Source organism: Taudactylus pleione, unplaced genomic scaffold (genome assembly GCF_031769625.1).
Source record: "Taudactylus pleione unplaced genomic scaffold, aTauple2 ptg000145l, whole genome shotgun sequence".
In the NCBI taxonomy this organism is placed as follows: domain Eukaryota; kingdom Metazoa; phylum Chordata; class Amphibia; order Anura; family Myobatrachidae; genus Taudactylus; species Taudactylus pleione.
This window is the reverse complement of record NW_028284547.1, coordinates 2,838,560-2,910,648: the sequence shown is the minus strand read 5'-3', so window position 1 is coordinate 2,910,648 and position 72,089 is coordinate 2,838,560. Positions and strand designations below refer to the sequence as shown.

Sequence of the window (72,089 nt, the reverse complement as noted above, 5' to 3'; positions counted from 1 at the left end):
CCGCTCTCACTGCGGTTTGCCCTACACTTGTGGGGCCCGGGGGGACTTGTCCACCCCTTGGCTACTGGTGGCACTGCCGGGCGGTGCCCCCCCTTTGGTCGGCGCCCCTGGCGAGTGTCATCCTGGCCAATGGGTAGATACGCCCCTGGAGCACAGCACAAGTAAATCCCTGCTAGCCCCAGAGCACAGCACGGGTACATTCCTGCTAGCCCCAGAGCACAGCACAGGTAAATCCCTGCTAGCCCCAGAGCACAGCACGGATACATTCCTGCTAGCCCCAGAGCACAGCACAAGTAAATCCCTGCTAGCCCCAGAGCACAGCACGGGTACATTCATGCTAGCCACAGAGGACAGCACCGGTAAATCATTGCTGCTAGCCCCAGAGGACAGAACAAGTAAATCCCTGCTAGCCCCAGCGCATAGCACAGGTAAATTCCTGCTAGCCCCAGAGCACAGCACGGGTACATTCCTGCTAGCCCCAGAGCACAGCATGGGTACATTCCTGCTAGCCCCAGAGCACAGCACGGGTACATTCCTGCTAGCCCCAGAGCACAGCACGGGTACATTCCTGCTAGCCCCAGAGCACAGCACGGGTACATTCCTGCTAGCCCCAGAGCACAGCACGGGTACATTCCTGCTATCCCCAGAGCACAGCACAAGTAAATCACTGCTAGCCCCAGAGCACAGCACAGGTAAATCCCTGCTAGCCCCAGAGCACAGCACGGGTACATTCCTGCTAGCCCCAGAGCACAGCAGGGGTACATTCCTGCTAGCCCCAGAGCACAGCACGGGTACATTCCTGCTAGCCCCAGAGCACAGCACGGGTACATTCCTGCTAGCCCCAGAGCACAGCACGGGTACATTCCTGCTAGCCCCAGAGCACAGCACGGGTACATTCCTGCTAGCCCCAGAGCACAGCACGGGTACATTCCTGCTAGCCCCAGAGCACAGCACGGGTACATTCCTGCTAGCCCCAGAGCACAGCACGGGTACATTCCTGCTAGCCCCAGAGCACAGCACGGGTACATTCCTGCTAGCCCCAGAGCACAGCACGGGTACATTCCTGCTAGCCCCAGAGCACAGCACAGGTACATTCCTGCTATCCCCACGGCACAGCACAAGTAAATCACTGCTAGCCCCAGAGCACAGCACAGGTAAATCCCTGCTAGCCCCAGAGCACAGCACGGGTACATTCCTGCTAGCCCCAGAGCACAGCAGGGGTACATTCCTGCTAGCCCCAGAGCACAGCACAGGTACATTCCTGCTAGCCCCAGAACACAGCACAGGTACATTCCTGCTAGCCCCAGAGCACAGCACAGGTACATTCCTGCTATCCCCACGGCACAGCACAAGTAAATCACTGCTAGCCCCAGAGCACAGCACAGGTAAATCCCTGCTAGCCCCAGAGCACAGCACGGGTACATTCCTGCTAGCCCCAGAACACAGCACGGGTACATTCCTGCTAGCCCCAGAGCACAGCACAGGTACATTCCTGCTAGCCCCAGAGCACAGCACGGGTACATTCCTGCTAGCCCCAGAGCACAGCACAGGTACATTCCTGCTAGCCCCAGAGCACAGTTCGGGTACATTCCTGCTAGCCCCGGCTTGCAGTGTAGTCGGGGCATTCAGAATTACCACAGCTGCTACCTGCTGGCAGGGAGAACAGGTTATTGGGCTGGTATTTCTGGAAAATTTAATTATCAACCACGTTGTCATATTGTACCTGTAACCATCTCCCTAACACAGGGGCTGTCAGCAGAATGAAGCACTTGTCAGCCTAATTAGTGTATTTATTAGCTAGCTCATTGGTATGATTATTACATCACATGGGAGGAAAGTTAATACGATACTGACCCCTAGCAATGTATAGAGGTTATAGGCATCTCACTATTAGCCATGCCTAATGGTGTGGATTGTGATTACCTGTCACAATGTATCACAGATGTAGGAAAAAGCAAAATGGATTGCCTCTGTACTTTAGTGGATTTAACCTTTGGGAGATATGAATTCCTCATGGGAAAAGAACTATCCTGGGAACACTGGAATTCATGTATTAGTGCTAATTTCACTAATGTGGTTGTGTAACCATTCACTGGCCCATGTCAGAAGTTACACAATAGAGACCCCAGGAACCCATAAAGCCTCTGCACCCCTACTAATAACAACCAGCAAAGTATACAGTATATACTCCACTGCAGCACCATTTTCTGGTCTATAACTCATCTATTCACCCACTAAACCTGGCCTTTGTTCAATATATATACGTAATACAGCCCGAAAGCGTCACTGTACAGTACAGTCAGTGCCAAATTAAGTGTAAACGGATGGAAGATCTACAGTGTCTAGATAGAGAGTCAATAAGTCGACACCAAATGGCCGACGGTTAAAAAAAATAGACAAACTTATGTAGACAGGGTCAAAAGGTCGTCCCAGAAAAGGAAGACATGTTTTTTTGACATTTTTCATGATTTTTAGGTTTAGAATGAGGGTTTGGGTTAGGCTGCGTAAGGGGACGGTTAGAGTTAGACAAACGGGGGAGGGGTAAGGTTAGTCATAGTTGAGTTGCCAACTCTCCCCGATTGTCATGCGCAGTGTGCGCTTCCCACAGAGACTTCGCTCACTTCTGTGAAAGACTTTTCCAATTTGCCGGGGATATTATTAGCAGGGACAGCGGTTACATTATTCTCTCTTCTACAACCAGCTCCAACCTCTTTCCTCCCTCCATAGTCACCTCTCCTCTTCTCCACCCACACCACACTAAACCTCCACCTTGCCCACCACCTGCTGTCACCCTTCCTCATTCAGAAGCCCGCCCCATCCCTACACTCTCCCCATCCCTCACATTCTCTTACACACCCTGACCCGGGGCTCGCCATGGTGGTGGTGTTGGGGTCTTTCTATTCCAGGGGTGGGGAACCCTTTTTCTGCCGAGGGCCATTTCTATATATATAACATTATTCTCGGACCCGGTACAGGCCACGCCCCCTCCATGTGACATCACACCGGCTCCGGGCCACAATCCTGAGGATGCTCCGGGGAGCTCTGAGGACGCTTCAGGCGGCACTGCTGCATAGATTCTGGGTGCTGGGTGCCTAGAATTCTAGGCACCCTGCTAGCCAGATGAGGGTAGCAGAAAAAAGCTCAGAGGGCCAGACCAAATGATTCAGAGGGCCTTATACGGCCCCCGGGCCTGAGGTTCCCCATCCCTGTTCTATTCTCTGGTCACTCCTACCAACTCTTACCTTCTGAATCCTCCCATTCATTCTTTCCTTTCGAGGTTAATGCTTTTCATCTATTCCAAACTGGTCACCTTTGAGTAGCTGTCATTTATCGTCCCCCTGGCACTAACTCCAAATTTCTTGATAACTTTGCTTTCTGGCTCCTAATCCTCAAATGGTCTCTAAAGACCCTGGGTCGTAACTAGGGTAGTGTGACTAGTGCCATGGCACAAGGCACCGCAGGGCAGGGGGCGCTGTTTGGGCCTGTCAATTTTCCTGTCATTATCATTCTCACTAGTAGCTCCCACTTATTTTATCCCCAACATCTCCTGGCCACCCCCATCTCTTCCCTGGTCCTTCCCCATGAGGCCATGGCCCTTTTTCAGATGCACTATCTTATGTCCCTATTTAATAAATGAGGGGGGGCGCCAATGCTCTTTCTGGCACAGGGCACCAAAAAGTCTAGTTACGGCTCTGTAAAGCCCCATTTCTTCCTCAAAGCTTTCCATCTCTCATACTAACCCACTGCTCCGTGCTCCTTCCTCACTATCTACCCCATCTGTGTCACGAGCAGGGCCCTCTTCCCTCACGTGTTCCTCCCCCATCACCTATTTACTATCCTTTACTGCTAACTCCTCACAACAGCACCTAACACTTGGTTTGTAAGGCGCTACGGAACCCTTGTGGCGCCATATAAATAAAGGATAATAATAATAATTGCGGTCCCTGCGAATTCCCATTTGTACAAAGCGGGGATATTTTCATTAAAAATGAAAATTTCCCCTGCGATATTGATCCATATTGATCCATGGCAGTTCCGCAATTATTAGTACATAGACCACTTACTGCATTAAAAAGAATACAGCATTTATTTTTTTTTACTGCTTTGATTCTGTGAACGCCATCCTGCTCTATGTGTACAGAGCTATAATTGCTAAATAATTGTTTGCAAACTACTTTCATAAATGTCCCTAACCATCTTTGTTGAATAATTGTGTAGTTGGAAGATCATTAAACCGGCTAAGTAGATAATTGGAGTCTCATCGATGGGACAGCTCTCAGGGCTATATTAAGCAAGGAAAGCTCGCTAGCAGACGCACGCACCCAGCCGCTGCGGGAATATGCTAATCAATGCATACGCACAGAGACCGCAGCACAAGAAGCAGACACCCAGCAAAACCTAAAGCCGCCCACCTATGCCGTGATTGACAGCGTAAACATCGGGAACATCGAGTGCCATCGAAGCTGCGTGTAAGCTAAGGGTAGACCTGACCCGGCCGCAGGACTTGAGAGATTCCTGCACACAGAGAGGCCCCGGCTGCGAGCAGCGCCACTGAGATTAATTTATGCACGCCCCTGTAATGGTGTGCGAACGCACAGGCACGCCTGCGTTCGGCCGACCACCCCTGTCATCACCCACAAACGGCATGTATTGGGATAGCAAAATGGCTACTGACAGCCATTTCTATTCATGGTTCTTATGTGTGTATCAGACATGAAGTGGTATCAGGCATGAAATGGTATAGGAATGTGGGAAGCAGACAGGCCATAAATCCACAAGGCGTTGTCTACTGCGATGTACGCTTGCGTTAAGTTTTAGAACGTCCTTATCAGTAGTTAACCAATAAAGTAGTTTGAAGTAGGTTTATGCCCATATTAGTAAGAGTTAGATGGGTATGCAAGTAGGATACTATATAAACGAAGAACAAAGGAGATTCCAGTGGCCTGCCCTATGCCTGGACCAGAGACTGCAGCTGGTGGCCAGGATATAGGGCCTGATTCAGAGCTGAACGCTCTGACCAGAGCGATCAGGGCCCTCCTACCTGTTTTTGGAGCGGCCTCATGGACGCTCGTATAGCTGTGGGTTACCACCCACAGCTATAGCGAGCGCCCATGTTGATGGTCGCGATGGTCAAAGACCATCGCGACCATCGGGCTTGCCACGAGACCCTGCGGTAGGGTCTCGCTGCCGCAAGCCCAGGAGTGATTTTGGCTCTATCAGAGCCAAAATCACTCCCCATGGGAACGCCTCCGTCTGACAGTCACGCCCCCGGCACGCCCACCAAATGGGGCGTGCTGTCAATAAACATCGACAGCACGCCCCCTTTGGTGCGAGACCCAGAGCGACGGAGAGCCCGTCGCTATCCGGGTCTCGCGCATGCGCACGACGGAGCTCCCTCCGTCGTGCGCATGCGCAGTGGGGCAACATCGACCTGTTTGCGAGCGTCCTTTGCGAGCGAACGGGTCTGAATGACCCCCATTGTTCGTTCCAGCTCTATTCTGAGAGGAGGCTCCTGGATTGTGTAACCATCTTATATTCCGAAGCTAAGTAACTATTATTCTTCCATATCTTGTTATCTGTTGTAATAAATTATATCTTTTTTCAAGATACTGGTTTGTGTGGCTTAATTAACCTTCTGTATCCAAGAACCTTATCTCGTTCCACCGGGAACACGGCACTTCCTGTCAATCAACATCGAAAGTCTCTGCGGGCTCCCTGCGCACTCTGAGAGAGCCCTTACCATACTCCGCAACCTGTTCGCAGACACGCAATGTGATGCATACGCATGTGCAGATCGCAAACATTGCGTTCTCTCATTCTGGTTGCTTGCTGAATCAGGCCCTCAGGGCCTGATTCAGAGCCGGACGCTATTTGCGCTCGCTCGTTCAGAAAAAGGGGCCGACTATTTAAATCGAGCGCTCGCTCTTTGCGGTCTGTCGACGCCTCTATGTCTGAGTGAGCGAACGAAACCTGTGCTCGCTATTTTGTAAATAATCGCATCCTACGTCATCTCCGCTATTTATTCGATTAATCGAGTACATCGAAAGGCGTCTGAACTGCTCGCAGTGCTTGTGGTAGCATTTTCATACCGCAATCATGGGAACAGTTCAGGCTAAGAAACAACCAAGTGACGTGGTCGATGACGCTGCTTTGTTAATTATGCACACCCTTAAAATGCCCGTTTTGACCGTTTGGCACGCCTGCGTTCGGATCTCCACTCCCCGTTTTCAAGCACCTTCCCCTGTTACCACCCACAAACGCCTCATCCTGTCACTCAAATTAGCAGGCACTCGCTATTTTGCAAGCGCTCGATTTCCGACCGCAATTACTGGTTGGCGCATGCGCATTACGACCCATACGCATGCGCAGATGTGCGAACATCGCTCGGAGCGAACGAGCGGCCGCTTACGAGCGTGTCTGAATCAGGACCTCAGTTCCGAGTCCTTACCTACAAGTATCACCACTGGAGTTTGCACATTGCAAGTTTGCAACACTGATTTGTAGACATTAAAGACACTTCGGACACCAAAGATTTCCCAGCAGCGCAGAAAAGGAGTTGTCAATGCTTGTGGTTTGGTGCATAACAAGACATGTGTGGCCCTAAAGCTAACATTATGGAAGGGCCCCATGTAGCAAACAAGGTGGAAAAAATACATATGGGTTTCAAAGACTGCCCTTCTGCAGCTGGCATCTCAATGACAACTTGTTAGCGGTCATCTCATTGTGAAGATATTCAGGGACCTAGAGAGGCTGTCCGGGCCCGGGTGAAGGGGGCATGGCTTAATTGAGGAAGGCTGGCCTAATTGAGGGAGGCGTAGCCACTCCCCCTTAGGATTTGCCCCTCAGCCTGGCGCAAAGCTGCGAGGGGGGGCAATCGTGCGCATGCGCAGTGGGGGAACATTGACCCGCTTGCGAGCGTACTGCGCTCGCGAGCGGGTCTGAATGACCCCCTGAGGTCGCCTACGTGCAGTACTGAAAATAGATGCGATTTTTCCATTGGACCTCCACCAATAATGATAAAATGATTTACCATCGATGGCTACTTACAATCGTATACCATCATCAATGGTCATGTGTCCATAGCAACATGGATGGTAACATCGATTTTCGGAACTTTAATGTGCCCTCCCCGATCATATCATTGTAATGCCATTGGGGCTTCTTTCTTGGAGAGGTCATGTCAGACAATCGGAGAGTCGATCCAACTCTCCCCTGTGGCTCTGCACTCATAGCTCACTGATTATAGTGACCTACTTCTAGGAGGAATATCACTGCATAGATATGTGGGGTTGGGGGGTCCTCATTTTTCTGATAGCCAAACCCAAAGGAACAGGATATAAAAAATGAAATTTATACACAGCGCCGCAACAGGTTGGCAGTGGGGCCCTGTGCTGGATCCGCCTCCTAAATACGTGACATCGTGACGTCATGCCTCGGGGGTGGGGCACTGGCTCTTGGAAGTAGAGCATTGCCAGAGCAGCTCTGCAGTTGCGCTACTGGCTGCAGGCACCCTGCAAGTACCGCAGCAACGGTGAAGCCCCCAGGCACTGCGATGGCACTGCTCACACAGCTTTAGTTAAGGCCCTGTTTACACAATCGCACAGGAGGCAGGAATATGAATGGGATTCTGACCTTGACCTTCCCCCTGAAGTAGCAATGGAGTGGCCCAAAAGTGCTTTTCCACTATAATTAAGGGGAGAGCATACAAAATACACTACTGATGGTAATTTACCTCAGACAAATTTAAAATGAATATATTACAGAGAGAGAGAAAAACAAGAGTATGTTACATCTGCCCCCGGTTGTTGGACGAACTGAGGTCAGAGGTGAACTTCTATCAAACATGGTGGATCTGCCCGAAAGTCTCCCAGGGCTATATATATTCTCCTCAACACCTTGGTTGAATCTCCAATACCTAAAGGTACCGTGGATATTCCTCCTCTCTTATCCTCCACCAAATTATAACCAAACACCCTATAAAGCTGGGCTCCCATACCATGGGTGAGGCACAATCAGCTATAGCAGACCGCTGAAATCACATAGGGCCTATCCCTGTGTTCCACGTATGGAAATGATTACATACTAAGGGCCTGATTCAGAGCCGCTCGCTATTTGCGAGCGCTCGCTCTGAATCAGGGCGGGGAGTTTTTTTTTTTTTTTCCTGTCAGCTCGCTAAGCTGTGGGTGCCCACCCACAGCTAGAGCAAGTGGGCAGAGGATGGTCACGATCAGGGGCTGGCTGGCAACTTTTAGCCTGGGGGGCAAATGCATGCAGGCGGCCCTGGCAGAGGAGTAGCGTGTAGCCAGGGTGCCCGAAAGAACGTGCGTGCTACGGCGCCCCCCCCCAGGAGAGGACACCCTTATGCAGGCCTCGAGTAGTGCCCCCAGTAGTGATCCCCCGTATGCAGTGCCCCTTGTGCCCCCAGTAGTAAGCCCCTTATATAGTGCCCCCAGGAGTGGTAACCCTTATGCAGTGCCCCTTAAATAGTGGCCCCAGTTGTAGTCTTCCCCCTATGCAGTACCCCCACTATTGCCCTTTATATAGAGCCCCCAGCAGTGGTCCCTCGATGCAGTGCCCCCAGTGGTAATCCCCTCCCCCCTATGTAGTGCCCCTAGTAGTAGTCCCCTCCCCCCTATGCAATGCCCCTAGTAGTAGTCCCCTTGTAGTGCCCCTAGTAGTAGTCCCCCCCAGTAGTAGTACCCCCTTGTAGTGCCCCCAGTAGTAGTCCCCCCTTGTAGTGCCCCCAGTAGTAGTAGTCCCCCCCTTGTAGTGCCCCCAGTAGTAGCAGTCCCCTCCTTTGTAGTGCCCCCAGTAGTGGTCTCCTCCTTATAGTGCCAGACTCCCCGCAGTAGACACACATAATATTTAAAAAAAACCACTTACCTGACACCCGCTCCTGCTCCTGGTCCCGCCGCCGAGATCAGCTCCTCCGTCTGCCGCTTTGCATTATGGGAGTGACGCGTCACTCCCATTACCCACTGCGGGTGCTGGAAGATGTCCGGCTCTGGCAGTGGGAGCAGCAGCCGATGATCACAACAAACACACAGCTGCCGGAGCCGGCGGCTGTGTGTTTGTCACTTGTGTAGCGCTGGCCGAACTCCGTCCGGTCAGCGCTACACACGCGGTGCAGTCTGTGTCACAGTGACACAGACTGCTCCTGGCCCGCATAACGCTGCGGCCCGGGGGGCACATGGCACCCTGCCCCCCGGCCCAGCCCGCCACTGGTCACGATTATCCCGACCATCGGGCTTGCGAGGAGACCCTGTGGTAGGGTCTCAGGTCTCGCAATGCCGAGTGGACTTCCTGCTCTAATAGAGCAGGAAGTCCACTACTGACATCACGAGCCTCCGTTTGTTCAGCCCCCCCCCACCCGCCTACAAAACGGGGAGAGCTGTCGATGAACATCGACAGCCGCCCCGTTTTGCTGCGAGCCCCGGAGTGAGTGAAGTACTCACTCGCTACGGGGCTCGCACACCTGCATTGCGCACCTCGCACATGCCCACTGGCCCACCATCGACCCACTTGCAAGCACAATGCGCTTGCGAGCGGGTCTGAATCAGGCCCTAAGTCCGTAACAAACCATCTCAGCGACACTGACACCTTTTTTGATTAAATGACACACAAAATGCAGGTGATCCCAAACCTACCCCATCACATCAACTTTTATCTGGTCAGCACCAGCCCCCTCCCGTGCCCTTTGTACGGTATAAGAGCAATAACAATAAAAAATAAAACACTTCTATACATAATGAGTATTCCAGTCTCTGGCCTACCCGTCCCAAACAAAATAATATATAATATTCTTGGATGGACCGAAGATAGAAAATATATTCCCAGTAAAATCTCTCAAACATAAAGTTGCTCCGGTGATGAAGGGACTGAGGACCTCACTCAGAGGCGGTCGTTAGTTGCAAGCAGTCACACTGAATCAGGGCGGCCGCTTGCATCCTGAACTGCTGCCTCCTTGTCGATCGTTATGCTGTGGGTTACCACCCACAGTCGCGGGGATCACCATCGCAACCATCGGGGCTTATGACCAGACCCTAAGGTTGGGTCTGAGCACTCATAAGCCCCAGGGAGCTTTCTGCCCTGATGGAGCAGGAAGCTCCTCACTGACATCACTGATGATGTCAGTGAGGCCGCCCACAAAACGGTAGGCGTTTGTTAAGGAACGCCTCAGTTTTGGAAACCACCCCCCGGCCCGCCTACCAAACGAGGGCAGCTATCGATCAACATCGACAGCCGCCCCTTTTGTAACGAGCGACAGAGCTTCTCTGCCGCTCCGGGGCTTGCGCGCGCGCACTGCGGCTGCTGTGCGTGCGCAGGCCAAACCATCGAGTCGGTTACGAGCGCATCGGCGCTCGCGACCGACTCTGAATGAGGTCCAAAAACTCTTCAGAAGTTAAGTGGTCATTCGACATAAGTTAGAGCAGCTTAGGACACATTAGTGCAGCAATACAAAACATTGTTCAGGGATCACAGGTTAGTGTCAGTACATGTGTGTTATACCACTTGTGTGTGAGAAAAGTTGTGTCCTCTACAGTGGAGTACTGCGAAGCACTGTCATTACTGAGTGATTCTCAGTATATAATATACTCGGGCGTATCTATAATGGGTGCAGGGTGTGCGGTGAACATGGGCCCTGGGTCCAGGGGGGCCCCGCACCGCACACCCTGCACCCATAATAATACTTACCTCTCCGGAGTCCCACATCAGCACGGGGTCCGGCGCTGCAAAACGACTGGAAAATGGCCGTGGTGGCCATTTTCCCGTCGTTTGCGCATGCGCAGTACAGGGAAAATGGCCACCGTGGCCATTTTCCCGGTGACCTGTGCATACACTATAGATTCTGGGCACACTCTAGTGCCCAGAGTCTATAACTCCGGTGCTGGCCGCGCACAGCTCAGTGTGCTGCCGGCCACCGGGCAGAGAGGAGGGGGCCCATGTCGGAGACTGCACACGGGCCCCCTCCTCTCTAGAAACGCCCCTGAATATACTGTATTCCTTAAGGTGCATACCCACACAACGATTTTTTGAACGATAATCGATACTTTCTGAGTTAAAATGATGAACGATTATGGTTCATGCGCATTCACGTTTGTAGTTCAGTCAGACTGACCAACTCAACGATTTTCAGTAAGGGAATATGCAAAAATCGTTTGTAGTTCAAAAAAATCGTTCATTACACTTAGTAAATGAACGATTTTAGTAAACGATTTTCGTTCATTTTTCCCTTGAAAAAAATTTACAAAAATCGTTTACTAAAATCGTTCATTTACTAAAGTGTTGTGTGTGTATGCAGCTTTACCATTACTTTTTAAAATATGTGTAGCAACTTTTTATTACAGCAATAACACATATCAATGTACCTGCTTCTTTTATCCCCTCCGATCACCTATGCTGTATTTTCTATGTAGTACAGTGTGTCAGGTGCAAATAAATATGCCACCTGCTGGACACACTGTGTACTTACAGGTGAGCTGTGAGAAATAGCTTAAGCCGTGTACACACTAGCCGATATTTTGAGCGATTGAACGATAATGATATCGCCGCATACACACATCATGTAGTGTGTATGCAGCTTTACTTGTGCAGCCGAGTGACAGTACATGAATGAATGTTTTCTTGACACCAATTACTACAGACAATGTGATATAAGTCTGTGTAAGTGCAGTTGAATAATGTACCAGGAAAGGTGAGTGCAGCTAAATGTTATACAGGTAAGTGTTGATAAAGGGTTATTATTAGAGATGTGCGGTTCAGTTTTCCTGATATATGAACACCCCCGAAGTTAGGGGTTCCGAGTTGAATCGAGTCCCAGTTTGGAATCACTTTGGCGTTCCGAGTGGAACAGAGTCCCGGCTGGGAGTTGCTGTGAGTTTGGAACTATAGGGTTCTGAATTGCATTGTAATGTAAACAGGTCTATATTACATGATTTTAGCTGTTTTTATCAGTTTTTATTAATTTTTAGGAAATCCAAAACTCAATCCGAACCAAAGGGACATATTCAATTAGCCGTGGGGTTTCCCCCACGACTAAATGCCGCCCAAAATCCCCGCGGCACGGGGAAAAGTTATTCAATTAAATAGCCTTTTTCCCACGCTGAAAAGTCTAAACCCACCTGCGGAAACACACTGATTCCGCGTAAACTGCGGAATCCATAGTTTTTCCCCCACGCGCGAGCCCGACTTGGTGGTTTTTACGCGGATTTTACCTCGCACCTCCATGAGCTGCAAGGTAAAGTCCGACTGCGGGGACTCAAGCGTGAGGAATCCCTGCTAATTGCATACCTTCCGGCGCGGCAATTATCCATATGCCCCTTAAGAGTGGTTTTACCAAAACACAATGATGAATTAGTACCAAAAACAGGGTCTGCGCACATCTCTAGTTATTATCCAAGAGTTGGTGCAGTTGAGTACAGGGAAGGACCAGTGTAGCTGTATGCTTTTCATGTGAATACTATAAAGGGGAGGGCCTGTGTATTACATAGGTGATTGTTAGTACAAGTGTATATTACACAGGTGAGTGTCAGTACAAGCGTATATTACACAAGTGTCAGTACAAGCGTATATATTACACAAGTGAGTGTCAGTACAAGCGTATATTACACAAGTGAGTGTCAGTATAAGCGTATATATTACACAGGTGAGTGTCAGTACAAGTGTATAGATTACACAGGTGATTGTCAGTACAAGTGTATATTACACAAGTGAGTGTCAGTACAAGTGTATAGATTACACAGGTGATTGTCAGTACAAGTGTATATCAAACAAGTTAGTGTCAGTATAAGTGTATATTACATAGATGAGTGTCAGTACAAGCGTATATATTACACAGGTGATTGTCAGTACAAGTGTATATTACACAAGTGAGTGTCAGTATAAGTATATTATACCAGTGAGTGTCAGCACAGGTGTATAATGTACAGTTGAATGTGTATTTTACAGGTGATTGATATTATAGGTCTACATTATTATACAGGTTAGTGTCAGTCTGAGTGCATATTATACAAAAGAATGTCAGTAGATGTGTATATGTGACAGTATTATACAAGTGAGTGCAAGTTCAGGTGTATATTACACAGATGAGTGTGAGTAAAGGTGTATATAACACAGGTGATTGTCGGTACAGATGTATATTACACAGGTGATTGTCAATATAGGTGTATATTACACACGTGACTGTCAGTTCAGTTATATATTACACAGGTGATTGTCAATACAGGTGTATATTATACACGTGAGTGTCGGTCCAGGTGTATATTACACAGGTGATTGTCAGTTCAGGTGTATATTACACAGGTGATTGTCAGTTCAGTTATATATTACACAGGTGATTGTCAATACAGGTGTATATTATACACGTGAGTGTCGGTCCAGGGGGAGGGTCATTGTGAAGATTAAGGCTAGAAAAAAAAGCAATAAAAAAAATAATGTGTCGACCATTTTCATGTCGACCTTTTTTTACCCCGTCAACCTTTTTTGACCCTGTCGACCATTTGTAACGGCCGATCTTCTTACATGTCGACCTTTTGTCCCTGTCGACCTTTTGTCCCAGTTGACATCTGGTGTCTATATAGACATTGTCTACCTTTTTACTGTCTATCTGTTAATCCGCACCCAATACATACGTGAGTGTCAGTTCAGGAGCATATTACACAGGTGAGTGTCAGTTCTGGTGTATATTACATAGATGAGTGTCAATTTTGGTGTATATTACACAGGTGAGTGTCAGTACAAGTGTATACTGTATTACACAAGTGAGAGTTGGTAGTACAAGTATATATTACACAAGTGAGTGTTAGTACAAGTGTATATTACACAAGTGAGTGTCAGTACAAGTGTATGTTACACAGGTGAGTGTCAGTACAAGTGCATATTACACAGGTGAGTGTCAGTACAAGTGTATATTACACAGGTGAGTGTCAGTACCAGTGCATATTACACAGGTGAGTGTCAGTACAAGTGTATATTACACAGGTGAGTGTCAGTATAAGGGGTATATTTACTAAAGTGAGAGTTTTTAGAAGTGGAGGTGTTGCCCATAGCAACCAGATTCTACTTAACATTTATCTAGCACCATCTAGAAGATAATAGGTAGAATCTGATTGGTTGCTATGGGCAACATCTCCACTTCTAAAAACTCTCACTTTAGTAAATATACCCCTAGGTGTATATTATACAAGTGAGTGTCAGTTCAGGTGTATATTACATAGAGTAGTTTCAGTTCAGGTGTATATTATACAGGTAAGTGTCAGTGCAGGGAATTATTATACTGATTATTGTCAATACATATGTATGTCATAAAGGTGAGTATCAATATATGTATGTATTATATGGATTGGTGTCAGCACTGGGGTATGTTTACAGGTAAATGTTGGTACATATGTATGTCATACAGGTTAGTGTCAGTATAAGTATATATTATAGAGATTAGTGCTAACACTGGTGTATGTTGTACAGATGAATGTTGGTACATACAGTCAGGTCCATAAATATTGGGACATTGACAGAATATTCATATTTTGTCCTCTATTCACCACCACAATGGCTTTGAAATGAAACAAACAAGATGTGATTTAACTGCAGACTTTCAGATTTAATTTGAGGGTAATTACATCCAAATCAGGTGAACGGTGTAGGAATTACAACGGTTCCTATATGTGCCTCCCACTTTTTAAGGGGTCAAAAGTAATGGGACAAACTAAACAATCCTAAATCTAACTTTCACTTTTTAATACTTTGTTGCAAATCCTTTGCAGGCAATTACAGCCTGAAGTCTGGAATGCATAGACATCACCAGACGCTGGGTTTCATCCCTGGTGATGCTCTGCCAGGCCTCTACTGCAAATGTCTTCAGTTCCTGCTTGTTCTTTGGGCATTTTCCCTTCAGTTTTGTCTTCATCAAGTGAAATGCATGCTCAATCGGATTCAGGTCAGGGGATTGACTTGGCCATTGCATAACATTCCACTTTTTAGCCTTAAAAAAACTCTTTGGTTGCTTTTGCAGTATGCTTCGGGTCATTGTCCATCTGCACTGTGAAGCACTGTCCAATGAGTTCTGAAGCATTTGACTGAATATGAGCATATAATATTGCCCGAAACACTTCAGAATTCATTCTGCTGCTTTTGTCAGCAGTCACATCATCAATAAATAGAAGGGAACCAGTTCCATTGGCAGCCATACATGCCCACGCCATGACACTACCACCAACATGCTTTACTGATGAGGTGGTATGTTTTGGATCATGAGCAGTTCCTTTCCTTCTCTTCTCTTCTCTTCCCATCACTCTGGTACAAGTTGATCTTTGTCTCATCTGTCAATAGGATGTTGTTCCAGAACTGTAATTGCTTTTTTAGATGTTGTTTGGCAAACTCTAATCTGGTCTTCCTGTTTTTGTGGCTCACCAATGGTTTGCATCTTGTGGTGAACCCTCTATATTCACTCTTGTGAAGTCTTCTCTTGATTGTTGACTTTGACACATATACATCTACCTCCTGGAGAGTGTTCTTGATTTGGGCAACTGTTGTGAAGGGGTTTTTCTTCACCAGGGAAATAATTCTTCTGTCATCCACCACAGTTGTTTTCCGTGGTCTTCCGGGTCTTTTGGTGTTGCTGAGCTCTCCGATGCATTCTTTCTTTTTAAGAATGTTCCAAACAGTTGATTTGGCCACACCTAATGTTTTTGCTATCTCTCTGATGGGTTTGTTTTGATTTTTCAGCCTAATGATGGCTTGCTTCACTGATAGTGACAGCTCTTTGGATCTCATATTGAGAGTCGACAGCAACTGATTCCAAATGCAAATGTCACACCTAGAATCAACTCCAGACCTTTTACCTGCTTAATTGATAAGTATATATTATACAGATGTGTCAGTACAGGTGTACAGTTGAATGTTGGTACATATGTATGTCATAGAGGTGAGTGTCAGTATAAGTATATATAGTACAGGTGTATGTTGTACAGATGAATGCTGGTACATATGTATGTCGTACAGGTGAGTGTCAGTATAAGTATATATTATACAGATGTGTGTCTGTACAGGTGTATATTGTACAGGTGAATGCTGCTACATATGTATGTCGTACAGGTGAGTGTCAGTAGAAGTATATATAGTACAGGTGTATGTTGTACAGATGAATGTTGGTACATATGTATGTCGTACAGTTGAGTGTCAGTAGAAGTATATATAGTACAGGTGTATAATGTACAGGTGAATGGTGCTACATATGTATGTCGTACAGGTGAGTGTCAGTAGAAGTATATATAGTACAGTTGTATGTTGTACAGATGAATGTTGGTACATATGTATGTCGTACAGGTGAGTGTCAGTAGAAGTATATATAGTACAGGTGTATGTTGTACAGATGAATGTTGGTACATATGTATGTCGTACAGGTGAGTGTCAGTAGAAGTATATATAGTACAGGTGTATGTTGTACAGTTGAATGCTTGTAGTTGTACATATGTATGTCGTACAGGTGAGTGTCAGTAGAAGTATATATAGTACAGGTGTATAATGTACAGATGAATGCTGGTAGTGGTACATATGTATGTCGTACAGGTTAGTGTCAGTAGAAGTATATATAGTACAGTTGTATGTTGTACAGATGAATGTTGGTACATTATTATTATTATTATTATCCTTTATTTATATGGCGCCACAAGTGTTCCGCAGCGCCTTACATAGTACATAGAACTAATAAGTGAACAAGAAACAAGTAACTTACAGTACATTACAGTGCAGGACAGGGACACAACTTATATACATTGCTGAAATAGTGATTAAAGCACTCACAATAAGCTGCCGGGAGTTGGCGGTCCCGTGTTAGGTGCCCTAATGGGGAGTAGAGAGTAGAAGAAAATGTAAAGAGAAGCACATGAGGGAAGAGGTCCCTGCTCATGAGAGCTTACATTCTAAGGGGAGGGGCAGACAGACAGGCGTGACACAGAAGGGGAAGATAGGAAGGAAAGAGCATGAGGTGGGTTAGGAGGAGTGCTGGAAGGCCTTGATGAAGTAGTGGGTCTTGAGAGCCCGTTTGAAGATTTGTAGAGAGGTGGAGAGTCTGATAGGGAGAGGGAGAGCATTCCAAAGGTAGGGAGCAGCACGGGCAAAATCTCGGATGCGGGAGTGGGAGGAAGTAATCAGTTGGCAAGAGAGGCGGCATGCATTAGTTGAGCGAAGTGGGCGGGTGGGAGTGTGAAGGGAGAGAAGGTCAGAAATGTATGCGGGAGAGGATTTGGTGAGGGCTTTGTAGGTGAATGTAAGAACCTTGAATTGGCATCTGAAGGGGAAGGGGAGCCAGTGTAGGGCTTGAAGGAGAGGGGAAGCAGATATAGAACGTCTGGAGAGGAAGATGAGCCGAGCAGCAGCATTGAGAACAGATTGTAGTGGAGAGAGGTGAGAGACTGGGAGGCCAGCTAGGAGAAGGTTACAGTAGTCCAATCTGGATATGACCAGTGAGTGGATGAGGGTTTTAGTGGCATCCTGGGTGAGGAAGGGTCTAATCCTGGAGATATTTTTTAGGTGAAAACGGCAGGACTGCGAGATGTGCTGAATGTGCGGTTTAAAGGAGAGGGAGGAGTCTAGGATAACTCCAAGACAGCGCACTTTGGGGCTAGAGGAGATAGTTGTGCCATCAATAGATAACGAAATTGTGGAAAGTGATGTAGTGGAAGAGGGTGGGAAGATGATCAGCTCAGTCTTAGACATGTTAAGTTTAAGAAAGCGCTGGGACATTCACGAAGAGACAGCAGAGAGACAGTTGGAGATACGGGTAAGGAGCTCAGGGGTGAGCTCAGGGGTGGAAAGGTAAATTTGAGTATCATCTGCATAGAGATGATATTGGAGGTCAAAGGAGTTAATGAGTTCACCTAAAGAGGATGTATATAGGGAGAAAAGGAGAGGTCCAAGAACAGAAACTTGGGGTACATATGTATGTCGTACAGGTGAGTGTCAGTAGAAGTATATATAGTACAGGTGTATGTTGTACAGATGAATGTTGGTACATATGTATGTCGTACAGGTGAGTGTCAGTAGAAGTATATATAGTACAGGTGTATGTTGTACAGTTGAATGCTTGTAGTTGTACATATGTATGTCGTACAGGTGAGTGTCAGTAGAAGTATATATAGTACAGGTGTATAATGTACAGATGAATGCTGGTAGTGGTACATATGTATGTCGTACAGGTTAGTGTCAGTAGAAGTATATATAGTACAGGTGTATAATGTACAGATGAATGTTGGTACATATGTATGTCGTACAGGTGAGTGTCAGTAGAAGTATATATAGTACAGGTGTATGTTGTACAAGTGAATGCTGGTACATATGTATGTCATACAGGTTAGTGTCAGTAGAAGTATATATAGTACAGGTGTATGTTGTACAAGTGAATGCTGGTACATATGTATGTCATACAGGTTAGTGTCAGTAGAAGTATATATAGTACAGGTGTATGTTGTACAGATGAATGCTGGTACATATGTATGTCGTACAGGTGAGTGTCAGTATAAGTATATATTATACAGATGTGTGTCTGTACAGGTGTATATTGTACAGGTGAATGTTGGTACATATGTATGTCGTACAGGTGAGTGTCAGTAGAAGTATATATAGTACAGGTGTATGTTGTACAGATGAATGTTGGTACATATGTATGTCGTACAGGTGAGTGTCAGTAGAAGTATATATTGTACAGGTGTATATTGTACAGGTGTATGCTGCTACATATGTATGTCGTACAGGTGAGTGTTAGTAGAAGTATATATAGTACAGGTGTATAATGTACAGCTGAATGGTGCTACATATGTATGTCGTACAGATGAGTGTCAGTAGAAGTATATATAGTACAGGTGTATGTTGTACAGATGAATGTTGGTACATATGTATGTCGTACAGGTGAGTGTCAGTAGAAGTATATATTGTACAGGTGTATGTTGTACAGATGAATGTTGGTACATATGTATGTCGTACAGGTGAGTGTCAGTAGAAGTATATATTGTACAGGTGTATATTGTACAGGTGTATGCTGCTACATATGTATGTCGTACAGGTGAGTGTTAGTAGAAGTATATATAGTACAGGTGTATAATGTACAGCTGAATGGTGCTACATATGTATGTCGTACAGATGAGTGTCAGTAGAAGTATATATAGTACAGGTGTATGTTGTACAGATGAATGTTGGTACATATGTATGTCGTACAGGTGAGTGTCAGTAGAAGTATATATTGTACAGGTGTATATTGTACAGGTGTATGCTGCTACATATGTATGTCGTACAGGTGAGTGTTAGTAGAAGTATATATAGTACAGGTGTATAATGTACAGCTGAATGGTGCTACATATGTATGTCGTACAGATGAGTGTCAGTAGAAGTATATATAGTACAGGGGTATGTTGTACAGATGAATGTTGGTACATATGTATGTCGTACAGGTGAGTGTCAGTAGAAGTATATATTGTACAGGTGTATATTGTACAGGTGTATGCTGCTACATATGTATGTCGTACAGGTGAGTGTTAGTAGAAGTATATATAGTACAGGTGTATAATGTACAGCTGAATGGTGCTACATATGTATGTCGTACAGATGAGTGTCAGTAGAAGTATATATAGTACAGGTGTATGTTGTACAGATGAATGTTGGTACATATGCATGTCGTACAGTTGAGTGTCAGTAGAAGTATATATAGTACAGGTGTATAATGTACAGGTGAATGGTGCTATATATGTATGTCGTACAGGTGAGTGTCAGTAGAAGTATATATAGTACAGGTGTATGTTGTACAGATGAATTTTGGTAAATATGTATGTCGTACAGGTGAGTGTTAGTAGAAGTATATATAGTACAGGTGAATAATGTACAGGTGAATGCTGGTAGTGGTACATATGTATGTCATATAGGTTAGTGTCAGTAGAAGTATATATAGTACAGGTGTATGTTGTACAGATGAATGTTGGTACATATGTATGTCGTACAGGTGAGTGTTAGTAGAAGTATATATAGTACAGGTGTATGTTGTACAAGTGAATGCTGGTACATATGTATGTCATGCAGGTTAGTGTCAGTAGAAGTATATATAGTACAGGTGTATGTTGTACAGATGAATGTTGGTACATATGTATGTCGTACAGGTTAGTGTCAGTAGAAGTATATATAGTACAGGTGTATGTTGTACAGATGAATGTTGGTACATATGTATGTCGTACAGGTTAGTGTCAGTAGAAGTATATATAGTACAGGTGTATGTTGTACAGATGAATGTTGGTACATATGTATGTCGTACAGGTTAGTGTCAGTAGAAGTATATATAGTACAGGTGTATGTTGTACAGATGAATGTTGGTACATATGTATGTCGTACAGGTGAGTGTCAGTAGAAGTATATATAGTACAGGTGTATGTTGTACAGGTGAATGTTGGTACATATGTATGTCATGCAGGTTAGTGTCAGTAGAAGTATATATAGTACAGGTGTATGTTGTACAGATGAATGTTGGTACATATGTATGTCGTACAGGTGAGTGTCAGTAGAAGTATATATTGTACAGGTGTATATTGTACAGGTGTATGCTGCTACATATGTATGTCGTACAGGTGAGTGTTAGTAGAAGTATATATAGTACAGGTGTATAATGTACAGATGAATGTTGGTACATATGTATGTCGTACAGATGAGTGTCAGTAGAAGTATATATAGTACAGGTGTATGTTGTACAGATGAATGTTGGTACATATGCATGTCGTACAGTTGAGTGTCAGTAGAAGTATATATAGTACAGGTGTATAATGTACAGGTGAATGGTGCTATATATGTATGTCGTACAGGTGAGTGTCAGTAGAAGTATATATAGTACAGGTGTATGTTGTACAGATGAATTTTGGTAAATATGTATGTCGTACAGGTGAGTGTTAGTAGAAGTATATATAGTACAGGTGAATAATGTACAGGTGAATGCTGGTAGTGGTACATATGTATGTCATATAGGTTAGTGTCAGTAGAAGTATATATAGTACAGGTGTATGTTGTACAGATGAATGTTGGTACATATGTATGTCGTACAGGTGAGTGTTAGTAGAAGTATATATAGTACAGGTGTATGTTGTACAAGTGAATGCTGGTACATATGTATGTCATGCAGGTTAGTGTCAGTAGAAGTATATATAGTACAGGTGTATGTTGTACAGATGAATGTTGGTACATATGTATGTCGTACAGGTTAGTGTCAGTAGAAGTATATATAGTACAGGTGTATGTTGTACAGATGAATGTTGGTACATATGTATGTCGTACAGGTTAGTGTCAGTAGAAGTATATATAGTACAGGTGTATGTTGTACAGATGAATGTTGGTACATATGTATGTCGTACAGGTTAGTGTCAGTAGAAGTATATATAGTACAGGTGTATGTTGTACAGATGAATGTTGGTACATATGTATGTCGTACAGGTGAGTGTCAGTAGAAGTATATATAGTACAGGTGTATGTTGTACAGGTGAATGTTGGTACATATGTATGTCATGCAGGTTAGTGTCAGTAGAAGTATATATAGTACAGGTGTATGTTGTACAGATGAATGTTGGTACATATGTATGTCGTACAGGTTAGTGTCAGTAGAAGTATATATAGTACAGGTGTATGTTGTACAGATGAATGTTGGTACATATGTATGTCGTACAGGTTAGTGTCAGTAGAAGTATATATAGTACAGGTGTATGTTGTACAGATGAATGTTGGTACATATGTATGTCGTACAGGTTAGTGTCAGTAGAAGTATATATAGTACAGGTGTATGTTGTACAGATGAATGTTGGTACATATGTATGTCGTACAGGTGAGTGTCAGTAGAAGTATATATAGTACAGGTGTATGTTGTACAGATGAATGTTGGTACATATGCATGTCGTACAGTTGAGTGTCAGTAGAAGTATATATAGTACAGGTGTATAATGTACAGGTGAATGGTGCTATATATGTATGTCGTACAGGTGAGTGTCAGTAGAAGTATATATAGTACAGGTGTATGTTGTACAGATGAATTTTGGTAAATATGTATGTCGTACAGGTGAGTGTCAGTAGAAGTATATATTGTACAGGTGTATAATGTACAGATGAATGTTGGTACATATGTATGTCGTACAGGTGAGTGTCAGTAGAAGTATATATAGTACAGGTGTATGTTGTACAGATGAATGTTGGTAAATATGTATGTCGTACAGGTTAGTGTCAGTAGAAGTATATATAGTACAGGTGTATAATGTACAGGTGAATGGTGCTATATATGTATGTCGTACAGGTGAGTGTCAGTAGAAGTATATATAGTACAGGTGTATGTTGTACAGATGAATGTTGGTAAATATGTATGTCGTACAGGTGAGTGTCAGTAGAAGTATATATAGTACAGGTGAATAATGTACAGGTGAATGCTGGTAGTGGTACATATGTATGTCATATAGGTTAGTGTCAGTAGAAGTATATATAGTACAGGTGTATGTTGTACAAGTGAATGCTGGTACATATGTATGTCATGCAGGTTAGTGTCAGTAGAAGTATATATAGTACAGGTGTATGTTGTACAGATGAATGTTGGTACATATGTATGTCGTACAGGTGAGTGTTAGTAGAAGTATATATAGTACAGGTGTATGTTGTACAAGTGAATGCTGGTACATATGTATGTCATGCAGGTGAGTGTCAGTAGAAGTATATATAGTACAGGTGTATGTTGTACAGATGAATGTTGGTACATATGTATGTCGTACAGGTTAGTGTCAGTAGAAGTATATATAGTACAGGTGTATGTTGTACAGATGAATGTTGGTACATATGTATGTCGTACAGGTGAGTGTCAGTAGAAGTATATATAGTACAGGTGTATGTTGTACAGATGAATGTTGGTACATATGTATGTCGTACAGATGAGTGTCAGTAGAAGTATATATAGTACAGGTGTATGTTGTACAGGTGAATGTTGGTACATATGTATGTCGTACAGGTGAGTGTCAGTAGAAGTATATATAGTACAGGTGAATAATGTACAGGTGAATGCTGGTAGTGGTACATATGTATGTCATATAGGTTAGTGTCAGTAGAAGTATATATAGTACAGGTGTATGTTGTACAAGTGAATGCTGGTACATATGTATGTCATGCAGGTTAGTGTCAGTAGAAGTATATATAGTACAGGTGTATGTTGTACAGATGAATGTTGGTACATATGTATGTCGTACAGGTGAGTGTTAGTAGAAGTATATATAGTACAGGTGTATGTTGTACAAGTGAATGCTGGTACATATGTATGTCATGCAGGTGAGTGTCAGTAGAAGTATATATAGTACAGGTGTATGTTGTACAGATGAATGTTGGTACATATGCATGTCGTACAGGTTAGTGTCAGTAGAAGTATATATAGTACAGGTGTATGTTGTACAGATGAATGTTGGTACATATGTATGTCGTACAGGTTAGTGTCAGTAGAAGTATATATAGTACAGGTGTATGTTGTACAGATGAATGTTGGTACATATGTATGTCGTACAGATGAGTGTCAGTAGAAGTATATATAGTACAGGTGTATGTTGTACAGGTGAATGTTGGTACATATGTATGTCATGCAGGTTAGTGTCAGTAGAAGTATATATAGTACAGGTGTATGTTGTACAGATGAATGTTGGTACATATGTATGTCGTACAGGTTAGTGTCAGTAGAAGTATATATAGTACAGGTGTATGTTGTACAGATGAATGTTGGTACATATGTATGTCGTACAGGTTAGTGTCAGTAGAAGTATATATAGTACAGGTGTATGTTGTACAGATGAATGCTGGTACATATGTATGTCATACAGGTGAGTGTCTGTATAAGTATATATTACACAGATGTGTGTTGGTACAGGTGTATGTTGTACAGGTGAATGCTGGTACATATGAATTTCATACAGGTGAGTGTAAGCATATATTACAGATGTGTGACAGTACATATGAAGTATACATCTGTGTGTGAGAATAGACGTGTCTTGCACAGGTGAGTACTGTATACTAGGCACTTGAGTGAGTGTATTGTGACATCAGTCAGGGCTGTATTATTGGGCTGTGGTAAGCCTGTGTATGCCTGAGGAATTTCACAATAATAGATATACAGATTTTGCTGGAATCCTTCCATGCTGTAGTGAATTTCCTGGTAAGGAACAGGATTAAACCAAACTTAGATCTTAACACCTTAAAGTGTACCTGGCATTCACAATATACTGAGCGTCACAAAAAAAAGCCCCATCTGTCTTTGGGTTCATCAGTGGCTCAATGTTTAGCATTGTCTGTGTGGGAATCGTAGAGACCATATGGGTTATAGTTGGAATGAAACCAGCCTGCTGTTGGTACAGCTGCAGTGTAGTACATATCATTAGCCGTGTCAGACTTTGCAATGCAATGTGGCATACACCTGCAGTCCTCTTTAATGCATTGGCTTGTGTGCACCCTCCAGCAGCTTCCACTAAGCACTCCCTTCATTACTATCTTCTTTGTTTGCCTTTAAATAGTTCTAATAGTATTAAGCTGCATACACACATAACGATTTAGTTAATGAACGATTTTAGTAAACTATTTTCTCCCTTGAAAAAATGAACTAAAATCGTTTACTAAAGTTGTTCATTTACTGTGTTCATTTAAATGTAATGAACGATTTTCTAGAACTACAAACGATTTTTGCATATTCCCTTACTGAAAATCGTTGAGTTCACAAGTCTGACTGAACTACAAACTTCAAACTACAAACTACAAACGTGAACGCGCATGAACGAAAATCGTTCATCGTTTGACTCAGAAAGTGAACGATTTTTACATACGATTATTGTTAAACGATATCGTTTAACGATAATCGTTAAAAAAATCGTTGTGTGTGTATGCACCTTAATTCATAGAAAATTTTTTTTTTATTTATGTAGAGCTTTTCTCCAAAAGGACTCAAAGCATTGTACAGAGACCATGAACATAAAATGGAGGATTAGATTTGCAGGAAATACAGAAATCATGAACATAATGCTGAGTTGTGGCAGCCATTAAGGGCCAATAAATTCCAAGGATTATTTATCCTAGCGACGAAGGTTACCAGGCGAGCAGCCATTTTGGGCGCACTACTTAGGTTACACAAGGTGTGGTATAAGAGATAGACCGTAATTAGATAGACAATGTCTAGGTAGGCACCAGATTTTAGACAGACAATAGGTCGACAGGGACAAAGGTTCGACAGGGTCAAAAGGTCAACAACAAAAAATTACTGACACAAAAATGGTCGACTTTTTTTTTTTTCTAGCCCTAATCTTCACCCTAACCCTAACCCTCTCCTTGGTGCCTAACCCGAACCCTCCCTCCTGGTGCCTAACCGTCAGGGTAGGTGCCTGATGCTAACTGTCCCTTCTAGTGCCTATCCCTAACCCTCCAGTAAGTGCCTAACCCTAAAAATGTTTTTTAAAAAATCATGTGTTAACCTTTTGACCATATTGTCCATTTGTACCTGTCGACATTCTTACATGTAGACCTTTTGTCTGTCTATATCTGGTGACTAGTGTCTACATACCCATTGTCTATCTAATTAATGTCTATCTATAGTCCGAAACCCTAGGTTACACTGGGTGGAATAGGCAATGTCTGGACAAGATATTACAATGGGGGAGCTGCAGAATATTAAAGTGAGATACATGAACCTTACAAAATGATCAGATCCCTGAATTGTTCATCCTACATAGGAGAGTACAGGGTGAGGCAGACATCTCGGGCGCACTACATAGATTAGAATGTGCAAGATAACCAATACATGGAAGTAAAACATATAAGTGTAGAATGGAAAATAACTAACACGATGACCACTGAAAAAATTGTTCCACGTGTTGTTCTTCCTGCCCATGGAGGTACCACGAGAGGCAGCCATCTGGGATGCACTACATAGCGTACACTGGCCAGGATGAGCAAATTGTAAAAGTGCCACACAATGGGGGATCACAGAATGAGAAAATAATAATAACAAAATTTTGACCCAAAAAAAGGGATTGTGGAGGCTGGAGCAGAGGAAGGGTCACCCAACCGCCATGGGCCTAAGACTGTGACCCTCTCTCTGCCATGAAGTGATCACCAAAGTCACACTGCCCTTCTCATGACTCCACATGACATTGTCCATTGTCCAGTTAATGTGTAACGTAGATGTCACACACACACACACCGGCATTTCTGAGCTGTAGGCATCGACATTTACGTCGTAAGGTCCTGTGGTGGCAGCAGAAGTAGTACTGTGACCTGGGAGAGCCTTGTCATGAACCAGGCATCCATAACTAAACAGTCATGCATATAAGCCACTTCCATGCCCAGTTCATATATCAAACGTGCTGAGAAAGGTGCCCTAAAAATGCCAGCTTCATATCATCCTGACGTACAGAGTCCTGTGGAGTGTGCTGCTGCTATATAAATTATATATAATACTAATAAGACCACCTATCGTCAGTCAGAAACAAAAGTATATGGCTTTGGATACTAATGGGCAATGCCCATAGGAAGAAACCAGATAGACAAGCTGCAGCTATTACCGGGGAATGGGGGAGCTTCCAGATTAACCTCGCTGATCACACTGACATTTGAGGAAGGGTAGCTGGATGGTCATACTGGGAGTGAATTGACTGACCAGCCTAAAACACACAGTGGGACTTGCCTTGTTTTCCGCCAGTGGGGCTAAATGAATATTCTGTTCCCTTTGGGGTATTGAACAATTAGATGCCTGCAGTTCTAAAATTGTGTGCCCAATTAAGAGTCTTATCACAAACCCTCAGTAGGAACCGTTGTGGTATGACATCAGCAAAGCAATGACAAACGCCTGCTGGACAGGTCACTGACTCATCGCTTCTACCATCCATGTCCATTCAACTGGTGAAGAAGAGAAGGACGCAAAATAAACTGAGCTGTCTATACCTTTAGTATGGAGTCGATACTATCGACAACCTTAGGTACTCTAATAAGCAGCTGCAACGTATCTCCCTAAACAATATCCTGAAAATAAGTACATCGCTGTGAGCTGAATTCCCCAATCCTTTCTATATAGAAGCTCTTTGGTCCTGAGGTCAAGAAAACGTCAGGACTGGTTTGACAAGAATGAAGTGGAAATTTGACAACTTCCTGAAGAAAGACATTTATGTATGTGGCAAATAGACATCAATCCCAAGGGCATGCAGGAGTCTCATTCTAGAGCCAAGAGAAATATCCAGCAAAAAGAGAGTGCACTTAAGGATAGATGGCAGTCCAGACCAGAGACATCAGAATTCAAAGACACGTAAGTGATGTCAGACTTTAACTAATGCCACAAAGGCTGTACTGTATATAGACCAATTTATCATGGTGCAAGTCCTCCAACACCGTTCCTTAAGGGAGGTGGTACGATTCCTCAGGGGAAAACTTACAAACCAGCCTTGAAGATCTGGAACAAGGCGCGGATGATCAATAACCTGGGCGAAATCCTTATAGGCCCCATTTTTAAATGGCTTACAAATTTTTAAATGGGAACTAATAATGTATCTCTCTCTGGTAAGCAGGCGGCCTAGGCACTTGCTTAGGGTGACCTAGCTTCAGAGGGGGCCACCCATCCGAGATAACTCTGGACAGACTGGAAGTCCGTCAGAATCTTCGGAGTCCATACAGGTGGTAAACCCGGACAGTACATGTTTGGGAATCTGGTCATGCTCCAGCAGGGGGGCAGGCAGTGGTAGTTGCTTCTGCGGTGCTGGCGAGCTCACGAGACTCAAGCCACTGATGCCGTGCCGCAGACAATCAGCGGGCGACGTTGCACGGATCTTCCGAGTCCCAGACCACTCCTGAGACAGTGATTCACTCTCTCAGTTTGGGAACTGGTCAGTGTGTGTTTGCAGACTCGTGGCCTAGAAGTAGCTAAAATCTTGCCTAGGGCACCAACTGGATCAGGGCCGGTACTAGTAAAACAGTAGCTGTCTCTATAAGGAGCCTGTAACCTGATGATGGTATGACGGTGGTAGCTACAATTATCAGTAATGGCACCGCCAATGCACCCTCTCCTGGGAATAAACAGCAATAATCTGAGATTGGTGATCCGTGTTATCAGAATAAATAGTACCCACATTCCGAAAACAAGCTTTACATGGACCTCTGAAACGTGGAAGAAGGTGTTTTAAAAATAACATCAAAGATCAACAAAGGAAAAATAAAGTCACGTTTCCTTTGCCAGCCTGGAAGAAAGGTCCCTACAGTGCACATTGCTGGATGTGGATTGTCCATGAGAGGACAGGATAATATAAGTGAGCTGCCCCACCGGTCCGCAGAACATAAAAGACAAGTGTGCCAGGAGAAACACTCTCAGCGGGTCCATCCTCTCTGTTTCACCGGTCATTATATTTCCATGTCCATGGCACAATAAGCTCTGGAGATCACACATAGGTAAGCTGTCTTTGCCGTTAGGAGAATAGTAGGTGATAGCATAGATAAATATTATAAAGTGTCAGTGCATACAGCTTAGTGTATGTAATGTATACGTTGTAAGGATATGTATTATACAATCCGAATAGGTTATCAAGGGGCTCAACCTCCTGGACCTCTCTGCGATCATTGCCTTCTCCTGCTGTGCCCACTCCAGGCCACTGGCCTCTGTATCACCATTCTCTCTTGGTTCAACTACTATCTCACCAACCACTCCTTCTCTGTTTCTGCCCCTGGATCCATCTCTCCTCCATTCATCCCCTCAGTGGGTGTCACACAGGGCTCTGTACTCTGCTTTCTTCTCTGTACAACTCGTCTCTGGGTGAACTCAACAGTTCCTTCAGCCTCCAGTAGCACCTCTTTGCTGATAACACTGAAGTCTACCTCTCCTGCTCTCTGCCCCTCCCTCCTCTCCCGGGTTTCCATCTCCTTCTAGATGTCTGTACGCTTTCTCAAACTCAACATGGCCAAAACCCAGCTCATTGATTTCCCTCCCTCAAAACTCTCCTCCCTTCCACCCGAACTCTCTGTCACTGTTGACAGCACCAGTATCTCATCTGTTCCCCACCCCTGGTGCCTGGGGGTAATTCTCGACCCCACCCTTTACTTCACCCCCCACATTCAATCTCTTGCCCAATCCTGTCATTTCCAAGTCCACAACAGCGCTCGCATCTGACCCTACTTCTCCCAGGATGTCACCAAGGCTATTGTCCACTCACTGAGCATTTCTCGTCTCGACTACTGCAACCTTCTCCATACTGACCTCCTCCACTCCCGCCTCGCTCCTCTCCAATCTGTACTTAATGCTGCTGTCGGATTCCTCTTCTTTTCCCGCTGCTTGTGCTCCCTCCCCTACAAAACCCTCTTTAAACTCCTCACCCTCAAGCACGTGGCCTTCTCCAACTCCACTGCTCTCTACATCTCCAACCTCATCTCCACTCATACTCCCTTCTGCCCTCTATCCAGTCAGTGAACCACCGTCGCCTTTCCTCCCCTCTAGGTACTACCTCCCACGAATCCAAGACTACTCCCGTGCTGCCCCCCTCTACTGGAACAACCTCCCTTTGTCCATCAGGCTATCCCCCTAACCTACATTACTAAAAAAATCACCTGTTCATAAAAGCATACCCGCCCACCGATTAACCATATCGCCACATAGTACACCTCCCCCTCCTTCCTCCATCTCTCCCACTCTTTCTTCTTGCTATCAGCTTCCCTGCGTCATCTGTTAGTCTCCCCCTTCCCTTTAGTATTTAAGCTCCTACGAGCAGGACCCTCCTCCCTTCTGTCTCATCACCTACCACTCTTGCTCTCTGGCTACAATCACCTCCTCCTCGGGCTCCCTGCCCTGGGACCCCACCCCTTCCCTGTCCTTCAATAGTACTGAACCTGTTTGTGGCACCCAAACCTATAGTACAAGACTCAGGACCTGATTCAGCAAGGATCGCTATTCTGCTTATACGCACGCAACGGCATTGCTAATATCAGCGGTGATATGTAAATGTGTGCATTCGCATTGCGGGCGCAGCCTGACATAAGGACGCCCACTTCCCCTTACACACATCCGTATACTAGGGCGACATAGCGAAACCATCGGTAACATCGAACCCAGACGCACAGTTAAGAAAGCCCAGACCTCAGTCAGGAATTGAAAACGTCTGCGCACGCTACGAGTACTTTGGAGGCGTCTGGTATCGCAGTGGATAATTTATGAACGCCCATGCAATGGCATTGAAACGCACCGGCACCCCTGCGTTTGCACGGCACCCCCCCCATCAGCACTTCCTGTCAATCACTCTGTCGTTCGTCTAAGTAGCCTCTGTTTACACAATTCTGACCACAGCGTCTGGCTCATGCACGCACACTGCGATGCATGCGCAGTGCGAATTAATCGACTGATTGCGTGCGTATCCGCAACTGCGTTCCTTGCTGAATCAGGTCCTTAGTTTTCTCTGAATATTCCCCAATGTGTCCCTTGCATCGATAACGGCGATGAGAGTTGTAGTGCTATTTGTTAACTGTATACTGTATTGTACGGTGTTACCATGTCCTGTCTTGTAGTTTACCCGCTGCAGACCACATGTGGCGCCCTATGAATAAAGTGTAATAATAATACAATGGTCAGTGTTTGTATTTAAAAATGTTACCCAGGTGTTATTATAGATGATTATTGGAAAGTACCAATACTTGTATTGGTAGAAAGGTGATGGTAAATCTTTGTATTATACAATTATTGCCAGTACATGCAAGTTAATAAAAGTCTACATTACCCAAATGTTGGTACAATTGAGTATTATAAGGTGTAGGTGCGTGTACCTTACTACTCTAGTGTCCTGCAGTTGTACTCTGCAACGGTAACTTATAGCATAGGTATGTATTAGAGAGAGAAAGGTTTGGTTATGCAAGTCAGTACAGGTGTATATATTATAATGTGTCAGGTATATTCTGTAAAGGTAAGGTATGCATGTGCCACACACATATGTGCCAGTGTATGTAAGTTAATACAAGTGTACATTACACGGGTAATAATACAGTTGAGTATTGTCAGTCCTTTTATAGTATCTGCTATAAAAGTGATAGTACAGATAGGTAAGTGTTAGTGTAGATACATTAATACATGTACAGTATATATTTTATAGGTTAGTAATTATACAGGTAAGTGCAGTATAAATAAGTTAATATAAATTACACAGGTATATTAGTACAGATGAGTATTAGAGAGTCAGATGTTGCACAGGTATATTCTGTGAAGGTTAGTCATAGTCTAGATAGGTACAGATAAGTGCAGTATATGTCTATTACTATAGACATATATTACACAAGTATTCCTGTAAATGAATATTTTGAAGTGTCAGTCTTTCACAGATATTTGCTGTAGAAGTGACAGTACAGGTATGTACTATACAGGTAACTGCAGTGTATGGAAGGTAATATACACATATATTATACAGGTATTAGTACTTATGAGTATTCTGAAGTATCAGTACTTGTGCAGGTATATACTGTAGAAGTGACTGCAGGTATATACTATACAGGTAAGAGCAGTGTATGGAAGGTAATATACATGTATATGATACAGGTATTAGTACAGATGAGTATTAGGAATTGTCAGTACTTATATGTATGGAAGGTAGTACAGACATATTATAAAGGTATTAGTACAGGTGAGTATTATGTCAGTACTTGTACATACAGTAGAAGTGACAGAAAAGGTATGTAGCATACAGATAACTGCAGTGTATGGAAGGTAATATACATGTATATTATACAGGTATTAGTACAGGTGAGTATTAGGAAGTTTCAGTACTTGTATATGCTGTAGAAGTGACAGTACAGGTATGTACTATACAGGTAACTGCAGTGTATGGAAGGTAATATAGAGATATTATACAGGTAATAGTACAGGTGAGTATTATGTCAGTACTTGTACATACAGTAGAAGTGACAGTACAGGTATGTAGCATACAGGTAACTGCAGTGTATGGAAGGTAATATACATGTATATTATACAGGTATTAGTACAGGTGAGTATTAGGAAGTTTCAGTACTTGTATATGCTGTAGAAGTGACAGTACAGGTATGTACTACACAGGTAACTGCAGTATATGGAAGGTAATATAGAGATATTATAAAGGTGTTAGTACAGATGAGTATTAGGAAGTTTCAGTACTTGTATATGCTGTAGAAGTGACAGTACAGGTATGTACTACACAGGTAACTGCAGTGTATGGAAGGTAATATAGAGATATTATACAGGTATTAGTACAGGTGAGTATTAGGAAGTTTCAGTACTTGTATATGCTGTAGAAGTGACAGTACAGGTATGTACTATACAGGTAACTGCAGTGTATGGAAGGTAATACAGACATATATTATACAGGTAATAGTACAGGTGAGTATTATGTCAGTATTTGTACATACAGTAGAAGTGACAGAAAAGGTATGTAGCATACAGATAACTGCAGTGTATGGAAGGTAATATACATGTATATTATACAGGTATTAGTACAGGGGAGTATTATAAAGTGTCTACTTATGTAGGTATACACTGTAGAAGTAACAGTACAGGTAGGTATGAGCATACCTTCTGTGCCCTTCTCTGTCCTCAGTACCAGGCAGTCCCAACCAGTCACCAAATGACACAATCAGCTCATTGTGCCACTGTGTAACACAGGACAAACTCAAGGTGAAAGCAGCAGAAAGACAGAGGAATCGGTGCAGGGACAGAGGCAGCCAGGTAAGAGCTCAGAGTACTCTGGTCAGTGACAGTGCTCTCAGTCAGTAAGTAGCACTAGGAGGGGACTGCATGTGTGCTGTGATTAGTGATACATTGCTAAGTGCTGGGAAGTGTGTGAGAGAGCATGGATAAAGCACTGTGCATAGAGGAATAACATGAAAGTGCTGGAGAGAGCAGTAATAGAATCCAGGGTTTGTAGAGAAGCAATGAAGGAATATTGAAAAGAAAAATGCTAAAGGTATTAGGAGAGGACCAGTTATAGAATGCTGAGTGGGTACAGGAGTGCTGATAGAATGCTGAGTTTGTACAGGAGCAGTGATAGAATGTTGAGAATGTAGGAGAGCACTGATAGAATGCTGAGGGCTTAGGACAGCAGTGATAGAATGCTGTGAGGGTACAGGAGCACTGATAGAATTCAGAGTGAGTAGGAGAGCAATGATAGAATGCTGTGTGTTTAGGGAAGCAGTGATGTAATGCTGAGTGTGAAGGAGAGCAGTGATATAATACTGAGTGTGTGGAGGGAATCAGTGATAGAACGCTGAGTGTGTAGGAGAGCAGTAATAGAATGCTGAGTGTGTGGAGGGAGCAGTGATAGGATGCTGAGTGTATGTGTGGGGAGGAGTATTGATAGAATGCTGAGAGTGTAGGAGAGCACTGATAGAATGCTGAGTGTGTAGGACATCAGTGATAGAATGCTGAGTGGGTACAGGAGCATTGATAGAATTCAGAGTGAGTAGGAGAGTAATGATAGAATGCTGTGTGTGTAGGAGAGCAGTGATAGAATGCTGAGTGTGTGTGGGGGGGAGTATTGATAGAATGCTGAGTGCGTGGAGGGAAGCAGTTATAGAATGCTGAGTGTGTGTGGGGGGGAGTATTGATAGAATACTGAGTGCGTGGAGGGAAGCAGGTATAGAATGCTGAGTGTGTGGAGGAGAGCAGTGATAGGAGGTGGAGTGTGTGTGTGTGGGGGGAGTATTGATAGAATGCTGAGTGTGTGGAGGGAAGCAGTTATAGAATTCTGAGTGTGTGGAGGGGAGCAGTGATAGGATGCAGAGTGTGTGTGGGGGGGTGGGGGAGTATTGATAGAATGCTGAGTGTGTGGAGGGAAACAGTTATAGAATGCTGAGTGTGTAACAGAGCAGTGATAGAATGCTGAGTGTGTGTGTGTGTGTGTGTGTGTGTGTGTGTGTGTGTGTGTGTGTGTGTGTGTGTGTGTGTAGGGAAGCAGTGATAGAATGCTGAGTGTGTGGAGGGGAACAATGATAGGATGCGGAGGGTGTGTGTGGGGGGTGGGGAGTATTGATAGAATGCTGACTGTGTAGCAGTAATAGAATGCTAACTGTAGGGGAGCAGTGATAGAATGCTGACTGAGTTGAGGAGCAGTGATAGAATGCTGACTGTGTAGGGGAGCCGGATAGAATGCTGACTGTGTAGGGGAGCAGTTATAGAATGCTAACTGTGTAGGGGAGCAGTGATAGAATGCTGACTGGGTAGGGGAGCAATGATAGAATACTGAAAGTGCAGGTGACAAGTGTTAGAGAGGCTGATTCTGAGTCGGGAGCAAAGCAATAAAGAACAAGTAACTTTCCAGCTGGGCAAATTTATGTTGCACTGCAGATGGGGCAGATGTAAGGTTCAGAGAGATTTATATTTGGGAGGGGCTTGTTCAAATGCAAATCTAAATTGAAGTGTAAAAATAAAGCTGTCCAGCAATTGTGGGCTACATGCAAAGGCATACAGTATTTACCCTGCAGGCAAATATAATGAATGTGCTAGCTGTGTGGGTACAGAGTAATGAGAGTGTATGGGGAGAGCAGTAATAGAGCAATGAGTGTGTGGGGGTAGGGGTGGTACATGAATGAGTGTGTGTGGGGGGAGCAGTAGCAGTGACGGAGTGCCAGCTGTGTGTATAGAGTAATGAGAGTGTATGGGGAGAGCTGTAATAGAGCAATGAGGGTGTGGGGTTATGGGTGGTAGATGAATGAGTGTGTGTGGGGGGATAGCAGTAGCAGTGAAGGAGTGCCAGCTGTGTGTGTACAGAGTAATGAGAGTGTATGGGGAGAGCAGTAATAGAGCAATGAGTGTGTGGGCAGGGCCGCAACTGGGGGGGCTAGAGGTGCACGTGCACTGGGTGCCGGATTGCAGGGGGTGAAAAAAGCTGACTCGAGGTGGCTTGGGGGCTGCAGATTCAGAAAATGGCCATCGCCTATGTATGGTGAAGATACACGGTTAGTTAGACCAGGTGTACCATGGTGATAGTGTACAGTAGGGTGAGTGTGGTGAGGATGCACGGTTAGTTAGATCCCGTGTACCATGGTGATAATGTACAGCAGGGTGAGTGTGGTGAGGAGGCACAGTTAGTTAGACCAGGTGTACCATGGTTATACTGTACAGTAGGGTGAGTGTGGTGAGGATGCATGGTTAGTTAGACCCTGTGTACCATGGTGATATTGTACAGAAGGGTGAGTGTGGGGAGGATGCACGGTTAGTTAGACCCCATGTACCATGGTAAAAGTGTACAGCAGAGTGAGTGTGGTGAGGATGCATGGTTAGTTAGACCAGGTGTACCATGGTGATAGTGTACAGTAGGGTGAGTGTAGTGAGGATGTACAGTTAGTTAGACCCTGTGTACCATGGTGATAGTGTACAGAAGGGTGAGTGTGGTGAGGATGCACAGTTAGTTAGACCAGGTGTACCATGGTGATAGTGTACAGTAGGGTGAGTGTGGTGTGGATGCACGGCTAGTTAGACCAGGTGTACCATGGTGATAGTGTACAGTAGGGTGAGTGTGGTGAGGATGCACGGTTAGTTAGACCCTGTGTACCATGGTGATAGTGTACAGTAGGGTGAGTGTGGTGAGGATGCACAGTTAGTTAGACCAGGTGTACCATGGTGATAGTGTACAGTAGGGTGAGTGTGGTGTGGATGCACGGCTAGTTAGACCAGGTGTACCATGGTGATAGTGTACAGTAGGGTGAGTGTGGTGAGGATGCACGGTTAGTTAGACCCTGTGTACCATGGTGATAGTGTACAGTAGGGTGAGTGTAGTGAGTATGCATGGTTAGTTAGACTAGGTGTACCATGGATTATAGTGTACAGCACAGTGAGTGAGTGTGGTGAGTATGCACAGTTATGGTGTAGTGTACAGCACAATTACAGAATAGCGTGGAGATAGGGGTGTACAATGCTGTGTTATTAGTGCAAATACAGTATGTTGTGCTTCTGCTAATAAGTGTTTACCTGTTCTGTGACCTGGATGGATGGATGACTGGTCAGGGGAAGGAACATTGTCAGTCTCACAGAATTATACCTTTTACAGAAACAACATAAAGTGAGCTGAATGCTGCTCTTACATGTATGCAGAAGCATCTAGGCGAGAGGTAGGCAACCAACAGTTTGTTGGGTCAGAGAGGTCTAGTCCCCGCTCAGGTAACACGTACATGTGTGTGTGCATTAGCTGTATACTAGTTAATAAATACTGTGTCATTCCCTCTCTCACAAGGTGACGGTCTCTTTTGCAAGCGCAGTGTGAATCTCCTCTCAGCACGGCCTGTCTCATACTGCGCTGACTGTCACTGGTGAATCGCGCCTAACAGAGACATTCGCAGAAGAGGTGAGTCCCAGTATAACCCCAAATGCTGTATATATATATTAAACATTGTTTTGGATTTTTACTATGAATTTATTTTATTATTAATTTTAGTATTAATCGCTCAGAATATTCATTATGGTTGTTTTACTCTGGTGCTGACCACAGACAAAATTGAATTGTCAACTTATTATTCAGGGTAATTATATCCAAACCCATCAGTCTGAGGTCAATACTCCATATTAGGAGCTACAATATAGAAAATAGTCCATTCGGTGGTATCTTAAGGGGTTTTATTTAACAACTGTTGAGAAGTTCACAAAACTTCACATAAAAGTCCTTTAGTATTTTTTTTTATATCTTTTTCAAAGATTCTGAACTGTCCGTTGTATCAAAAAGTGTTTACTTCACGTTTCAATTAAAAAAAAAAATAATAGCCTATAATAATAATAATAATTTTATTTATATAGCGCTTTTCTCCTAAAGGACTGAAAGTACTATGACATTTTTAAGACCGACAGCATTTAAAAATATTTAAAAAAAGTAAAAAATTATAACAAAAATAAAGCATAAAATTAAAACAAAAATTGAGTGCATCTCACGTGTGTACGTCTGCATTGCAGAGTTACTTGGATCTTGTTGTATAGATGTTAGTAAAGGCTCATTGACCTTATACTGACTGGCAGGTCAACAGCCTACTGGTCAGAAACTTTTTGCCAGCAGTTATCAAAGATGACAGCAGAGGGAGCTCTAGAGCTACATGTGTATTGGCGAAACTCAAACAGGTGAAAGTGCTGTCAGTTTTGGGAAAATCAGCCTGACACCCCCCAAAAGATGCACTAACATTGGGGATCACTATAGATAGCCCCGAATAGCCCTACTGAAGATCTGTGGGGTACTTAAATGCTCTCAATAGCTGCTTATTAGCGTCTTTGCACAAGTGGTGAAGAATAGCATTTTGCAGGGGTTTTTTTGAGAAAATAAGTCGTCCCCGCAAATTTGGGGTACATGAAAATGGGTATTAGCCTATTATAAAGTTGCTAATGTGAGGTTTTAAAAACCGTAAAAAAATCCACCTGCCGCAAGCACCTGCAATCTTAAAAACACCTGCCGCATACTGGAGTCTATTTCGCTAGTTTTTAAGTTTGTCCCCCAACTTTGTACTTTTTCGCCCCCTTTTTCAAAGTAATTTTTTGGGGTGTTCTTAAAGGGTTTTTTTTACTTTTTTTGACACAGTTTACCTTTGGGGGACTGTCCCAAGGGTGCAGAGTGCTGTCCCGCAAGTTTGCACCCCAAAACCCCAATTTTGCACTTTTTTTCACCTCCTTTCATAGGAGAATCTTTTTCGCCTATTCCAATGCATTGACTTTCCCCACCGGCGAAAACTCTTTGGAATTGATTACGGGGATAAGTTTTCGCCTGGCGAAATGATGTCACCAGCTAAACTTTTTCGCCGAAAACAGCTTTTCGCACCTAATTGAATACGGCCCTTAATGTATCATGGTTGAAATTAAACTCTTTAAAATAGCTCCTAAGGCCTTACAGTAGTGATATGACCCTGTAATGCACAAGTGATGCTAATACCGTGTTTCACCAATAATAAGACACTGTCTTATTTTATTTTTTTTGTCCAAAAAACTCCATAGGGCTTATTTTCGGGGTAGGGCTTATTTTAATTAACATTGACAGCAATTTCAATAATTCAATACAATTCTTTACTTACCTTTATTTTTTTTCCTCTTTTTCTCTCCTCTCCTCCGCGGCGCTGCTGTAAATGACGCTGCCACGCACGCCAGCTGCCGCGTGCTCACTCTGTGAGAGTGAGACACTGCAGCTGTGATTGGATGCCACTGTGAAATCTTTAACAGCGGCATCCATTTCATGCGGGGGGGCGGAGCTGGGGGCATTTTAGTGTAGCGCAGGGACCGGACAAAATGGGGATTTTGTTAGGGCTTATTTTCGGGGTAGGGCTTATTATCGGGGAAACACGGTATATCTATAAACTGCTGTAAATAATATCTGTATAATCAGTGAGTTCTGATGTCAACATTTTAGTGCTAATTAAGAAAACTTGTTTATTATATAATAAATAACGCGCTCCCTACTGTAACTTATTACTGTATGTATAGCCTAGAGAGATTTGTGGCTTGTATAAAGACACCTTTGGCTCATCATGCCTTTATCACGGAACTCCTAGGTGACAAGGGCCGGCTCCAGGGGTCAGAGCACCCTGTGCCAGCCTGGTAGATATCGCCCTGTAATCGCGCTCGGCGAAATTGGTGGTGTGGCCTAATTTACATAGGCCACGCTCCTGCGTGACGTTATTTGGAGGCGTGCCCGCATGGCACGCCTCCAAATAACGTTAGGCTTGGGGTAAAGCCCAGCACTCCGTCACTGGCTGGGCTTCCCCCAGCCCTCTCCCGTCAGTGAATGGTTGCCGCGCGGCATCCATTCACACTCCAGGGATCCGGCACCGCCGCACAGCTGCGGTGGTGGGGGTCCCCAACTTCCCGATTTGACCACCCGTGGGCCACTTCGGCCCACGGGTGGAACAGCGCAACAGTACTGTCCCGCTGAAATCGGGATTTTGGGGAGGAGTGCGCCTGCACTAGTCGAACACCCCTAGAGCCGGCCCTGTAGGTGACTTATATCTCCCAACTTGTGCTAATCACGTAATTGTATTGGGTTCTGCCCGCCACTTCTCCGTCCGGTCAGAGTCGCACGCACAGCCGATGTCGAACCCAGTGGAGCGATATTACTGCGCATGCATCTTATGTCACCGCGTCTGCATCCGGATTGTTAGTGCACAGAGTTGCAGCACTGATTCACACGCGCGGTCTCTGCGATGTACTAAAAGTGTATTGGGGGCTTCTCGGCAGTGGCTAAACGGAGATGCTGCGTCTTATGGGAGCGTTGTGGACGTGATGTTCAAAGTGGTTGCCTATAAAGACACTTTATCGCTCACATTGGAAGCCATACTCGATTGTGCACCTAAAGATGCACTGGACGGTGTTACGTGTATGGACGCTGACAGCGGGCGTCTCACTCCTTGCACATTCCGATGCACAGATGTAGACCAGGGAGGGGCATTGTAGCGGGCTTTCAATAAATTCACAGACGCTACAGAGGCACAAGACGCAGGCACAGACGCTGTAGCGGCCCCCTAGGGAGGGGGGGCGATCAGCCGCTGCTGCAGCACTTCTCGGTCAGTGAGCGAGTTAGGAGCACACCTATCGCTTAGCGCTACATGTATGAAAGTAAACAAGGGCAGGTCCCTGGTGAACTATTATTATTTTTCATCCTTCCCTGGATAATCCAAATTAAATAAAGACCTATTTGTTCAGACCCACTATGAAAGGAAAGTCCTCTAACAAGAGCGATGTCAAATTTACTTTAGCTCATAAAGTAGTCAAACATTTATTTCCTATATAACCAAAGTTATAAAAGACCCGGGGTCGTTAAGGGGTCAATTAACTCTACCCCTGCTGCACGTTTACATTTCTTTCTATATACTGCAACCTACAGCAGTGTCAGATAACCGAGAGCGCCCCCCCCTCTTGTACATGTAGTGCCCCCCCACCCTTTCTCCATGGTGACTGTGATGTATATATGCCGACGTAGGGTGTTTGCAGAGCTTGTTCACGCATGAGCGGAGCATCGGTCCAGTAGTCCACGGCTGGTGCTAAGTGGCCGGAATGCGTGAGCCGGTCATAGTGATGTAGCAGATATGTATAGGTGACCACTTTCCTGGAAAATCAGGATGCACTAGGACGTGCCCATGTGGTCATGCCGCCTTTTAAGTACTGTTGGCAAAGGTGGCAATATACTCTTCCAAATCTGACTCTTCTCTATGAACTGAGGGCCTGATTCAGAGGTGAACTGAGGGCCTGATTCAGTAAGGGTCGCTATTGCGATCGCAGCTCCGTAATCGCACGCAGGTCTGCTGCGAAAACATACTAATGATCGCTATCACACTGCCAGCATAGAGACGCCCACTACCTCCCACTACCGCTATCCATACATGCTTACCCTCCCGGTTTTCGCGGGAGGCTCATGATTTTTCGGGTAACCCCCCGCGCCCCCAGAAGGGCAGGCACTTCTACCGAATTCTGCCCACTTCCTAGTGAAGTGGGCAGAAAGGGGAGAATTTCCGCGGCAATCGCAGGTCCCATGTAGAGGGCGGGGCTTAATGAGGAGATTCTTCGTGAATTGCGTCATTTAGCCCCGCCTCCTATGTAAATGTGCGCCAATCACTGCTATTTATCTCGAAGGGGGCAGAGCTTAATGACACGAAACGTCATGCCCCGCCCCCGTCACAACTCATTTGCTTCTCCTCCCCAGACATCTCCCGGGGAGGGGAAATTAAAGGTAGGCAACTATGCCACTATCTCACATCCATAATACCTTGCAGTCCTGTGTATACATCGGTAACATCGAGTACCATCGGCCCCTCACGCAGAATTACAGCAGCCCTGACCTTACATAGAAATTACTACCTCGTAGCACGCAGTGAGTACGCCCATGCAACGGCGTCAAACAGACAGGCACACCTGCGTTTCTCCGACCACTCCCCCGTCACCACCCCCAAACGCTCACTGCCTGTCAATCACTCTGCGATGGATCTCTGTGATCACACTAGTGCCTTCGCGCACGCGCATTGCGATGCATACGCAGTACGCAACAATCGGCCAACTGCGTACCCTTTAGCAGTTGCGATCCTTAATGAATCAGGCCCTTGGTTCACATCGCTTCTGCGGCTAACATATGCTAATGCAGCTGGAGCTAGGGACGGCCATTGGTGTGGTTAGCATCGATGGTTACCATCCAGGGGCGTATCTATAATGGGTGCAGGGTGTGTGGGGCACACGGGCCCCCAGGTTCAGGGGGGGCCCCGCACCGCACACCCTGCACCCATATAATTTAAAACTCACCTGTCCGTGGTCCCGCGCACACCAGAACACCGGAAAATTGCCACTGCAGCCATTTTTTCCGGGGTTCTGCCCATGCGCAGTAGACTCCGGGCAAACTCTACTGCTTCTGCGGTGGCCGGGCAGCCAGCGTTAGTCGGCTGCCGGCCGCTGGGGAGAGAGGAGGGGCCCTGCACGGAGAATGCATACCGGCCCCCTCCTCTCTTAAGACGCCCCTGTTACCATCGATGGATATATAGTAAGTGGCCATCGATGGTTACCAACTATGCAATGGATGACCATCGATTGTTTCACCAACCGATGGTCATCCCTATTCTATGAAAGACTGGCCCATGGGCCAACTAGAACCGGGAGTGTGGCTCGTGGGTGTCAGGGGGCGGAGCTATACTCAGTGTCCCGGCACCTTGTAAAAAAAAAAACACAAAAAACTATTCAGTTTTGCTTTTTCATCGATGGAGGGAAACCATCTGGTTCTCCCCATCGATGGGGAAACCATTTAACATCGGCCATAAACAATTGATTATTATGAATCATCGATGGTCAATGGCCATCCCTACATTTAACTTCCAAGGAGAAAGACCAATAAAGAGGTCTAGAGAGAGACCTAGGAGGTAAATTTACTAAAGGTTGATTTTAATCGATTTTAGAGAGAAATAAAAGGAGTATATCTTTATAAGAGAAGGTCTGGCGCCCAAACTATTATTCAACAAGAACTGTTGCTGCATCTGTTTTTACAACTGTGTCTACATGTGTGACTGTTATAAAGCCTGTATGGGCAGTGACCCTTTTCTCAGGTATTGCTCACACCCTGGAGAGCTAGCCTGGGGCAACAAAAAAATGCCCCTTGTACCACACGGAACACTAAAAGGGAGGTTACATAGCAATGACGGGTAAAAAAAAAAAAATGATTATAAAGAGCGATTGTTTACAAACATTAATAATTCCAATATCTTTTTTTTTTCTCACAGATATTAACTGAAACATCCAATGGCGTCAGAGCAGAAATTAGATGTCATTGATAAAGAACCAATCGGCCCCAGCCATGCCACTGAACAGACAGTGAATCCTCCAAGTGGCTGTGAATTACCCAACTGCTGTCCGTCTGACATTGAACACAAGGGGGAGCCAGTGACCCATCCAGTCACAGCTACTCTAGAGAATGGATCTAGTACAGAAGGGCAGAGAACAGGTGGTGAGGGGCAGGGGGCAGGTACAGGGGATCTGGAGATTAGTGGAGAGGTGGAGCAAGATGGGGCAGATAGCGAGTGGCAGGGTGTATTGGAGAAGAATAGAGCGGGGGAAGAGAGAGAGGGGGCAGCTAGAGAACAAGAAAAAGAGGTGACCTGTGAAGACAGGCCGGGCCAGGAGACAAATATAGAGGTCCTGTCATTAGGGGAGACAGGTCAACAGGTGACAGATGAGGAGACCGGTCCACAAGTGACAGACGAGGAGAGAGGTCCACAAGTGAAAGGTGAAGAGACACGTCCGCTAGAGACAGAGGAAACAAATCCACAAGTGACAGCAGAAAAGACCGATCCACAAGTGGCCAGCAAGGAGACAGGGGAGCAAGTGACAGGTGAAGAGACAGGTCCACTCCTGTCAGGTGAGGTGACAGACCCCCAGAATACAGCTGACGAGTCAGATCCACAAGTCACAAGTAAAGAGACAAGTCCTGTTGAGGAGACAGGCAGAGATGCACCTGAGAACGTACCTGTACATGTAACAGATGCACCTGAGAACGTACCTGTACATGTAACAGATGCAGGTGAAAAGTGGATAGAAATGTTGGTAAGAAACATAGTGACAGAGGTGACCAAAGAGGGGGCTTGTACAGGTGAGGGAACAGGTGAGCAGTCAGAAATACCTGGAGAGGCAGCAGATGCCGGTGTTCTGCTGACAGAGGAGAGAACACATTCCATTGTACAAGGGATGGAAACAAATAGCACGACAGGTGAGCAGGTGACAGAGGCAGCAGGTGCAGCTGTACAGGGGACTGTAAGAGAGACAAGCGCACCTGTACAGGTGTCTGACGAAAGCACAGACATAACTGTACCTCTGTCAGGAGAGCAGCAGGGTACACAGGTGAGGAGAGAGGGGGTAGTGGAAGTGACAGATACACCTGAACAGCTAAACAGAGTGGAAACAGGTGGAGATAATCAGGGAGAACTCTCCTGTGAGGAAGCAGACGTAATAGACCTGAGAGAGGCGGCAGGTGCACAGGTATGTGCCTCAGGTGAGGAAGAAAAGACAGACACAGCAAGTAAGGTGGAAACCGACAGACAGGTAACAGCCTCAGACGAGAAAGCAGAGAGGAAAGTGACACCTGATATGGTATCAGACCCTGGCAGGGAGGGGACAGCAGACCCACAAAGCCCAGTAGCATGCCGGGAGAAGGAGTGGCCGCCTCTTATTTGTACTGGCAGGGAGGTATGGGCAGACACGGTTGAGCAAGGAGAGACAGAGCAAGGGACGGTCACTGAGGAAAAACTGTGTCACAGGACACCTGAGATGAAGGACAGGGAGATCATGGAAGAAGGGGAAACCCTGGGCCCCGAAACCCCCATAGAGCGGGAGATCCGCCTGGCCATGGAGAGGGAGATGATCCTGCGCCAGGAGAGGGGGATCAGTGTCCCTGTTGGGCAGACAGAGTTTGTGGAGGTGCGCAGAAAGACCATAACGCTGGAGCCGATGGCACAAGCTGGCAAAGAGCGGCAGCTGGCAGGGGCACAGATGCAAAGAGAGATCCAGCTGGAAACGCGCAGGGAACAAGACCTGGTGGACCTGGGCAAAGTGATGGGCACCTATGACCGTGGGCCCCAGCAGGAGTTGCAGGAGAGGAAAATGATGTTCGAGAGCCTGAACACAGGTTAGTTCCTTTCTGACACCGTCTGTATATCTCTGCCCACACATGTCACCTGTAATGCACCCCCTATACAGTAATATACCCCAGCAGCTAATAGCCCATGTCTATATTCTGCTACAGGTCCTCGCCCCTCCCTAACTATATATCGTCTCCCACAACAGTTCCTATCTGACCGTCCTACCTGTCCCTGCTTATTCAAACGTATTCTCGTTATTCTCTCCCAACCTGTTCACTTCTACCAGCCACATACAATTACTTCTTCAATTAAGCACTTGTCTATCTGTTCTAACCTGTTCTCATACAATTAGAAATTCCCATAGACCTGTTTTCTGTATTGAATTGTGCATGATATAACTAAGCTTGCTCATCACAGATGTCATTGTTCCCTCTTGTGCTTTTCTAGCTTCCATCTACTGTACCTCCACTTACCCACCTGTGGACTAATCTACATACTGTGCTTACCTACCTGTTACCCACATCAGCTTACCCACCTGTGGGCTAATCTACATGCTTACCTACCTGTTACCCACATCGGCTAAGCCACCTGTGGACTAAGCTACATACTGGCCTGTACTTACCTACGTTGTCTTACCCACCTTTTGGCTAATCTACATACTCACCTGTGCTTACCTACGTTGTCTTACCCACCTGTGGGCTAACTTACATACACACCTTTGCCAACCTACCTGTTGCATACATTGGCTTACCAACCTGTGGGCTAATCTACATACTGGCCTGTGCTTACCTACCTGTCACCTATATCATCTTACCCACCTGTGGGCTAATCTACATACTCGCCTGTTCTTACCCACCTGACACCTACATTGTCTTGCCCACATGTAGACTGTTCTACACACTGACCTGAACATACTCTCCTATGCTTTTTTGCTGTTCATCTACCTCTTCTTACCAACCTGTGGACTGCACTACATACTCATTTGTGCTTTCCTGTCATTTACCTCAACTTCACCACCTCTGACTGCAGTACATGCTCTCCTAACTACCTCAGTTAGCCAACCTATGGACTGCAGTACATACTCCCCTGTACTTCCTTACCTCACATCTACCTCAGCTGCCCCACCTGTGACTTTAGTGCCTGATTCAGAGCCGCTCGTAAGCAGCCGCTCGTTCGTTCCGAGCGATGTTTGCACAACTGCGCATGCGTACGGATCGTAATACGCATGCGTGAACCAGTCAGTGCGCGGCCGAAAATCGTTTGTTCGCTAAATAGCGAATGCCTGCTATTTTGAGTGACAGAAAGAGGCGTATGTGGGTGGTAACAGGGGAAGGTGCTTGAAAACGGGGAGTGGAGATCCGAACGCAGGCGTGCTTAAAGGTCAAAACGGGCGTTTTATGGGTGTGCATAATTAATACAGCAGCGTTATTGACCACGTCACTGGGTTATTTTATAGTCAGAACTGCTCGCAAGATTGCGGTAGGAAAAACCAACCACAAGAATAGCGAGCAGTACATACGCTGGTCGATATACTCGATTAATCTAATAAATAGCGGACATGACGTAGGATGCGAGCGGCCAGGGGGCGTAGTTTTCCAAAAAACGACCGCATGTTTTGTACGCTCGTTCAGACCTAGAGGCGTGAACAGACCGCAAACAGCGAACGGTTCATTTGAATAGCCACCCCTATTTTCTAAACGAGCGAGCGCAAATAGCGTCCGGCTCTGAATGAGGTTCTTAGTGCATACTCACTTGTGCTTTCCTGTCACCTACCTCAGCTTCTCCACCTGTGGCTGCATGCATACTTAACTGTGCTTTTCCACCTGTCCCCTACCTCAGCTTCCCCATGTGACTGCAGTCAATGCTCACCTGTGCTCTCTTGTCACTTACCTCAACTTCCCACCTGTGACTGCAGTACATACTCACCTGCGCTTACCTGTCACTTCCTCAACTTCCACACCTGTAACTGCAGTACATGCTTTCCTAACTGCCACCTACCTCAGCTAGTCCACCTATGGACTACAGTACATACTCACCTGTGCTATCTTACTTCCCATCTAACTCAGCTTCCCCACCTGTGACTACAGTACATACTCACCTGTGCTTTCCTGTCACCTACCTCAACTTAGCCACCTGTGACTACAGTAAATGCTCACCTGTGCTTTCCTGTCGCCTACCTCAGCTTCCCCATCTGTGACTTCAGTACATACTCACCTGTGCTATCTTACCTCCTATCTACCTCAGCTTCTGCACCTGTGACTGCAGTCCATGCTCACCTGTGCTTTCCTGTCACTTACCTCAACTTCCCCACCTGTGACTTCAGTACATGCTCCCCTGTACTTCCTTACCTCACATCTACCTCAGCTTCCCCACCTGTGACTTCTTCAGTACATACTCACTTGTACTTTCCTGTCACCTACCTCAGCTTCCCCACCTGTGACTGCAGTACATATTCACTTGTACTTTCCTGTCACCTACCTCAGCTTCCCCACCTGTGACTGCAGTACATATTCACTTGTACTTTCCTGTCACCTACCTCAGCTTCCCTACCTGTGATTGCAGTAAGGGCCCCATACATTTAGCAAGCGATTTCACATTCAGACCGGAAATGCCAATCTGAAGGGGGATCGGTGCAAATCCTCTTGTTAAAAATGCCCAATTTGCTGATCAGGATCATATTTTGTGATCGGCAAATCCGTTAAATCCAACATGTTGGATTTCTCCAATCCCTGGCGTCTGGGGATCAGGGAATAGCGGCAATCTGTCGCTAGTGAATGGGGGCCTGTACATACTCGCCTGTGCTTTCCTACCTGTCACCTACCTCAGCTTCCCCACCTATGACTTCAGTACATACTCACCTGTGCTTTCCTACCTGTCACCTACCTCAGCTTCCCCACCTATGACTTCAGTACATACTCACCTGTCACCTACCTCAACTTCCCCACCTGTGACTGCAGTACAGTACATACTCACCTGCGCTTACCTTCACTTCCCCACCTGTGACTGCAATACATACTCACCTGCACTTTCCTGTCACCTACCTTAGCTTCCCCACCTGTGACTGCAATACATACTCACCTGCACTTTCCTGTCACCTACCTTAGCTTCCCCATCTGTGGCTGCAGTACATGCTTTCCTAACTGCGACCTACCTCAGCTAGTCCACCTATGGACTACAGTACATACTTACCTCCCATCTACCTCAGCTTCCCCACCTGTGAGTGCAGTACATACTAATCTGTGCTTTCCTGTCACCTACCTCCGCTTTCCCACCTGTGGCTGCATGCATACTTAACTGTGGTTTTCCACCTGTCCCCTACCATAGCTTCCCCATGTGACTGCAGTCCATGCTCACCTGTGCTTTCCTGTCGCCTACCTTGGCTTCCCCACCTGTGACTGCAGTACATACTCACTTGTGCTTACCTATCTGAGCTTCCCCACCTGTGAATGCGGTACATACTCATCTGTGCTTTCCTGTCACCTACCTCAGCTTCCCCACCTGTGAATGCGGTACATACTCATCTGTGCTTTCCTGTCACCTACCTCAGCTTCCCCACCTGTGAATGCGGTACATACTCATCTGTGCTTTCCTGTCACCTACCTCAGCTTCCCCACCTGTGAATGCAGTATAGTACATACTCATCTGTGCAACGATCAAGTGGTAGATTTACTAAAACTTCTTAAAAATAAGTGATGATGCTGTCAAAAGCAACCAATCAGCTTGAAGCTATCATTTATCTTGCACATTCTAGAACAGTGTCAGCTGGAATCTAATTGGTTGCTAGGGGCAACCCCACCACTATTAGAGGTTTTCGTAGATCTTCCCCCATTTCTTTTATCCATTAGCTAATTGCAAGGTGATATTAGATAGACTGGTCCCACATTACTGCTAAAGGTTACAAGACATATGTACTGTCCAAAATTTAAAGGGGAATCTCCTGCAGTTAATTTGGTCTTCCACAAAGATCTTTCGCCCTTGCATACGTTCACGGCGATGCCTTCTAGATGATTGTACTCCATGCACAGAGTTAAAAGTATTTGGTGTTGTTTCCAATTGCAAAGAAAATAAACAAATCAACTGAGAATTTGGTAATAGCTGAAGGCGTAGTCCCTTCTAATGTCGTCTGAAGGTGGACTTGGCAAATGTGCTGGAGAATACCAGTACATTATTACAGACATGGGACTTGAAAAAGAATAGTGAAAACAGAGTTGCTGCCAATTGTCCCTGATTTTACAGATTTTCATGGACAGTTCCAATTTTTTAAGGTTCAAATCTGGATAATGTTCCTGCTTTTATGAGACTGGCCACTTGCACAGTTATCACTTCTCTAGATTTAGATGATTGAGGCGGTTATCAGTATCTCTCCCATTTTGCATATTCTGTGAGTAAGGATCTGTTGAATAGGACTACACATATGTAACATGTTTTGTGACATCCAGTAGTCTGGTTATAATGTGGGATCTAGAACACTGGATTCATCAAGCTTTGTCCATTTGTGGCTGGTAGAGATTATGGTGCCCACGAGGAAATTGACCCTGAATTTCTCCAATGTTGGCATTTATGGAACAGCCAGATCACTGAAAATAAGGCCGTCCTGTTGCTTTTCCCCGGACCACCTGGACCCTTCTTGGCCATTGGCACTTGTTTATATTGCTTTGTGGGTAAACAGCGCTTGTATTTATGTGAAGGTATCGGATTATCTATAGAAAGAAATTGTGGGACCGCTATGGGCAGTTTAGTGGCCGAGAGGAAAACCTTTCTGTCTTCAGACCTTATTAATATATGTACAATGGCAGGGCCGTAACTAGGCTAGTGCAACCTGTGCCATGGCACGGGCCACTGCAGGGCAAGGGGCGCTGTTCGGGCCTGTCAATTTTTTGTTTATTATCATTCTCACTTGTAGCTTCCTCTTATTTTATCCCCAGCATCTCTTGGCCTCCACTATCTCTTTACTGACCCTTCCCCACATGAGGCCATGCCCCTTTTTTGGGTGCATTATGTCCCTTTTTGAAAAATATGGAGGCGCCAAAGCTCTTTCTAGCACAGGGAACCAAAAAGTCTAGTTACGGCTCTGTACAATGGGGCAGCACCCAACTGCATCCAAGTGTAGAGGAGCCATAACCACCTGAAGAGGGATATCCCTTTAAGGATTATATATACACCCTGGAAACCAAAGTGTTTGATGTATGTGGCTGTCCAAAATTGGGCAGATCAAGGTTTTCAAAGGTCAGGTCGAGGAGCCGGATCCCAAGAGTCTCTATTTAGTGCAGTAGACTTGGCAGAAGGATCACAATTCCCGCTACAGCCATAGTCTACAGATTTTTACATTGTTTTAGTCTGCTTGTCACTGTAATTACACCATGCAATGAAACCAGTCATTACTGGGCGTGACACAGATGCTAACTCCTGTTTTGTGAACGCTGCGGATCCTTAGTATTTCCCATAAAACATGTTTATTAAATTTACTAATAAATTATGCTATAAAGCGTTGCTGTGGTGATCCACATATTTAGGGCTGTTCTTTTTAGAAATAACTTCACACAGCACCATAAAATTGAGTGACGTGATACAAGTGGGAGGGGTCTGCTTACCAAGTACAGATAGATGGCAAAAATCAGGACACCGAAAATGGTCTGACATTCAGAAAACAAAATTCAGATGTTTATTCTATACCATTTTTCAGGCAAACGCATTTACTGTTTCTTTTATCGGGTCAAATATATATATTTTTTTTTTTCTGAACAGAGTCCTCAGATCCTCCCATCAAGAAGAGTCAAAATGAATCTCAACAGTCTACGTTCTTGGTAGTTACAACATCAGAGGTCCCTGTAGATTCCAACTATGTGGCCCCCGTTATAGATGGCAAGAAAGGGCCCTCGTACACTGAGGCTAATGGAAGCAATGTCATCATCATAGAGCACAGCTCTTTACTCCGTAGATCTGCCCCAGGAAACTTCTTCAGCTCCGCCCCTGCAGATTCTTATAGCTCCTCCACGGCAGATTCTCATCGCTCCGCCCCTGCAGATTCCCGTCGCTCTACACCAGCAGATTTTCGCCGTTTCCCCCCAGCAGAGGCCTCACGTGCAAACTCTGGAGGTTCCACTCCCCCCAACTCCGCTGACTCACCTATTCCTGCTCCCGGGAGTCCCTTTCAGCTGCTCCGTTCACCCAGCCCACGCTCTCTGCTGGAGAGAGAGATAGAGGAAGTGCAGGAGAGAGAGCGAGAACTCAGAAAACAGAGGAATAGTGTGTATGGGAGAGACGACAGTGACGTGGAGACTGCACAGAAGGAACCTGAGAGCAGAAGTGATTTCCAAAGCGGGATCTACCAGCCAGGTGAGAGCATGAACATAACTTGTGCTGTGTAATTTCAGTGCATCCATCACCTCCACAAAGTGGAAGTGGCCATTTTGTGGGCTGAGCTGGTATGCCGCCTAGTCACTAAGAACTAGTGACTGCTACCTCTTTGATGCTGCCAGTTCACGCAAATTTGATAGGTTGCATGCTCATGCATATTGGTTCAGCTGACAAAATGGCTGGCTCTGCTAAATAACACTGCCGTCATAGCTACTGTACGTCTCTTACTAGTTCTATCTTGCTCTGAGGTCATGGGGTCAATCCTATTCGGTGCGAGTCGTCGCGGCAGTGGCCGCACTTTACGGCAGCCCGGATTCGCCAAATTTTGCTCGCAGCCCCATAGGGCAGCGAGCAAAGTTTGGCGAATCAGGGTCGAGTCGGGCTGCGGAGGGTTCGACGTGCCGGTCCATTGCCGGCGTTTTAACGACCCCGATGTTATTAACAGCACCGTGAGGGGCTCTGCAAATAAAATGTAAACGCCTAATAAAATGTAAGGGGTTCTGAAATAGCAGGAAATTGTGATGGAAATTGGAGTAAATTAGAAGTAGAAACACAGAATGGTGTAAAGTGGAAGTTTAGTACATTACCATGTGTTCCCCATGTCTAATAATTACACGGGATTTCCGGGGATCGGTGTCTGTCTGTCTCTATCTCAGGCCCCCTCCTCTCTGGCCATCAGCACACTGAGCGGTACGGCACTAGAGTGTGCCCAGAGTCTATAACGCAGGTCACCGCGGCGGCCATTTTTCCTGTACTGCGCATTTTCCAGCCGTTTATTACGGCGCAGAAACCTGCGCCGACGTGGGACTCCGGAGAGGTAAGTATAATATGGGTGCAGGGTGTGCGGTATGGGCCCCCCCTGGACCAAGGTGCCCGTGTGCCCCGCACACCCTGCACACACTATAAATATGCCTATAGTAAACATCACATGTATTTATTATATATAACCTACACACTACCACATATACAGTATACACCCACCACGACATACACATAAATACATACTGTATATACGCATACATACACCCACCACGACATACACATAAATACATACGCATACATACACACTAAAACAGCGCACATACATACTTACACTTGTGGTACCCCAGACCCTACTTACTGATGCTGGGTCCTATGTGAGATATATGTATGTATGTATGTGTGTATATATAAATTATTGTTGCATATTTACTATGTTGGGGTAACCCAAAGCCAACAGGGGAAGAGAGTAGTGAGTAATGCACTGGTGAGCAGCAGCAGGTAACATGACGGAACCAGCGGCAGGTGGCTGAGGTGGGCAGTTAGGGCAGGTTACAGGCAGTCCTGAGGTGGCAGTCTGAGGGAGCAGACCTGCGCAGGGGACTCTGGAGAGAAGGTGCGAGGAAGCGGACCTGCACTCTGAAGTGGGGGCTACAAGTGTGGAGCCATATCTGAGTACAGGAGCCGGCACCTCAGTGAGGGGAGTGCAGAGGTCTGTTTGAGGCAACGGAGCTGTGCGAGCAGTGGGACAGTGACGGAGGACGGCTGCAGCCCCTGTAACATGGACTGAGCTTAAGTAGTAGCCAAATGGAGAACTTTGCCCTTCCTCTGACTGTAATCAGCATTTCCAAGCAGAGAGAGCCAGTGCTGTCCGATCACCTGAGGTCAGGTCTGTAGTAACCCTTCCTGTACCGCCCCACCTCCCGATTATACACTGCAGACACCTGCATATAAAAACTGCACAAGATGGGTAAAGAGCTTAAAGTAACCCTCAGCCCTCCCTATAGCAGCAATACAGGGCTTTCAGCTAAGAACTGCACACCTTCCCAGCAGGTGTGATATAGACTTATATTGTGCTGGACCAAGCAGGACCCAGGCTACATATCACTGTGCCTCGCTGCATTCACCCTATATAACCAGCGGAGAATCATCGGAGGATGATCCTAGTGAGTTCTAGTACAATAAATCATTATATTGTCATATGTATGTTACTTACTGGAGAAGCAGATAAAATATGAATGTACTGTCCTTTTGAGCCATTGTGATGGTGAAATAATTAGCACTTTTCCATCTTGTTAGAAGAATTTTACTGTTAATAAATCTAAACTTTCTTGACAATAGTAGCAGCTGCATGTTGCTAATGGGGGCTGGCCAGGGGCGTATCTATAATGGGTGCTGGGCACACAAGCCCCTGGGTGCAGGGGGGCCCCGCACCGCACACCCTGCACCCATAGTACTACTTACCTCTCCGGGGGGTCCCACATCGGCGCGGGGGTCCGGCGCTGTAAAAACGACTGGAAAATGGCCACCGCGACCATTTTCCCGTCGTAGGCGCAGTACAGGGAAAATGGCCATCGCGGCCATTTTCCCGGTGACCTGCACATATTCTATAGACTCTGGGCGTACTCTAGTGCCCAGAGTCGTTCAGTGCGCTGCTGGCCGCCAGACAGAGGGGGCCCGTGTCGGAGACTGCACACGGGCCCCCTCCTCTCTAGAAACGCCCCTGGGGCGGGCACCTCGGTTCATTAGGCCCTGCCCCTCATGACGCAATGCCTTGATTCGATGGTGGCCATATTGGATCCGCCACACTGCGGCCAGCGTAGGAGGGAATCTGTCATGAGTAAATGCCGGTTAAGCTTTTTTTTTTTTAAATATGACTGAGCTATATATATTAGTATTTATACAATATTAATCGTTTTGACACAGTTATTTAACAGAGGTTATTGATATTTTGTGTTTCAGAGCGACCAAATTGGAGAAGATTAGATGTAAACTGGCCTCCGAACACAGGCGTCATTACCAACGGACAACAACAAGAGCAGGTAAAGCACAGTGTAGTGGTGGAGGGACTGTAAAAGGAGATGTCTGGACTGTACTTGTGCTGTATATACATGTCTTGGTGTAGTGTAAAAGGAGATGACTGTATTGTACTTGTGCTGTGTATACATGTCTTGGTGTAGTGTAAAAGGAGATGACTGTACTGTACTTGTGCTGTGTATACATGTCTTGGTGTAGTGTAAAAGGAGATGTCTGGACTGTACTTGTGCTGTGTATACATGTCTTGGTGTAGTGTAAAAGGAGATGTCTGTACTGTACTTGTGCTGTGTATACATGTCTTGGTGTAGTGTAAAAGGAGATGTCTGGACTGTACTTGTGCTGTGTATACATGTCTTGGTGTAGTGTAAAAGGAGATGTCTGGATTGTACTGTACTTGTGCTGTGTATACATGTCTTGGTGTAGTGTAAAAGGAGATGTCTGGATTGTACTGTACTTGTGCTGTGTATACATGTCTTGGTGTAGTGTAAAAGGAGATGACTGTACTGTACTTGTGCTGTGTATACATGTCTTGGTGTAGTGTAAAAGGAGATGTCTGGATTGTACTGTACTTGTGCTGTATATACATGTCTTGGTGTAGTGTAAAAGGAGATGACTGTACTGTACTTGTGCTGTGTATACATGTCTTGGTGTAGTGTAAAAGGAGATGTCTGGACTGTACTTGTGCTGTGTATACATGTCTTGGTGTAGTGTAAAAGGAGATGACTGTACTGTACTTGTGCTGTGTATACATGTCTTGGTGTAGTGTAAAAGGAGATGTCTGTACTGTACTTGTGCTGTGTATACATGTCTTGGTGTAGTGTAAAAGGAGATGACTGTACTGTACTTGTGCTGTGTATACATGTCTTGGTGTAGTGTAAAAGGAGATGTCTGGACTGTACTTGTGCTGTATATACATGTCTTGGTGTAGTGTAAAAGGAGATGTCTGGACTGTACTTGTGCTGTGTATACATGTCTTGGTGTAGTGTAAAAGGAGATGTCTGGATTGTACTGTACTTGTGCTGTATATACATGTCTTGGTGTAGTGTAAAAGGAGATGTCTGGACTGTACTTGTGCTGTGTATACATGCCTTGGTGTAGTGTAAAAGGAGATGACTGTACTGTACTTGTGCTGTGTATACATGTCTTGGTGTAGTGTAAAAGGAGATGTCTGGACTGTACTGTACTTGTGCTGTGTATACATGTCTTGGTGTAGTGTAAAAGGAGATGTCTGGACTGTATTGTGCTGTGTATACATGTCTTGGTGTAAGAGGAGGACATGACTGTATTGTACTTGTGCTGTGTATACATGTCTTGGTGTAGTGTAAAGGAGATGTCTGTACTGTACTTGTGCTGTATATACATGTCTTGGTGTAGTGTAAAAGGAGATGACTGTATTGTACTTGTGCTGTGTATACATGTCTTGGTGTAGTGTAAAAGGAGATGTCTGGATTGTACTGTACTTGTGCTGTGTATACATGTCTTGGTGTAGTGTAAAAGGAGATGACTGTACTGTACTTGTGCTGTGTATACATGTCTTGGTGTAGTGTAAAAGGAGATGTCTGGATTGTACTGTACTTGTGCTGTATATACATGTCTTGGTGTAGGGTAAAAGGAGATGACTGTACTGTACTTGTGCTGTGTATACATGTCTTGGTGTAGTGTAAAAGGAGATGACTGTACTGTACTTGTGCTGTGTATACATGCCTTGGTGTAGTGTAAAAGGAGATGACTGTACTGTACTTGTGCTGTGTATACATGTCTTGGTGTAGTGTAAAAGGAGATGTCTGGACTGTACTGTACTTGTGCTGTGTATACATGTCTTGGTGTAGTGTAAAAGGAGATGTCTGGACTGTATTGTGCTGTGTATACATGTCTTGGTGTAGTGTAAAAGGAGATGTCTGGACTGTATTGTGCTGTGTATACATGTCTTGGTGTAAGAGGAGGACATGACTGTATTGTACTTGTGCTGTGTATACATGTCTTGGTGTAGTGTAAAAGGAGATGTCTGGATTGTACTGTACTTGTGCTGTGTATACATGTCTTGGTGTAGTGTAAAAGGAGATGACTGTACTGTACTTGTGCTGTATATACATGTCTTGGTGTAGTGTAAAGGAGATGTCTGTACTGTACTTGTGCTGTATATACATGTCTTGGTGTAGTGTAAAAGGAGATGACTGTACTGTACTTGTGCTGTGTATACATGTCTTGGTGTAGTGTAAAAGGAGATGTCTGGATTGTACTGTACTTGTGCTGTGTATACATGTCTTGGTGTAGTGTAAAAGGAGATGACTGTACTGTACTTGTGCTGTATATACATGTCTTGGTGTAGGGTAAAAGGAGATGTCTGGACTGTACTTGTGCTGTGTATACATGTCTTGGTGTAGTGTAAAAGGAGATGTCTGGATTGTACTGTACTTGTGCTGTATATACATGTCTTGGTGTAGGGTAAAAGGAGATGACTGTACTGTACTTGTGCTGTGTATACATGTCTTGGTGTAGTGTAAAAGGAGATGTCTGGATTGTACTGTACTTGTGCTGTATATACATGTCTTGGTGTAGGGTAAAAGGAGATGTCTGGACTGTACTTGTGCTGTGTATACATGTCTTGGTGTAGTGTAAAAGGAGATGACTGTACTGTACTTGTGCTGTATATACATGTCTTGGTGTAGGGTAAAAGGAGATGTCTGGACTGTACTTGTGCTGTGTATACATGTCTTGGTGTAGTGTAAAAGGAGATGTCTGGATTGTACTGTACTTGTGCTGTATATACATGTCTTGGTGTAGGGTAAAAGGAGATGTCTGTACTGTACTTGTGCTGTGTATACATGTCTTGGTGTAGTGTAAAAGGAGATGACTGTACTGTACTTGTGCTGTGTATACATGTCTTGGTGTAAGAGGAGGACATGACTGTATTGTACTTGTGCTGTGTATACATGCCTTGGTGTAGTGTAAAAGGAGATGACTGTACTGTACTTGTGCTGTGTATACATGTCTTTGTGTAGTGTAAAAGGAGATGACTGTACTGTACTTGTGCTGTGTATACATGCCTTGGTGTAGTGTAAAAGGAGATGACTGTATTGTACTTGTGCTGTGTATACATGTCTTGGTGTAGTGTAAAAGGAGATGTCTGGATTGTACTGTACTTGTGCTGTGTATACATGTCTTGGTGTAGGGTAAAAGGAGATGTCTGGACTGTATTGTACTTGTGCTGTGTATACATGTCTTGGTGTAGTGTAAAAGGAGATGACTGTACTGTACTTGTGCTCTGTATACATGTCTTGGTGTAGTGTAAAGGAGATGTCTGGATTGTACTGTACTTGTGCTGTGTATACATGTCTTGGTGTAGTGTAAAGGAGATGTCTGGATTGTACTGTACTTGTGCTGTGTATACATGTCTTGGTGTAGTGTAAAGGAGATGTCTGGATTGTACTGTACTTGTGCTGTGTATACATGTCTTGGTGTAGTGTAAAAGGAGATGACTGTACTGTACTTGTGCTGTGTATACATGTCTTGGTGTAGTGTAAAGGAGATGTCTGGATTGTACTGTACTTGTGCTGTATATACATGTCTTGGTGTAGGGTAAAAGGAGATGTCTGGACTGTACTTGTGCTGTGTATACATGCCTTGGTGTAGTGTAAAAGGAGATGACTGTACTGTACTTGTGCTGTATATACATGTCTTGGTGTAGTGTAAAGGAGATGACTGTATTGTACTTGTGCTGTGTATACATGCCTTGGTGTAGTGTAAAAGGAGATGACTGTACTGTACTTGTGCTGTGTATACATGTCTTGGTGTAGTGTAAAAGGAGATGACTGTACTGTACTTGTGCTGTGTATACATGCCTTGGTGTAGTGTAAAAGGAGATGACTGTATTGTACTTGTGCTGTGTATACATGTCTTGGTGTAGTGTAAAAGGAGATGTCTGGATTGTACTGTACTTGTGCTGTATATACATGTCTTGGTGTAGGGTAAAAGGAGATGTCTGGACTGTATTGTACTTGTGCTGTGTATACATGTCTTGGTGTAGTGTAAAGGAGATGTCTGGATTGTACTGTACTTGTGCTGTGTATACATGTCTTGGTGTAGTGTAAAAGGAGATGACTGTACTGTACTTGTGCTGTGTATACATGTCTTGGTGTAGTGTAAAAGGAGATGACTGTACTGTACTTGTGCTCTGTATACATGTCTTGGTGTAGTGTAAAGGAGATGTCTGGATTGTACTGTACTTGTGCTGTGTATACATGTCTTGGTGTAGTGTAAAGGAGATGTCTGGATTGTACTGTACTTGTGCTGTATATACATGTCTTGGTGTAGGGTAAAAGGAGATGACTGTACTGTACTTGTGCTGTGTATACATGTCTTGGTGTAGTGTAAAAGGAGATGACTGTACTGTACTTGTGCTGTGTATACATGTCTTGGTGTAGTGTAAAAGGAGATGTCTGGATTGTACTGTACTTGTGCTGTATATACATGTCTTGGTGTAGTGTAAAAGGAGATGACTGTACTGTACTTGTGCTGTGTATACATGTCTTGGTGTAGTGTAAAAGGAGATGTCTGGACTGTACTTGTGCTGTGTATACATGTCTTGGTGTAGTGTAAAAGGAGATGACTGTACTGTACTTGTGCTGTGTATACATGTCTTGGTGTAGTGTAAAAGGAGATGTCTGTACTGTACTTGTGCTGTGTATACATGTCTTGGTGTAGTGTAAAAGGAGATGTCTGGATTGTACTGTACTTGTGCTGTGTATACATGTCTTGGTGTAGTGTAAAAGGAGATGACTGTACTGTACTTGTGCTGTGTATACATGTCTTGGTGTAGTGTAAAAGGAGATGTCTGGACTGTACTTGTGCTGTATATACATGTCTTGGTGTAGTGTAAAAGGAGATGTCTGGACTGTACTTGTGCTGTGTATACATGTCTTGGTGTAGTGTAAAAGGAGATGTCTGGATTGTACTGTACTTGTGCTGTATATACATGTCTTGGTGTAGTGTAAAAGGAGATGTCTGGACTGTACTTGTGCTGTGTATACATGCCTTGGTGTAGTGTAAAAGGAGATGACTGTACTGTACTTGTGCTGTGTATACATGTCTTGGTGTAGTGTAAAAGGAGATGTCTGGACTGTACTGTACTTGTGCTGTGTATACATGTCTTGGTGTAGTGTAAAAGGAGATGTCTGGACTGTATTGTGCTGTGTATACATGTCTTGGTGTAAGAGGAGGACATGACTGTATTGTACTTGTGCTGTGTATACATGTCTTGGTGTAGTGTAAAGGAGATGTCTGTACTGTACTTGTGCTGTATATACATGTCTTGGTGTAGTGTAAAAGGAGATGACTGTATTGTACTTGTGCTGTGTATACATGTCTTGGTGTAGTGTAAAAGGAGATGTCTGGATTGTACTGTACTTGTGCTGTGTATACATGTCTTGGTGTAGTGTAAAAGGAGATGACTGTACTGTACTTGTGCTGTGTATACATGTCTTGGTGTAGTGTAAAAGGAGATGTCTGGATTGTACTGTACTTGTGCTGTATATACATGTCTTGGTGTAGGGTAAAAGGAGATGACTGTACTGTACTTGTGCTGTGTATACATGTCTTGGTGTAGTGTAAAAGGAGATGACTGTACTGTACTTGTGCTGTGTATACATGCCTTGGTGTAGTGTAAAAGGAGATGACTGTACTGTACTTGTGCTGTGTATACATGTCTTGGTGTAGTGTAAAAGGAGATGTCTGGACTGTACTGTACTTGTGCTGTGTATACATGTCTTGGTGTAGTGTAAAAGGAGATGTCTGGACTGTATTGTGCTGTGTATACATGTCTTGGTGTAGTGTAAAAGGAGATGTCTGGACTGTATTGTGCTGTGTATACATGTCTTGGTGTAAGAGGAGGACATGACTGTATTGTACTTGTGCTGTGTATACATGTCTTGGTGTAGTGTAAAAGGAGATGTCTGGATTGTACTGTACTTGTGCTGTGTATACATGTCTTGGTGTAGTGTAAAAGGAGATGACTGTACTGTACTTGTGCTGTATATACATGTCTTGGTGTAGTGTAAAGGAGATGTCTGTACTGTACTTGTGCTGTATATACATGTCTTGGTGTAGTGTAAAAGGAGATGACTGTACTGTACTTGTGCTGTGTATACATGTCTTGGTGTAGTGTAAAAGGAGATGTCTGGATTGTACTGTACTTGTGCTGTGTATACATGTCTTGGTGTAGTGTAAAAGGAGATGACTGTACTGTACTTGTGCTGTATATACATGTCTTGGTGTAGGGTAAAAGGAGATGTCTGGACTGTACTTGTGCTGTGTATACATGTCTTGGTGTAGTGTAAAAGGAGATGTCTGGATTGTACTGTACTTGTGCTGTATATACATGTCTTGGTGTAGGGTAAAAGGAGATGACTGTACTGTACTTGTGCTGTGTATACATGTCTTGGTGTAGTGTAAAAGGAGATGTCTGGATTGTACTGTACTTGTGCTGTATATACATGTCTTGGTGTAGGGTAAAAGGAGATGTCTGGACTGTACTTGTGCTGTGTATACATGTCTTGGTGTAGTGTAAAAGGAGATGACTGTACTGTACTTGTGCTGTATATACATGTCTTGGTGTAGGGTAAAAGGAGATGTCTGGACTGTACTTGTGCTGTGTATACATGTCTTGGTGTAGTGTAAAAGGAGATGTCTGGATTGTACTGTACTTGTGCTGTATATACATGTCTTGGTGTAGGGTAAAAGGAGATGTCTGGACTGTACTTGTGCTGTGTATACATGTCTTGGTGTAGTGTAAAAGGAGATGACTGTACTGTACTTGTGCTGTGTATACATGTCTTGGTGTAGTGTAAAAGGAGATGACTGTACTGTACTTGTGCTGTGTATACATGTCTTGGTGTAAGAGGAGGACATGACTGTATTGTACTTGTGCTGTGTATACATGCCTTGGTGTAGTGTAAAAGGAGATGACTGTACTGTACTTGTGCTGTGTATACATGTCTTGGTGTAGTGTAAAAGGAGATGACTGTACTGTACTTGTGCTGTGTATACATGCCTTGGTGTAGTGTAAAAGGAGATGACTGTATTGTACTTGTGCTGTGTATACATGTCTTGGTGTAGTGTAAAAGGAGATGTCTGGATTGTACTGTACTTGTGCTGTGTATACATGTCTTGGTGTAGGGTAAAAGGAGATGTCTGGACTGTATTGTACTTGTGCTGTGTATACATGTCTTGGTGTAGTGTAAAAGGAGATGACTGTACTGTACTTGTGCTCTGTATACATGTCTTGGTGTAGTGTAAAGGAGATGTCTGGATTGTACTGTACTTGTGCTGTGTATACATGTCTTGGTGTAGTGTAAAGGAGATGTCTGGATTGTACTGTACTTGTGCTGTGTATACATGTCTTGGTGTAGTGTAAAGGAGATGTCTGGATTGTACTGTACTTGTGCTGTGTATACATGTCTTGGTGTAGTGTAAAAGGAGATGACTGTACTGTACTTGTGCTGTGTATACATGTCTTGGTGTAGTGTAAAGGAGATGTCTGGATTGTACTGTACTTGTGCTGTATATACATGTCTTGGTGTAGGGTAAAAGGAGATGTCTGGACTGTACTTGTGCTGTGTATACATGCCTTGGTGTAGTGTAAAAGGAGATGACTGTACTGTACTTGTGCTGTATATACATGTCTTGGTGTAGTGTAAAGGAGATGACTGTATTGTACTTGTGCTGTGTATACATGCCTTGGTGTAGTGTAAAAGGAGATGACTGTACTGTACTTGTGCTGTGTATACATGTCTTGGTGTAGTGTAAAAGGAGATGACTGTACTGTACTTGTGCTGTGTATACATGCCTTGGTGTAGTGTAAAAGGAGATGACTGTATTGTACTTGTGCTGTGTATACATGTCTTGGTGTAGTGTAAAAGGAGATGTCTGGATTGTACTGTACTTGTGCTGTGTATACATGTCTTGGTGTAGGGTAAAAGGAGATGTCTGGACTGTACTTGTGCTGTGTATACATGTCTTGGTGTAGTGTAAAAGGAGATGACTGTACTGTACTTGTGCTGTGTATACATGTCTTGGTGTAGTGTAAAAGGAGATGACTGTACTGTACTTGTGCTGTGTATACATGTCTTGGTGTAAGAGGAGGACATGACTGTATTGTACTTGTGCTGTGTATACATGCCTTGGTGTAGTGTAAAAGGAGATGACTGTACTGTACTTGTGCTGTGTATACATGTCTTGGTGTAGTGTAAAAGGAGATGACTGTACTGTACTTGTGCTGTGTATACATGCCTTGGTGTAGTGTAAAAGGAGATGACTGTATTGTACTTGTGCTGTGTATACATGTCTTGGTGTAGTGTAAAAGGAGATGTCTGGATTGTACTGTACTTGTGCTGTGTATACATGTCTTGGTGTAGGGTAAAAGGAGATGTCTGGACTGTATTGTACTTGTGCTGTGTATACATGTCTTGGTGTAGTGTAAAAGGAGATGACTGTACTGTACTTGTGCTGTGTATACATGTCTTGGTGTAGTGTAAAAGGAGATGACTGTACTGTACTTGTGCTGTGTATACATGTCTTGGTGTAGTGTAAAGGAGATGTCTGGATTGTACTGTACTTGTGCTGTGTATACATGTCTTGGTGTAGTGTAAAGGAGATGTCTGGATTGTACTGTACTTGTGCTGTGTATACATGTCTTGGTGTAGTGTAAAGGAGATGTCTGGATTGTACTGTACTTGTGCTGTGTATACATGTCTTGGTGTAGTGTAAAAGGAGATGACTGTACTGTACTTGTGCTGTGTATACATGTCTTGATGTAGTGTAAAGGAGATGTCTGGATTGTACTGTACTTGTGCTGTATATACATGTCTTGGTGTAGGGTAAAAGGAGATGTCTGGACTGTACTTGTGCTGTGTATACATGCCTTGGTGTAGTGTAAAAGGAGATGACTGTACTGTACTTGTGCTGTATATACATGTCTTGGTGTAGTGTAAAGGAGATGACTGTATTGTACTTGTGCTGTGTATACATGCCTTGGTGTAGTGTAAAAGGAGATGACTGTACTGTACTTGTGCTGTGTATACATGTCTTGGTGTAGTGTAAAAGGAGATGACTGTACTGTACTTGTGCTGTGTATACATGTCTTGGTGTAGTGTAAAAGGAGATGACTGTACTGTACTTGTGCTGTGTATACATGCCTTGGTGTAGTGTAAAAGGAGATGACTGTACTGTACTTGTGCTGTGTATACATGCCTTGGTGTAGTGTAAAAGGAGATGACTGTATTGTACTTGTGCTGTGTATACATGTCTTGGTGTAGTGTAAAAGGAGATGTCTGGATTGTACTGTACTTGTGCTGTGTATACATGTCTTGGTGTAGTGTAAAAGGAGATGTCTGGACTGTATTGTGCTGTGTATACATGTCTTGGTGTAAGAGGAGGACATGACTGTATTGTACTTGTGCTGTGTATACATGTCTTGGTGTAGTGTAAAGGAGATGTCTGGACTGTATTGTACTTGTGCTGTGTATACATGTCTTGGTGTAGTGTAAGAGGAGGAGATGGGGTAAGAGGAGGATATGACTGTGCTGTGTATACATGTCATGGTGTAGTAGTGTACAGTATAAAATATCTTTACATTTATAACATAACAGTTGTTGCTATATTCCTACATCAGTTCTCAACTGACCCCTTATTTCTTCTTTAGTCACTTTGTCCAGCTGTTGGCTTCTGCTTCTGTAAGATGAGATATGGCTTCTCAGGGTCTATGTCTACATCGCTGGTCCTTGCCGGCTATCCATTACCCGACTTTGTGAACAATCCGACCAAAACCTCCTGGTTTTGGTCGGATTGTTCACAAACTCTGGTAATGGACAGGCACCTTAAGAAACTGTCATCTTAAAAAGTTCTCTATTTTATGTCCTGAAAATTCACCTCTAGTGTCACTTTGAAATGTGGCCCTGATTCAGAGCAGAACGCTCGCTCTGAATCAGGGCCGTCCTATTTAAATGTGGAGCGGCCTTTTGGACGCTCGCATAGCTGTGGGTTACCACCCACAGCTTATGCGAGCGTCCATGATGATGGTCGCGACCATCGGGCTTGCGACGAGACCCTTGCGGTAGGGTCTCGCTGCCGCAAGCCCAGGAGTGATTTTGGCTCTATCAGTGCCAAAATCACTCCCACTGACATCATTACTGATGTCAGTGGGGCCGGACTCAGACGGTAGGCGTTCCCATGGGAACGCCTCCGTCTGGCCGGCACGCTCACCAAAGGGGGCGTGCTGTCAGTCACCATCGACAGCACGCCCCCTTTGGTGCGAGACCCCGAGCGACGTATTTCTCGTCGCTCGCCGGGTCTCGCGCATGCGCACGACGGAGCTCCCTGCGTCGTGCGCATTCTCACATCGACACGCTTGCGAGCGAACTTTGCTCGCGAGCGGGTCTGAATTACCCCGTGAGCGGATTTCACTGAAACCTGTTACATAGTTCTGTAATACGTCCAATTTCATCGTTGTTCCTTTATTAGATAAATATAGAATAGTCGTCTGTAAAAGTCACCATGTATCCTTTTTCCCTGCTGCTGTGGGTAATTTCATAGGACCATACACATCACTGTGTATCTGATCTACCTGTTTCTTGCATCTGAAGCATGCTCCCATTCCCTTACTGTGTCACTTTTTATATCTGCGGCTTTAACCCCTTCCCTGCAGATGAGCTCCAATCATCCTCTACAGCGAGGGACAAAAAACAAACATACTAACCTGTGCCCCATTGGTCCTAAAAACAGATGGGGGGCTCCCCTGCAGCTGCCGGGCCGGAAATAGGAAGTGACGTCACTTTTGAAAATAAACATAGTGGTAATCCATTACACATTATGCCACACACTGTAATGCCTATTACCAAAGTGCCACTTACATATTTAGGCTTCTAGTTACTTTAAAATTACCTGCTCGTTGCCATGGGGTTTTCATGCTCGTTGCCATGGGGTTTTCATGCTCGTTGCCAGGGGTTATATGCTCGTTTCCAGGTGGGTTTATGCTCGTGTTAAGGGGGGTTTATGCTAGTTTCCAGGGAGGTTTATGCTCATTGCCAGGGGATTTCACGGGAGAAGATGCAGCTTTCAGCATCTTCTCCCGGCAGCGCCAGCGTTCCCGGCACCTCCGGGAACGCTGTGTGCATTGCGCTCTGCTAACAGACACTAGAGGTCCAGTAGGACCTTTAGCATCTGTCTCTTCCTTGGCGGCGGCCATTTTTGGATGGCCGTTTTCAGCCTAGTCCGCATGGAATCTGCTGAAAACGGCCATCCAAAAATGGCCGCCGCCAAGGAGGAGACAGACACTAGAGGTCCAGTAAGGACCTCTAGCATTTGTCTCCTCTTTGGCGGGCGGCCATTTTCGGATGGCCGACGGATGGCCGAGTCATCTTTTTTCACCCCCCCCCCCCGCAATCCCCACCCGGTGCACGTGCACCTCTAGCCCCCCCTAGTTGCGGCCCTGCAGACACCCACCAGCCTGTCTTAAGACACCCACTTGTGCACGTCCATGTGCAGGAAGTGTATGCAACCATCGGTACATCAGATGCGATCGCAACGCTTGAGGTTGACCATACCCTGCCGCAAGCACTGCGAGCACTTCAGTGTAAAAACAAGCCAGGTGACGTGTACTATGATGCTGTCTTTTAATTATGCACACCTCTATAATGCCGTTGAGATGCTCAGGCACGCCTGCACTTTTACCTCCACTCCCCCGTTTTTAATGGCCAGCCCGTTACCACCTACACACGGCTTCCCTTGTCACTCACTCTGCTGGGCTGTCTATGCGCAGCGAGCGAACACATTGTGAACTTTCGCTAAGGTATGCACAATGCATACACACTGCATACCATCGGCAGCAGGGAGGGAGTGTATGCATCTTAGCGAGCGGGTCTGAATGAGCTCCTTAGTGACAAAGAGAAGGTCCGACTCCGGCCGCCCTGCACAAGCACAACTCTGGATTAATGCGCATGTGCAAACCATCGCGATGACATTTCCATAGAATGCTTCTGATATGATGGCTAGCTACCATGGCATCAGAACATTCAATGACTGAAGCCTGTCCCACCATTCGATGATTGGCTTCCGATGTCCATCCCTATACTCGCCATTCTGTGAATTCTACATGAGATTTAATATAATTGTGTGTTTGGTTTTTTTATTTAGACTTATTTGTATTAGTGGCCACTTTTTTATCATTGTATAAGTTTATATTTGTCATAGGCTATGTATAGGAAACTTATATAGCTGGTAAAAATGGATAGGGGTATATTTATTCTAGTAGGGTACATATTTGCACTGGGATATGTGAATAACATTTTCAGCTTATATTACATTCTATTTATTAATGAGCTGCCATGAGACATTGCTAATCAATGGGTATTTGTTAAGGGAGTGTTGGGCTAGCGCTGCTACCAGTTTGTCATTATATATTATTATTATTCCCTGGCAAGTGACAATAAGGATTGTGACTTACAGAATAGGCTTCGGTCTTATCATTCATATACAGATTCTCCTGCTGTTACACTGAGCACAATTACAATATGGCATCACTAACATCCATATTGGTGACAGTCACGTACTCTAATGGTGCGTACACACAGTACGATCAGTCAGCGATAACGATATCGCTGACTGATCGTCCTACACTTTTCCGGTGTGCTGGATGATCGTCATCATTCATCCAGCACACCACCAACCCACCGATGGGCCAGCGACCCGTGATCAACGATCGCGGGTCCCTATGTAACCTGGTCAATATCAACCAGGTTGGCCTGCATGCACGGGCGATGGTCGATATTGTTATCGACCATACATGCCCGCGCATCGCTAGTTGTTGGGCACCAAAAAATTAATGATCTGAACAATAACGATATGGTCAATATCGTGCATTTTTATCGTACCGTGTGTACGCACCATAAGGTAAAATTATTATTTATAAGTTGGGGTATATGTTGATAGTGTTATGTATATTTTTTTATATTATATATTTTTTATAGTAGGATGGCTGTTCTGTACCTATGCTGTGTGTACATACATTTCAGCTCCAAGTGGAAACTCTATATGCATTGGGAAAGAGACTAGAGATCATTAGGTAAAGCACAAAACTGCAGGCATGGTCCTAACGTGCAGTCACCGGCCCCTTGGCTATATTTTATTAGGGATCCGACAGGCCCAGTAATGCATTACTACTCAGCACTTATTGGAGTGGGCTGGAAAATGTGCAATACAGCCATGTTTGGTCTTCCCGTCAGAAGAATGGGGAGCTCTGGATGGAGCTGATGGACGGCAATGACTGGGCCCCACCACGCCCTCATGGCCGTCCACCATAGTAGCTACATGGTCTTCCACAGCAGTAGTTGCACCGCTATCGGTAGACTTGTGAGAGGGCTTTATTTGTGTCAGGCTGCTTGTGCACAGGGTTGGTAATGGAGCATGTTTGGGTGGAGGGTGGTTGTTGTACTTGTGGGTAGTGTATTCTCTGGATGTAACGTGGGCGGAGGAGTGGGGAGTGAAACATGAATTGCTCTCTGTATGAGGGTGAGTGAAATATGGTTCTTACGTTGTCACTCTCTGGCTTGGATTATGTGAGTCCTAAAATGGCCGCTGTAACGGAAGATGTGGTCATCTTTGTCCCTTTCTGGCATCACTTGGCGCCACAGATACTGTTTATCACAGCTGTATACAGAAGTGTCTCCCCCTCACTCAGATACACTTGTCTTGTGTGCTTACGATTAGGTATCGGACAGTCCTTACACTCGGCGGCAGCGCAGTGCTCTGATCCGGAGCTGGGAGGCCGGCACCCCGAATCCTCTGGAGGATGAGTAGGGAGAGGAGGAAATGAGGACTCTCAGGACTTGTGACATTTGGACGAGATTTCCCTACCTCTCTTCTCACTGAATATCGGACTGCCATCTTCCTCCTCCTCACCTCAGCGCTTGAAATGACATCAGAAGACCGGCTGAGCCTCATACATCTTGTGATCAGAATCTAATCTGCCAATCAAGCTTTTGTAACCTGTATAAATTATTTGTAATAAATGATAGAAAATGTGACTGCTCTGACATACACGAAATGATGAGTTATGACTAGTTGTACAAGGGTGTGTGAGCAGCTGTCCTGTCACAGAGGGTGCTCATATTGGGCGAAGTGTCCAGTACAAGTATCTATTAAGACAGCGATAGGCAATCTGTTACACTTAGTGAGCGTCCCTCTGACCTGCGCGAGGACCGCAATCGCATTTCATCTCAGTAATGTGTTAGATCAATGTATTTATTCATAGTAAGTCCCCTATCTGTAATAACACATCTGCAGGCATTATAAACACATTCCACAAACAACAAGACACAATTCTGACAAAAACAAAACAGAAAGCGGCTAAGGCCTCAAGCTAAATTCAGAGGACCAACTATGGACAATCACTGTATGAAGAGTCCTGTAATACAACAGTTATCGAATGGGGGCTCATGCAATAGAACAGTAATACATACAGGACAGTTATCGAATGAGGGCCCATGTAATAGAACAGTAATACATACAGGATAGTTATCGAATGAGGGCCCATGTAATAGAACAGTAATACATACAGGATAGTTATCGAATGAGGGCCCATGTAATAGAACAGTAATACATACAGGATAGTTATAGAATGAAAGATCATGCAATAGAACAGTAATACATACTGGTCAGTTATAGAATGAGGGCCCATGTAATAGAACAGTAATACATACAATACAGTTATAGAATGAGGGATCATGCAATAGAACAGTAATACATACAGGACTGTTATACAATGAGGCAGTGGCGTAACTTCATCCCAGGTGCCCGGAGGCAAGATAAATGTTGGTGCCCCCCCAAATTAAAATGTACCACTCCCCCCCAGCACCTATGCCAGCCCCAGCTTGCCCCAGTAGTGGTCCCCCTGTGCAGTGCCCTCTGTAGAGGTCCCCCTATGCAGTACCTCCAGTAGTGGTCCCCCTTTGCAGTGCCCCAGTAGTAAGGGCCCCTGTAGTGCCCCCAATAGTAAGCCCCCAGTAATGCCCCCTGTAGTAAACCCCAATAATGCCCCCTGTAGTGAGCGCCCAGTAATGCCCCCTGTAGTGCCCCCTGTAATGCCAACCGTAATGCCCCCTATAGTAATGCCCCCAGTAGTGAGCGCCCAGTAATGCCCCCTGTAGTGAGCCCCCTGTAATGCCAACCGTAGTAAGCCCCAGTAATGCCCCCTGCAGTGAGCCACCAATAATGCCCCCTGTAGTGAGCCACCAATAATGCCCCCAGTAATGCCCCCTGTAGTGAGCCCCCAGTAATGCCCCCTGTAGTAAACCCCAATAATGCCCCCTGTAGTGAGCGCCCAGTAATGCCCCCTGTAGTGCCCCCTGTAATGCCCCCTATAGTAATGCCCCCAGTAGTGAGCGCCCAGTAATGCCCCCTGTAGTGAGCCCCCTGTAATGCCAACCGTAGTAAGCCCCAGTAATGCCCCCTGTAGTGAGCCATCAATGATGCCCCCTGTAGTGAGCCCCCCCCCCCCCGTGAGCGCACACACATACAAAAAAAAACAATACTTACCTGAAGCCCCGCTCCAGTGCTGCTGCCTTCCGTCCCAGGCGCCCGCTCCTTGGAACTATGTGCACATAGTGCATTGCATGACCCAGTAGCGGAGCTCAGGAGTGAGCTCTGTTCCTCTGGCTGCCGCCGGGGGGAAAGAGGGAGCCGGGTGCCCGCTGGTAACACACTCAGCGGGCGCCCGGCAAATAGGGGGTGCAACAGCACCCCCCATATTGACGCCGCTGGAGGTGAAGCGCCGATCAGCGGCACTCCATCTCCATGGCAGTGCCCGGAACGGCCCGGGAGACAATGGAGACAGGTGCCCCCTTAAGGGCTGGAGCCCGGCGGCAAATGACTCCATTGTCTCCGGGAGTTCCGCCACTGGAATGAGGGATCATGTAATAGAACAGTAATACAGGACAGTTATTTTATTTATTAACAGTTTCTTATATAGTGCAGCATATTCCGTTAGAATGAGGACTCGTGTAATAGAACAGTAATACATACAGGACAGTTATAGAATGAGGGCCCATGTAATAGAATGGTAACACATACAATACAGTTATAGAATGAGGGCCCATGTAATAGAACAGTAATACATACAATACAGTTATAGAATGAGGGCTCATGTAATAGAACAATAATACATGCAGGACAGTTATAGAATGAGGGCCCATGTAATAGAATGGTAACACATACAATACAGTTATAGAATGAGGGCCAATGTAATAGAACAGTAATACATACAATACAGTTATAGAATGAGGGCTCATGTAATAGAACAGTAACACATACAATACAGTTATAGAATGAGGGCTCATGTAATAGAACAGTAACACATACAATACAGTTATAGAATGAGGGCTCATGTAATAGAACAATAATACATGCAGGACAGTTATAGAATGAGGGCCCATGTAATAGAATGGTAACACATACAATACAGTTATAGAATGAGGGCCAACGTAATAGAACAGTAATACATACAATACAGTTATAGAATGAGGGCTCATGTAATAGAACAGTAACACATACAATACAGTTATAGAATGAGGGCTCATGTAATAGAACAGTAACACATACAATACAGTTATAGAATGAGGGCTCATGTAATAGAGCAGTAATACATACAGTACAGTTATAGAATGATGCAGTGGCGTAAATTCATCCCAGGCGCCCGGAGGCAAGTTATAATTTGGTGCCCCCCCCATCACAGCCGCTGACACTGTAATGTAGCATATCACATGTAGATACACCCGCAGTTGCACACAGAATATAGGCATGCCACCGATCATTGTAATCAGCAGAAGCTGCTAGTGTGTACTATTCACATCGCTGTGCGAATGAGATGCATACCGAGTCACTCTGTGCTCATGCATTATAGCTGTATGTGGACACATCTGTATACATTAGACACATATAAGATAGTGACCTGTATGGGGCAATTAGCATGAGGCTCAGAGACCTCCTGATGGAGGCGAAAGCCACCTGATGTGGGGTGTGGAGCCCTCCTGATACCCTTAATGGAGGGGAAAGCCACCTGATTTGGCGGTTTTGAGGACTGAGTTTAAGTCAAGATACTGTAAGACTGCCACTGTGGGGACTGCTGCATGGGACCACGGCTAGGGCTGTCCCCAGGGAGGAGTGGGACAGGGAGTAGTTGGTGAGGGGATGCGCTGAGACTGCGGCATGGGTCCAGGCAGATAGGGCTGCTGCCAGGGAGGAGGAGTAAGAGAGTTGTGGGTGAGGAGGGCACCGGATGTGTCACACTGACATAAGAAGCTGCTGAGGAGCAGCGACACCAATGAGTAGGGACAGGCTATAGATAGACGTAGGCGGCAGCTGAAGGTCTGACATGGAGCTCTCCACTAGTGTATGGTGGCTTCTCAGGTGCCATGCATTGAGCGGCCGTGACGGAACACTCTGGGTACATAGTTATAGCCCTAAGTGGGGTGAATATATTGTGGGCATTGGGGGAGGTGCCCCTTCAGAGCTGGAGCCCGGCGACAGGCGCCTCCATTGTTTCCTATAGTTCTGTCCCTGGACTGATGGGCGGGCTCATGCAATAGAACAGTAATACACACAGGACAGTTATAGAATGAGGGCTCATGCAATAGAACAGTAATACATACAATATAGTTATAGAATGAGGGGAGGGCTCATGTAATAGAACAGTAATACATACAGGACAGTTATAGAATGAGGGATCATGCAATAGAACAGTAATACATACAGGACAGTTATAGAATGAGGGCTCATGCAATAGAACAGTAATACACACAGGACAGTTATAGAATGAGGGCTCATGCAATAGAACAGTAATACACACAGGACAGTTATAGAATGAGGGCTCATGCAATAGAACAGTAATACATACAATATAGTTATAGAATGAGGGGAGGGCTCATGTAATAGAACAGTAATACATACAGGACAGTTATAGAATGAGGGATCATGCAATAGAACAGTAATACATACAGGACAGTTATAGAATGAGGGCTCATGCAATAGAACAGTAATACATACAAATGATACAATACAGTTATAGAATGAGGGTCCATGTAATAGAACAGTAATACATACAATACAGTTATAGAATGAGGGATCATGTAATAGAACACTAATACATACAGAACAATTGTAGAATGAGGGGAGGGCTCATGTAATAGAACAGTAATACACACAGGACAGTTATAGAATGAGGGTTCATGCAACAGAACAGTAATACATACAATACAGTTATAGAATGAGGGGAGGGCTCATGCAATAGAACAGTAATACATACAATACAGTTATAGAATGGGGGCTCATGTAATAGAACAGTAATACATACAGGACAGTTATAGAATGAGGGTCCATGTAATAGAACAGTAATACACACAGGACAGTTATAGAATGAGGGCTCATGCAATAGAACAGTAATACATGCAATACAGTTATAGAATGAGGGGAGGGCTCATGCAATAGAACAGTAATACATACAATACAGTTAGAGAATGAGGGATCATGCAATAGAACAGTAATACATACAGAACAATTGTAGAATGAGGGGAGGGCTCATGTAATAGAACAGTAATACATACAGGACAGTTATAGAATGGGGGCTCATGTAATAGAACAGTAATACATACAGGACAGTTATAGAATGAGGGTCCATGTAATAGAACAGTAATACACACAGGACAGTTATAGAATGAGGGTTCATGCAACAGAACAGTAATACATACAATACGGTTATAGAATGAGGGGAGGGCTCATGCAATAGAATAGTAATACATACAATACAGTTATAGAATGGGGGCTCATGTAAT

The 72,089-nt window shown here is 44.9% G+C and overlaps 1 protein-coding gene across 1 annotated transcript; it reads left to right on the top strand.

The window, feature by feature from the left end:
- The first annotated feature begins 32,652 nt into the window (after window positions 1–32,652).
- MISP3 (MISP family member 3) lies at window positions 32,653–67,298 on the top strand. Its single transcript, XM_088474021.1, has 6 exons — window positions 32,653–32,725; window positions 36,228–36,338; window positions 42,211–44,108; window positions 49,807–50,397; window positions 53,140–53,219; window positions 66,973–67,298. The coding sequence occupies exons 3-6, from the start codon at window positions 42,230–42,232 to the stop codon at window positions 67,060–67,062; spliced, it is 2,640 nt and encodes an 879-aa protein (XP_088330147.1). The 5' UTR covers window positions 32,653–32,725; window positions 36,228–36,338; window positions 42,211–42,229; the 3' UTR covers window positions 67,063–67,298.
- Window positions 67,299–72,089: the final 4,791 nt, after the last annotated feature.

What these genes read in the sequence shown, in the direction of transcription:
- MISP3 (XM_088474021.1), top strand. Translation starts at nt 42,230, where the DNA reads ATGGCGTCAGAGCAGAAATTAGATGTCATTGATAAAGAACCAATCGGC. An exon ending in GTTCGAGAGCCTGAACACAG is followed by an intron (nt 44,109 to 49,806) that starts GTTAGTTCCTTT and finishes TTTTCTGAACAG; the next exon opens with AGTCCTCAGATCCTCCCATC. An exon ending in AAGCGGGATCTACCAGCCAG is followed by an intron (nt 50,398 to 53,139) that starts GTGAGAGCATGA and finishes TTTGTGTTTCAG; the next exon opens with AGCGACCAAATTGGAGAAGA.